The sequence below is a fragment of the Salvia miltiorrhiza genome, chromosome 3, assembly GCF_028751815.1.
Source record: "Salvia miltiorrhiza cultivar Shanhuang (shh) chromosome 3, IMPLAD_Smil_shh, whole genome shotgun sequence".
Classification (NCBI taxonomy): domain Eukaryota; kingdom Viridiplantae; phylum Streptophyta; class Magnoliopsida; order Lamiales; family Lamiaceae; genus Salvia; species Salvia miltiorrhiza.
In genome coordinates this window covers 39,945,217-40,016,941 of record NC_080389.1, presented here as the reverse complement: position 1 = coordinate 40,016,941, position 71,725 = coordinate 39,945,217, and the positions used below count along the sequence as shown (strand labels likewise).

The following is a 71,725-nucleotide window of genomic DNA, read 5'->3' as shown; positions in this document are numbered from 1 at the left end:
CTCACGACTGTCACTGATTCGATTTTTCCTTCTCACACCCTTCTCCCATACTCTCCCTTTTTCTTCATCTTCGTCACCTCTCTCTTCTTCTTAAGTCTCTCTTTCTCCATTCAAGGCAGCCTTCTCCCTCTCTAAGGCAGCCTTCCTCATTCTTCTGTCTCCCTCATCCTCTAGTTCTCTTCCACTTCTCCGTGTCCCTCATCACCTCACCCCACACTGGCGTCTTCCTCTTCTGCATCTCTGGACTCATCCTCTTCTCAAGTCCTTCCACAAGTGCTTGAGAATCGGAGTTGAGTCCTATCCGATCATAGCTTCCATCATCAGCTCCCTTTTTGATGTTGCCAAAAAGGGGGAAAGTAGGAAGTCAGAGAAGGTTTTTCCCTGCATCTTGTCGAAAGACTGAAGATGGTAAAGCAAAAGGATCACCAGAAGTTGTAAGGATAATGTTTCAGTAAAGACCTCAAGTCAACGGAAAACAAGTGTGAGTGAAACAAGCTTAGGAACATGAAGACTGAAGATGAAGATCAAGAAGTTCAAGGCGCAGACAAGCAGACTGCTGGAGTCCATGGGTTTCCCATGTGTTTTGTTTTTATTGTTTTTACTCCTTTGTAAGTCTTGCCCTGTACCTCGACCGATGTCTCATCAGTCTTTCTTTTAATGAAAATAACTTCTTTTGATCTCAACCTGAAGACAATGACTCTTTGTCCAGGCTCTGATTAATGTTTTTCTGTCTTGTCCTTGTTCTTTTTTTTTTTTGAACAGTTGTGTTTTTTCTCTAAGTACAAGTTTTAGGTTCTATTGTTAAAGGGGAATAGTATTCACCCTGTTTTAGAACTTGTGCTCTGAGTTCAGTCTTTCTCTTGCTTAGAACTGTTGTGTGGTTTTGGCATCTTCCAAAAGGGGGAAATTGTTGGGAACTTAATGGAATATCCTAATCCATGTTTTGATGATACCAAAATCCATAGGTTTCATTTGTAATAGACTAGAACTGCTCGAACTCAAGTGTTAGAGTTTTTTCTCTAGTTTAGTTGCTGTTCTGAAGACTGAAGATTGAAGAACGAAGGACTGGAGACTGAAGACTGAAGTTACCGACTGAAGCAGCAGTAGAAGAATCAGTCTTGAACTGATTACTTAATGCGAGCCGCTTGGAATCAGCGGACTGATACTAAAGTCAAGTATCAGTTAAACATTCTTCCTTGGACTGAACCTCCAACGTTCAAAGGAAGCCGCGTACTCCAGAAGTACAGCCGCATTAAATGTAGAGATCTCAGGATCGTCCTTTCTCTGCAGAGGTCATTCCTATTTGGCGACTACTTTATCAGAGACGTCGCATCTCCTGCTCTTCAACATAACCGTTCTCACCAAACAAGGAACCTCGAAGATTGAAGCCTCAGCCCAAGTTCAAATTACTCTCTAACGGAAGAAATCTTGAAGACCTTCTCCGCCAACGGATCTATTCAAGACTTCTCCTATAAGTAGCGCTCGAAGATCACTTCAATCTTCACCGATTCAACAACATAAGCTGAAGCTCTGCCAAAATTGCTTCTCAACCAAAGCTCAAATTCCCCAAAGCTTGAATCGAAGAAGAGAATCCCAAAGCCAAAAATCAGTCACTGCTGATTATATAAATTCTCTTAGACCTTAGGCAAACCTTGATTATCCAAGCCTAGGTCAAACTAACTCCAAAGAACTTGTTCTTTGAAGTTTAGTTGGCAAGATTTCAAACCTCTCTTTGACCGATAGAATCGAGTGTTTGAGTTGCAAAGGAGTTCAGGAAGGTACTCTATCTCCGTGAGGTCCTAGTGCCAGTTCGTGCTAGGAGTGAGAAATCCAACAAGGTGTATTGGTACTGAAGATTGGATCTTCAGTTGTTTCGGTTGTGTGCACCCGCAAGCACATGTTTCGGTTTGCTGTGCACCCGTAAGCACGAGCATCGGTTTGCAGTGCACCCGTAAGCACTTGCAGAGTGAAGTTGTTGGTCTGATCAATCGACCGTAGATGTAGGAAGTGTTTTCAGAACCACGAAAAAATCTCTGTGTTATTTACAGCTTTCAGTATTTAATTTCTTACTTGTGCTATTCCTCTCTTCAACTGAAAACTGATTAATTGCAAAGAGAAACATAAGACTAACAACGTGCTCAACCCAAAAGGCTATTGCGAAACAAAAGTTTTCCGATGCGTGTGTTATCAGTCTGTCTGATCTGTCCTCTGATAGTCGGTGAGATTTATAACATCTCTGTTTATCAAACTCGACTGAAGCCTTACGCGCATCAGTTAAGTTCTTGTGACTTAACTGATAACTCCTTACTGAAGAGTCTTTTAGTATCAGTCGTCAACCCTGTTTTTGTCAGAACTCTTTTCAGTAAACAGGTGTCTGAGTTTGTGTTTATAGTTTCGCTTTTGATCTCTGTATTGAGATCTTCTTAAAAATAGCCTATAGGTGTATCCCCCCCCATACACCTATTCGAGACCCTCCGGACCTAACAGGGAGTGATGGACTCTAAACAACCGAAGGGAGTGATGGACCCATCAACCTACTAGCAATGGGGAAGAAAACATAGCATGTCGCAATAAAAGCTTGATTCGAGGCGTCAGCTCGGAGAGGAGATCTTTGCTTCCATGCTTTGAGTGAAGGTGTCGTCTGGCCCGTAGGTAGATTCACGCCCTCCTAAGGAATTGAATAAGGGACTACCGATCTAGTAGCTAGGAAGCTATAGGAAGATAGACTTAAAGATTAAAAGCAAGAATTGAAGATTCATCACAATTTTTCGGGCTTTTTATTGAATGATTTATTTTATTCTTGATTGTTCACTGCTAGTTCATATGTCTATGTGTGACTAGTAATCTTTTATCCTAGGTTTTGGTAGTAAAAAATAGATGATGGTTCTCTGACTTTATTTAATTCAATTAATTAAAACTTGTTTTATTCTTTTTGTGTTCTTGTGCTTATTGTTTGCTTTATTGATTGACCATCAATTTTGCATGATTATTGAGATAATTTGATATCGGGAGATTATTATTATTGTCTGAACTAAGAACACAGAACATGCTTGTCAAATTAGTCAAATGAACTTAAGATTTGTGTGAGAACTTTAATCCTAGGTACTTTTATGATTTATATGTTTAAGAGTGATCCGAGGACGGTAGCCTTTCATGTAATCCACGGTTTGTATGTCACGGGAGTGGGTATAAACTAAAATTGAGATTGTCTTAGAAAGAACTTGCCATTGATTCATTGAATTGATTTTGTCTGGTTTCCTGAATCTGTTAAAATAATAACCTTGGGATATTTATTATTCATAGTTTTCTCTATTCCTGATTGTGTAAATTTATTTATGCTTTTATTTATTTATTTTAATTGTTCAAACTCAAATCTTCTTTTCTGTCATCTAAATAGATGATAATAGTTATAGTAGTAATCATTAGGTCATTCACTATGGTGCTACCCCATAGTGGTGTCACATCATTAACTACCTCATTTTTCAACTACCCAATTTTTTCTTCAGTATAACACTACCTTACTTTTAACTATTCATGAACCCTACTATCATTATTACTTTTTAAATAATATACAATTATAATATATATATATATATATATATAATTTATGTATTTTTCATTTTTATATTATATTTTACTTTAATAAATTTAATATAATTACACAAATAAATTAATTTATTCACAATATACTCCCTTCGTCCGTCAAAAGTGGACCACTTTGGCTGGACACGGGATTTAATAAAATTAGTGATAATTTTGATGTAATAGAGAAAAGGTCCCACCACTTTATGAGATGTGTGGTTGAGATTGAATTTGGGGTGATTTTTTTGTAAATAAAGAGTGTTTGTAAGGATAAAAGATTAAAGTGGATGGTGGGACAATTTCTATAAAAGGAAAGTGGTATACTCTTTGCGGACACCCGATATAGTAAAAGTGGTCCACTTTTGGCGGACGGATGGAGTAATTAATATAAGTATGCTAAAAAATTAAAATTAAAACACACATATCATTGAAAATAAAATTCTTACAACACATAATCAAAATTAAAAATACAAATAAAAAATAACATAATTTAAATATCAAACAAAAGCAATCATAAAACTTAATAATACTACTAATCATAGTCGAATCGTGCCCACAAGTGCTCAACCAAATCGGATCGAAGTTGGTGATGCATTTTTTTATCACAAACTCTAGCACCTCTCATGAGGTACTCGTTGAATCCTCCCACTGAATCGTGATTTAAATCTCCTGCAATATTTATTGCTCGACGTGCTTGGTTCGTGTTCGACCCATTGGCTAGCCAGTTTTCCTTCATCCTCAATTATCATACTATTATATAAAATAATGCAAGCATACATAATGTCGGTGATGTTTTTTTTATACCAAAGGCGACTCGAACCTCTGATCATTGTCCAACGAGCTTGGAGAACCCTAAATGCGTGTTTGACATCCTTTATTGCAGCTTCTTGTATTTTCTTGAACTTTCTTCTTTTTGGATCTTGAGGACATTGAAAGCTCTTGACAAAAGTTACCCACTCAGGATATATACTGTTTGTTAGGTAGTATCCATGGGCATATTGCGTGCCATTTACTGTGAACGGTATGGAAGTATCTTTTCCTTGTAGAACATCATTGAACATGGGTGACTGATTAAGCACGTTTATGTCATTGTTTGACCTTGCAACACCAAAAAAAACATGTCAAATCCAAAAATCTTGAGATGCAACCACTTCAAGCATAATTGTTGGGACTCCATGATCGCTGCGAGTGAACTGGCCTTTCCATGCTACTAGGCAATTTTTGCATGTCCAGTGCATAGAATCAAGATTTCCGATCATTCCAGGAAAGCCATGCATCTGCTCGTGCATTTCCATCAATTGTTGATAGTCATAAACAGTTGGCCGCCTCAAGTAGTGTGCACCAAAAATCTCAATAACACCTCGGCAAAAGTGGCGCAAGCACTCGTACCCTGTTGTTTCATAAACCTGCAAGTACTCATCGTAGTGATCAGCTGGGCCACCATATGCCAACTGTCTAATCGCATTCACGCATTTTTGTAGTAGCGTGAAACATTTATTTTATGTGGCATCATATATTTGTTGAAACCATGTGTTGTGGGCGTCCATTGCATTCACTATGCAAGTGAATAACTCTTTCCGCATCCGAAAATGCCGCCTAAATACATTGAGACCCCATGTTGGATTATCATCAAAATAATCCCTCATGAGTCGCTCGTATGCTCTTTCCCAATCTCGTTGCGCGTATCTTCTGGTGTGACGTGTGTTTGACGCTATTACTCGAAGAACACGTTCATGGATACTGTCATCCTCCATGTACTTATGCATGTACTCTTCTATAAAGGCATCAGCTTCAGCTACAACTTTAGCTGCAGCTGCAGCTGTGTCTTCAGCATCATGCTCAAAAGAAGATGAAAACATCACTGAAATTTTTTGATGTTATGAAGAGAGAAATCGAATAAGTAAGATTTGTTTTTCTAAATGATGATAATGAAGTATTTTGTTCATGTATTTTTAATCTATAATGGTTAACTGTTCGAGAATGCAACAGTTACCATCTCTTATTTAAAATGATCGTTCAAGAATGCAACAGTTACATTTTTTAAAAATGACCGTTGGAGAATTCAACGGTTACCATTTCTTATTTGAAGTGATCTTTTGAGAACATAACAATTATAATTTTATTTTAGATGACCATTGGAGAATTCAAAAACAAGTACATTTTATTGAAAGGTAAATTTGAAAGATACACAGAACACAGTTGCAGAATTAAAATAAATTCTAGTAGATACAATATAATACAACTAATCATCATCTTCCCATTTTTTCAGCATCTTCTCGCATTGCTTTTTGTGTAGGTGTAGCTGCATTGCCGTCATCTCTGATGTGTCTATCATTACAATTCCATACTGCTTGAGACGTTGTTCCTCTTTTTTTATACGTGCATTCTCCTCCATTATACGTATGTACTTGGCAGCATTGCCCTCATGCTTGTTCGCAACTTCATTCAGTGCATTGAGGTCTTTTTTTTTTTCCTTTCTCTTCGCCTTCCTCTTTGCCGCTTTCTGCCCCATTGGGTGGCTCGTAGGAGTATCTTCAGTTGTAGAAGATGATGTGTAGGCTTCTCCTTCTGTATTTTTCGTTCTTTTAGATGCTTGAACATTCCCTTGAACTTCGGCAAACTTGGAAACTGTCGACAAAATTCTCCAAACTCCAACGTACTTAAAAATCTGTGTACTGTGATGCTGCTTGTATTCAGTTTGTGCCATCTCCATAATATCAGCATCATTCATACCGCTCTTTCATATGCTTGCAATCCTATTATAACATTCAGAAAATAATTTAACCTATTTTTGCATCTTGTAGAAATGAGACTTCAATTGTTTAGGTTTCCTAGATGGAGTGCTGATGGGACTATTTGCATTATAGGCTTCTGTAATGCGTTTCCACATTTGCTTGCTCTTTTGGTCATTTTCAACCACTGAATCGATGCTAATATCGATCCAACATTATGCAAGAACCTCACTTTCCGCATCTGAATAAAACTCATGTGGCTTGTTCGAATTCTCTTCGTCGTCATCGGATTGTGGCTCAACAGAGAGATTTATATTCTTAAAACCTTGAATTGCCTTTCCTGAAGATGGTGTCCCTCTGTCAATACCACTCTCATCTATGCTGCTCCTCCTAGATGAGTTTGTAAACATAAACCCCTACGAAGGATATCCTTGCGGGGAAACCCTGGCGGGGGATATCCGTATGGCTGAAACCCTTGAGACGGATGCTCTTGGGATGACAATTGAAATGGTGGGACTAATTGGCTCATGGGATTGTTAGGACATATTTGAGAATTAGGCATATTTAGCCACGAGAAATTTGAAAAATTGGAACGAACGTCCGAATTTTGAGAAGGATTGTCAGAATTTTGAGAAGGAAAACTTGAATTTTGAGAAGCATAATTTGATCCATAGGGATCAAATCAATTTGAAAATCCACTCATGATATTCTTAAAAAAAATTTAGAAGCAAGACTTGGTCTGGTCGCAATCAATGCATTTTTTACGGTGGTAAGTTTGAGCTGATAAAAGTCATCATGTTTGTGAAAGCCACATTTAAAGAGATTGATGGCAAATACACCGATCTTGGCGACATGCATAATTCCTGGGCTGACTCTTGGAGTCACTTCTCGTGTCGCGCCGCCTCTGTTTGCTATTAATGTTTATTGGATTCCTCCGATCAACAATTGGATTAAGGCTAACACCGACAGCTCGGCATCAGGTGCCCCTGGTAACATAGTCGCTAGTTTTATTTTCAAGGATAACTGGGGTTAGGTTCGGGGTTGTCTTCACGTCAAAGGAGGACGTGGCTTTATTTTCGAAGCTGAGCTCCTAGCTGTGATTTCGGCCACTGCAGTTTCCCATGATCGTCGTTGGTTATATCTTTGGCTCAAAACAGATTCGATTATGTTGTCCGTCTCTTGGCTTCTCGATCAAACGAGGTTCCTTGGCGCTTTATGGCTGCTTGGAAGCGCGCTCTTGTTCTTCTTCGTGATATTCATTTTCGTGTTTCTTACATTTACGGGGAAGGTAATAAACCCGTCGATATCATGGCTAATAACAATAAAGTTGAAGGGTGGTGACCATATGCTATAACTGAGATTAAAAGTATGGTGGCAGCAGACATGTCATTGCATAGCCATGTTCGTCTAATTCGATGATTATCTTGAACTTCATGTTTTTACTGAAGTTTCTTGGCCTGCTCATTTTGATTCTTTTCATCGAACATCTTCTGGGTACTGCTTTGGGGCTTGTTTTGATGTTTCTTTTGGGTGGCAACAGTGTGGGATTCGTTCCTACTATCTATATGCTCTTTGTTGACTTCATTTTCTGCCAGGAGTTTCATCGAGCACTTGGCATGCACATGCTCAAGTGGATTGTTGATTGTTGTTTTGTTTGGATGGCTGGGATTGAAGTGACCCTCGAAGTCTTTTTCAGTTATTGGATGCGCTCGGGGCTGGGCTCTGAGGGGACGGACTTCGTTGGCGTTGGTGCTCGCGCGTTTGTTCACCGCTTTATCTCGGCTTCTCCCTCTCGCCTTAGAGTGATGGCGTTAGGGAATATGGCTTTATCCATTCCGCGAGAACCTGTGTTTTTGGGTCGTTGGTTTAGTTTCTTCTTTATGTCATTTTCTGGAGGACTCTTGAGGCGATGGATAGTCCGAAGCTTCATGGCAGTCATCCCAACAACTTGGGGTGGCTCATCCCGGGTAGGGCTGTCAAACCTTGCGGGCCGGGCCGGGCCGGCCCAACCCAGCGGGCCTAGGCAATTTTTTGGGCCGGGTCGGGCCGGCCCAAAATTTCAGCGGGCCTCGAACAATGAAGCCCAGCCCGGCCCTATACGGGCCGCCGGGCGGACCGGGCCAAAACGGGCCAAAATTAATAAATTAATATACTATATATATATATATATATATAGTTCCAAAAATTAATAAATTAAATCAAATTTAAAGAAAAAAATTGAAGACAAATTCGATGAAATAAAAAGGGCCTTAAACAATCTACATCTAAATTACGTAATTGACTAAAATTAAATGTAAACAAATATGACTAAAACTAAATGTAAACAATATGAATACAAGTAAAAAACAAAAATTAATTGCAAAAACAACAAAAACTGAAAACGATTTATTCACAAATGAATTAATACAGTAATCAAATCAATTGGAATCAAATAACAACCACAAAAAATAATCAAAAATAAATAAATCTTTCAAGTAAAAATAATTTAATATTGATTGTTGATTGGTAATTTAAATCTTAAGTTAGACTTTGACTCGTCATTGTCGTCAATTGAAGAAATGGACTTAGATTGGGTTGGGTCCATTGGGATTTGAGAGGAGATATAAATTTTTGAAATTTTCACCTACTATACTGACGGGCCGATTTGGGCCCGAAAGCCCGGCGGGCTTTTTGGCCCGCGGGCCGCATGGGCCGGGCCAGGGAGGCCCGGATTTTTTTGGGCCTTGAAAATCCTAGCCCAGCCCGGCCAAAACTACGGGCGGGCCTATCGGGCCGGGCCATTCTCGGCCCATTTTGACACCCCTAATCCCGGGTTGTCTTGGCGCTTGCTGGTTTTCCTTTGCTTTGCTTTGGTTGATAGACTGACACTCTTTTCCCTTGCTACAGTTTTTCCCACTGGGTTTTCTGTAGCAAGGTTTTAACGAGGTCCCACCCTTAGTCTGCTTCATTGTGCTTTCAGGGGATTAGGTTTCTTTTTTCCTTTTCTTTTTTATAAAATCACATTTTCATCAGACTCTGTTTCTGTTTAAGTCTAACTCCAATTAAACAACGATCGAATAATGAATTTATCTCTCAATCTCATTCATTATTTAACAAGATTAATCAATGGCTAATTGATAATAAAAAAATAGAACAATTTAATCGGACAAGCAAAAATCATTCACAAATAAAATAAACTCATCGATTTGAACATCTCGAACCCTAGAATTGAAATTTAGTTCATAATGATGTAGAAATAAAAGCGAAGAAAAAAGTAATCCATAGAAATAAAGTAAATAAAGAGAATAAAATGATTCTTATAAATCTAAAGTGAAAATATGTTCCAAAAGCTTGAAGAAAAGAAAATAATTTATAAACAAGTGTTTCCAAGTTTTCTTGCTTCATAAAAGTGAAAGAAGAATTGTTGAGAATGAAAAGATGGAGTTTGAACTGCTAAAAACTACTTTTGAAAGCCGAAATTCCGTCAACACATAAGTAGTAATAGTTCTGATCAGCTCGGTTGGGAGTGAGTCACGGCTGACTGCATGTTCTACCCAATTTTGCATCCACTAGTCAGCCTGACTCATTGTGCGTCGCGGCTGACTACACTTTTTGCCCAAGTTTGCATTCAACTAATCAGCTCGGCTCACTAGACTTCTACCTCTTTTCATCATTGAAAGCTTACTTCAAAATCTCAAAATACCTTAACATCAAAATCATCTATTTGAAACCTGAAACATCACAATTTCAAACTAAGAACAACTTGATATATGAAGATCAAATATTTCAAATAAAACCACACAACTTTGTAAGAAAATACGACTACATTAACCAGAGAAAGCGACACAAATAATGACAAAACATCGACCATGACAAATCCCGTAGGATTGACAACGATTGATGGTGAACCAAGTTCGGAAGTTAGAACTTAATTTGGAGAAGCGTAATTCTCCAACCTTTTCTTTATTTCTTTGATCTTGATTGATGCGAAGTCGTTTTCTATACATTTTCCCTCATTTCTAAAAATTACCACATATTTACATGTTAGGTCCGGAGGGTCTCGAATAGGTGTATGGGGGGGATACACCTATGAGCTATTTTTCGATAAAAAGAAACTTTAAATACAAACTGACTCAACCTGTTTACTGAAAAGAGTTTTGTCAAAACAGGGTTGACAACTGATATTGAATACTCTTCAGTAAGGAGTTATAAGTTGAGTCAAAGACTTTAACTGATACACGTAAGGTTTCAGTCGAGTTTGATGAACAGAGAGATATTATGAATCTTACTGACTATCAGAAGATAGATCAGTTAGACTGATAACATACGCAGCGAAAAACTTTTATTTCGAAATAGCCTGTGATATTAAGCATGTTGTCAGCAGTTAAGTTTCTCTTTGCAATTAATCAGTTTTGAGTTTAGGAAGGTAAGAGCACAAGTAAGAAGGTAAGTACTGAAAGCTGTAAATAACACAGAGATTTTTACATGGTTCGGAAAACACTTCCTACATCCACGGTCGGTTGATCAGACCAACAACTTCACTGAGTATGTGCTTACGGGTGCACAGCAAACCTGAACGTGTGCTTGCGGGTGCACAACAAACCGAGACGACTAAAGATCCTATCTTCAGTACCAACACACTGGGTTGGATTTCTCACTCCTAGCGCGCATTGGGCACTAAGATCTCACGGAGACAGAACACTGGTCTGAACTCCTTTTCGACACAAACACTCAATTCGGTTGGTTGAAAAGAGGTTTGAAAACTTGCCAACTAAACCACGAAGAACAAGTTCTTTGCAGTCAGTTTTACCTAGGCTTTGGATATACAATATTTGCTTAAGTTCTAAGAGAATGTATGTAATTAGCAGTGACTGATTTTTGGCTTTGTGATTCTCTTCTTCGATTCAAACTTTGGGGAGGCTTGGTTTTGCTGAGTAACGAATTCGGCAGCGTTTCAGCTTATGTTGTTGAATCGGTGAAGATTGAAGTGATCCTCGAGCGCAATTTATAGGAGACGTCTTGAATAGATCCGTTGGCGGAGATGGTCTTCAAGATTTCTTCCGTTAAAGAGTAATTTGAACTTGGGCTGAGGCTTTAATCTTCGAGGTTCCTTGTTTGGTGAGAACGACTACTTTGAAGAGCAGGAGATGCGACATCTCTGAAAAGGTAATCACCAAAAAGGAATGGCCTCTGCAGAGAAAGGACGATCCTGAGATCTCTGCATTTAATACGGCTGTACTTCTGGAGTGTGTGGCTTCCTTTGAACGTTGGAGGTTCAGTCCGAGGAAGAATGTTTAACTGATACTTGACTTTAGTATCAGTCCGCTGAATCCACGTGGCGCGCATTAAGTAATCAGTCGAAACTGATCCTTCGACTGATAAGTCAAATATCAGTATTTGACTTTGCCTTAATCGTTACATCAGTCGGCATCTTCAGTCTTCACTCTTCACTCCTTCATTCTTCAGTCTTCAGTCTTCAGAACAACAACTAAACTGAGAAAGAACTCTAACACTTGAGTTCGAACAGTTCTAGTATATTACAAGTGAAACTTATTAATTTTGGTACCATCAAAAATAAGATTAGGGTATTTCATTAAGTTCCCAACATTAGATATAAGCAATTTCGGCTACCATATTGGTGCTCCTGTGGAATTTCCGACTGTAGAAATAAATTCGAGCTTGATACCGGTGATCGAACCATTAATATATTCCTAAAAAAAGTAGCCTTTGATCAAGGTAAAAAAAAATGGGATATAACCCTGTAAAATTAATATGATAAAAATTGATAATTTTTTTATAAGTTAATAAATTCGATAACTGATCAACAAGTAATACCACTAGGTATGAGTCCACGAAAAGAATAATCAATTTTTTATTTTTTTAAATTGAAGTGTAATAAAATATTAATGGAGCAATGTCCGGTATTGTCTGGATAACTGATTTCTGTAAATTAGGAAAGTTTGATTTTTAGCATACATCATAATAGTCTCATACAAGAAGATTAAATAAAATCTCAATTTTTTTTTTTTATATTTTGTCTAAAAAATCTCAATTCTTTCAATCTAAATAATTTCTAGCTTCATCCAGAGTAATAAAAATAATACAACTAAATATTTATTTTTCTATATAAACGATCGGATCGTTAATAAGTGGTAGTCGCTTTATTTCAAAATTTCATCATCTTTTTCCATGATATTAACAACATTTCGTAGTCTCTTATATCAAAAATAATGTTTTATCGCACCATTATTCAGTCGTCGTTCGGGCTTTCTTCAATGTCTTCTCCTCCACATTGGCTCGGCTCATCGGCGACAAAAAAATCGATTCAATCTCAGCCGCCGTGAAGAATAGGAGGCGGCGGCTAAATTCCGGCGGCGCTCGCCTTTTCAGTGTAGAGTACTGAGGCCTGGTTTTCCCCGGCGGTGGCGGGCACTGCGTGATCGCCGGAATTTTGTGATCTAGCGACGTCGGAGTTGTGAATCCTTCCTCCTCTTCTTTATCAGGTACCGATTTTTCTGATTCGCTCGTAGAATTCTTCGCCTCACGATTCTCCTCTCGGCCGTTGATTTTAGTATTGCCTCGTTCCTCTCCGCGATCAGAATTGCCGCGATCTTCGTGAAATTCTGATTGAATTTCGTGATTTGGAGATGGAATTCGGCGTTTGATGTTTTCTTCTTGAAGCTTAGTTGACATTCTGAATGGTGAGTAGCGATCGGTTTCGGAGCACATGAGAGAGAGAGAGAGAGAGAGGGAAACGCTTTGAAGATGAAAATGAAAGACTGATATATAGACGAATATAGACGTGAGTGATAAATCACACTCTTTTCTATATTGCTTTCTGATTATATTTACTTATATTAAGAAAAACCTGAAAAATCACAACTTTTTTCTTTTGATTTAATATTTATTTTTGTTTAGTTACGAAAGACGTTATTTACGTAAATGATGGCATACTAGATTAAAAGCATATATCAGTCGGTAAAACTTTATAGAATAGTTCCCTTCCACTAAAAAATAAAGAAGACTTTAGAATAGTAAAGATTATTTATGCCACAATTGATGAATTTTATCGCCTTTGATTTATGTGCTTTTACATACTTGCTATCGTTCATTAGATTTATCGTCGCCAAAAGGATAATTTTGATTAAAACTGCTTCTCTTATTAATTTTGAGGGGATATTTTTTTGTATTAATATTTAAAACTGTAATTTTAAATTTGTGAGGAAACCTAATGATAATCTCATTCTCCAATCTCCATGTAGAAAATAAAGTATGCTTTTATATGGCACTTTTTACTTTGAAATAAAAATTGGAAATGTTCGTCTAGAATGAAATAGAAAAATTTATATACTTTTTTTCACAATTGATTCCGATCTAAATAAAATAACAATAAATACCCAATTTACCAAATTTTTCATGGAATTTGATGTCCCACGATGGAAATCCTACGTGAAACAACGTAAGCTGAGCTAGATTTTTATATGATAAATTAAAAATGAATAGAGTTATATATAAAATTTGGTGATTATTTACATGTAAATACAAAAATTTTCAGTATTTTAATTTCTATTAAATATTTTTTAATTTTAAATACATGAATTTAGTACTCGTCTTATTTTTTTCTACAAAATTTATTTTTTTCCATATTGATGCTGGCATGTCCACTAAAGTTGTCAACGTGGAATGACCGGGTCGGTTGTTTTGATTATTTTTGTGAGTTATTTACGTGTGAGTATACGTATTTGCAACATCTTTTAGTTTTTCCTTGGAAATTAATGTTCTTCTAATTTTTCTCACGAAATTCATTTCACCTATATTTTCAACGAGTTTGTACTGCAAGTAGTTAGCGCTAAAATGTTTATACAAATTTTTTATTATGTTAGAAAATTGAAAAGCCCTAATATGACCTTTGGATCTAACAATTTGTATTAAGTAGTTTGACATAGTTGAGTGGAGTGGTATTAATTAGGTGGTTCTGGAAGTTAGTTATGTCAAACCACATAATATCACTCCACCACTCAATGATAGAATTTTTGGATCCAAAGATCATAGGAGTATAAAACTTTCTAATTTTTTTTTGTAAAAAATTTAAATTATCATTTTAACCATAATTAATTGTAGCGAGTTTGCAAACTCGTTAATAAATATAGGAGGAATGAATTTCGTAGAAAAAAATGAATTTCATGGGAAAATCGAAAGAAAATTAAGTTCGTGGGAAAATTTATAAAATATTAAAATTTATGTATTTACACGCAAAAAAAAAATTAAAACATCGATCGATTATTCTATTTTGGCATTTTTGACAGATACATCAATATCAATTTGGAGGAAAACTAGACGAGCACTAAGTTCTTATATTTAAATTAAAAAAAATTTGTGAGCAAAAATAAAAAATACTCAAAATTCGTTTATATCATGAAATTTGATATCCAACAGTGAAAATTTTATGTAGATAAGCTGAGCTAGATTTGTACTATTTGCGTTCATAAAATGCAGTAATAATTACTTTTTTAAAATGCGTAGTTCCTATTATTTTTAATCAATTTACATATTTTTCTTAATTTTCGTATAAAAAAATTATAGGATAATAATAAATAATTGAACGAAAAAAGTATACGAGAAATTAAAAATACAGTCATCTAATTCAAAAATAAAAATAAAAATACAGTCATCAAAACAATGTGGTTTAGACATTAAGATCGTTTCTAAGGATTAATGTCAACTCATTTTTTGCATCAAAACGGTGTCCTTTTGACACAAAAACTATTGTCATTTTTTAAATTCAGTTCAACTTCCAACGTATTATGTGAGATTTTTGTTGTCGGAAATCTAAAATTTTGATTGTTTGAATATTTAACTATTTTCTTTGGATACAGATGTAATTGTGAAAAGGTCAATAGTTTTAAGTATTAGTAAAATGTAATTTTTCCAATAAATCTTTAGTATATTTTAGAAAGAAAAAATAATCAAATAGGAGTAGTAAATAGTAGGAAAAAGGTAGTTCCGTCTGGAAATTAATGAGAACAAAATGACTCTTAGAAACATGTTGTGTTATGTGGAACCTGAAACGCGAGTTGTCGCATTTTTCAAATTTTGTTAGAAGTGTCATTTTTCTTGAAAAAGTAATTATTCAATTTAAGAGAAAAAAAAAAAAGGATTATTTCTTTTGTAAGATTTAAAGGCTCCAATTTCTTGCCCAACTAGCTTTTATATAGTAGGGGCCAAAATTTCAGAATAGGTCAAAGTAGTTGGAGGCTGTAAATTCAAATTCATTAGAGTCATTATTATCACTAAATTGAAAGTACTTGAAATTATGTGTATTTTGACTATATTAAGCAATTTAATTAATGAGATTTCAAATTAAAGGTATTAATCTCCCTTTGAATTAATATTAGGGAAAAGGTCTATGCAATAATGCAAATTGTGCTCAACTATTTCCATCTTAAAGTTTTTGATTTATTTTTTGTTCTAAAACGTGCGACCTCTTTTTCATGAAGTACTGCTCTTAGGAGCTCTCATGATTTTCCCATTATCAAATTATCTACTATATTTTTATAATAATGGTGCTAAAAGTAATGAAATAAAATAACAAGGTCTTTTCTTTTGACAAAATTAAAAACTACTAGTTAGTTAATTGTCATAAAATCAGTAGTAGTCAATTTTTTATTTTATTTTTTTGCTTGAAATAACTAATATTTTTATTAAGATAAATTTGTCATGGTTTCAAAATTTTAGCTCATTATGCGTATGAACCATTTGCGTTAAGAGCATTCACATTCGTTGAGTCAATTGTTGGCCCATCTACATCCAAGTCATTTATGAGCCAATGCCCTGTATTGGTGTGGCTCATCCTATTAGCTCATTTCCATTAGTTTTAAATTTTTATTTTAAAAGTGGCGCGTACATTGTACGACGGATGAGCCCCGCTCATCCATATGAGTCGCAGCTCGAGTCGACATGCCCTACATCGGTTGGCTCATTGCCAAATTGACTCGAGTCGGTCAATGCTCTTAGTTCAATAAGACGTAGAAAACATTCTAATGATTTTAAAGAACCGCAACTTTAATTAAAAACTTAATACAAAACAAATAGTAACACTACAACAAAATTGTCTAGTAGTGACATAATTTTAATTTTAATGATACCAAAATATGTGTCACAAAATTTGCTATATCTTTAAATGTAATAAAGTTTAACTACATCCCTCCCTCCCCCCCCACACACACACACACACACATATATATATATATATATATATATATATATATATATATTATTACATATTTGGTACATATAAAAATGTAAGTAAATTTTATTACATTAAAAAATGCATAAAATTTATGACATTAATCCATGCAACTAAATTTACTTTATCTAAAGTTATCATAAAATATTTTTATTATGCATAAGAGCACCCACAGTGGGTGGCGCGAACGCCGGCTCGGGCTTGGTGCCCCCCCCAATGCGGCACCACCCTCTTCCGTGCCCAGCCCATCTTTCTGTGCCCGATGCAGAGACTATTTTGATGGGGCGCGTGTGAAACACGCCCCAATCAAAAAAAAATCGTCATTTAAATTTAAAATAAATAAAAAATCGAATTTGAAGCGGTCAGATTTCAGAAACCATGGCAGGGAGCCGTTCCCAAATGACTCTATTGCCCTTTTTTTCTACCTATTTTATTCATACTCTATACATTATCTCTCATCCATTCACTTTCACACCCTCTTCTCATTCATCTTCTTCTTATTATTTATTTCATATTTTTTGTGCAAAAATCAGGGAAGATGGTTGGGAAAAATATTGGAGTAATCACTCCCAAAATCCCAATTCCGGGAGTGCAAATTCACCCGGCGATGCGTTCTCGTCATTCTCTCAATCTTCAAACGCTTTTCAAACGACAGGTTTCGAAGGAATAAATTCGAATGCCCAATTTGTGGCGACTGTCGAACCCGAAGTGGAGGAGATAGCCTCCATGCTGTCGTCTACCAAACAAAGAGGCAGCTATGGCCCAGCGGAGACGACACTTGTGTGTCGTTTGTATGCGGAGGCCACATGCGACTCGATCAAAGGCGTCGACCAAAAAAGAGCAAGATATCCTCAACAAATACAATGTTCAACGGCTCCCCAGGCACGATCCAACGCAATGTGAGGCAAATAAAGTCTCACTTTAAACGCGTCCAAAAGGACGTGAAGTTGTGGGAAGCTATCTACGACAAGTGCAGGGAAAATTGGGGCTCCGACATGAGCGACGAGCAAATCACCACCCAAGAAACACAAATATATGCTTCCGAGCACAGGAGTGTATTCAAGTATCCTCATGTGTGGCATGTGCTTCGTGAATGTCAAAAATTTGCGACGATTGGCGAGGATGTTCACTCCTCCAAACGGTCCAAGGGCTCGGATGGTCGCCATACGACCACCTCTAGCGAGTCAAGTATCTCCACAAGGCCTCAAGGCCAAAAAACAGCTATAAAAGACAAAGGCAAGAAGAAGGCGGAGTCGTCCGGCGAGCAAACTCGGGCATGCGAGGCCATGGAGAACATGGTCAAGGTTATGGGCATCTTCTCCCAAGCCCAACACGACCTCGCCGACGGCACCATCATGGGTAAAGATACCTCCGGCATGAACCCTGATGAGTTGGATTACCACTTGGAGTTGGTGGAATATATCAAGAAACACAATAATTTACCATAGATTGTAGTTTTTTTTATGTTTTTTAAATTGAAGTAATTTAGGACTTTATTTTATTGTAATGCAATTTTAAATTTCAATCAATGTAGAATTATTTTTTAATTTAAATGAAATTTATGATATTAATTATAGTGTTTAGAATTAATTGAAAACAAATATTAAAATTAAATCTAAATTAAAACAAAAGTTTAAGAGTCAAGGGGGTTGGTTCACCAATGTGGGGTGTTGGCTCACAATTGGGGGGGGAGGGGGGGATCACTTTTAAGAGCCAAGGTTGGCTCACCACTGTGAATGCCCTAAGTATCACAATATATATATATATATAGGGGCGCGCTCCAGTGAGACCCCCTATTTTTCGTGTAACATGAGAACTATGAATAAGACATATAATACTAATGAACAAGACGTATATCTAACGAACAAAATGTATATACTAATGAATTAAAAATAAAATAAAAAAATGCAAAAAAAAAAAACAAGTACAATATAGAAAATACAACAAATAATTAAATCCTATTTTTATTAAAAAATAAATTAAATACATCAAAGTTTTCTCTATCAAAATAAGTTTGTGGGTGGTCATAATATTTATTGTTGTTTATATAAGTACTATTTAATACTCCCCCGTCCCAACTTTTAGAATCCATTTTTTTTGGCCGTCGCACATTTTGGTATTCATTTTTATTTTTAGTAAAAGTGGGTTGGATCTTTGCTCCACTTTAATTATTTTAACACTTACATAAAAAAGTGGAACTATATTATTCCACTCACAACACACTCAACTACTTTATTAAAACTCGTGTTAATCTCAAATGGATATTAAAATTTGGGGCGGGGGAGTATAATACACACATACTCACACAAGTGTAATATAGTTAAGTATGCACTTAATTCAAATTTGATTCAACGAAAAAATACGGCAATCACATTAATGAATGCTAATTATAAAACCAATAAATAGGAACATTAATTAATTTTCAAGTAATTGATCGACCACGTACATTGCGTTAATTGCTTTAATTCAAATGAAGAGAAGTACATTTAATCTGCATTAATCTGTTAATTAATAATAACAAAACCACATTAGAATTTAGATAGATCGTGCAAGAGTAGTGATGTGGAACGAGCTCTTCTTGAAAGATATTGTTGGGTTCATATTCATAACTATTAGCAATAAATTTATTCACTCTCACCACTAAATAATTTATTTGTTAGATTCAGTTTCTTGCAGGCCTGAAAAATGCTAATGGACTCAAACTCATAACTCAACTATAAATTTACTCACTCCAATAATTAATGACCACGTTCTCTCATTTTTTTTTTCATCTTATATTTGGTTATCATGTTCCCTCAAAGAAAAGAAGAAATTGTTTCTTCTATTTAATTATTCTTTTAGGGCATGAATCTTGTTGTAAAATTTATTAAGCAATTTTTTGACCTTACCAACTTTATTTTCTAATTTAACCAATTTTCATACTCAAATTTTCGATTTTCTCGCTACATTTTTCTTGCAAAGCTGTTCCAATTAGACAAAAACCAAATAATGAAATGTGTTATGAATTTACATGTAATTAGCCCTTTAAAGTTTGTATGTAAAATTAGAATGTAATGAAATTTCAATAATTACAACATTACATTTTAAGTTGAGAGCGCTTTTGAAATAGTCATTTTGAAGAAGAAAACATAATATTTGACCACTAATTAAAAAAACACAAAATTTGGTAATTTATTATGTGTTAAGACTGTTTTTCCCTTAATTAGGGCGGACTGAATTCGGGTCGGATTCAGGTTTGCGCACGGGTTAGGCACATATGGCACTACCTAACATATGACACTATTAGTGCCATATGTGCCAACCGAAAAAAAAAAATCTAAGTATATGCCACTAATGACACTAATATGGCCATAAGTACCATTCGTGCAACACTACATAAGAGAGTATATGGCACTAATATGACCATAAGTATCATTCGTGCAACACTACATAAGAGATAGTATATGACACTAATGACACTAATATGACAATAAGTACCATTTGTGAAGCACCTTAAATGGAGAATCTAAACCCTACGGGAAAGTGTTCAAAATGGTCATACAATCTAAATAATATCAGCACACAGGTATATAGCATTAATGACACTAATATAGCCATAAGTACCATTCGTGCAACACTGAGTATATGGCATTAATGACACTAATATTGTCATATGTGTCTAACCCGCGCGCAAACCCGAATTTGGTCCGCCCTAATTAAGGGCAAAACAGTCATAAAACGTAAAAAAAAAATGGCCAGATTTTGTGTTTTTTCAATTAGTGGCCAAATATTGTGTTTCCTTCTTCAAAATGGTCATGCGAGTATATTATTTCTTTTAAATTTGTATGCAAAATCAGAATTGATGAAAACACAGTATTTTATAGGCAATTAACCCTTGTTTAAAAGTAAGAAACCTTTGTCTATTTTGGAGTTGTGATATGATATGATATATCAACTCTTCATATTGTTTTTCTTACCATTCCTTAATATCGTTAAAAAAAAGAGAGTTACATTATAAGGCCTATTTTAAATTCTCTACTAGGGACCGTGGAACTAGGGTTGTAAATGAATAGAGCTACTCGCAAGTTATTCAAGATTCAGTTTAAAAAAAGCTCGTTCGGAGCTCTATTCTATAATAAACGAGTCCAGCTCAAGCCGATTTCGAGGTCGATAATTTTATCAAGTAGAGCTTGAGCTTGACAGCACTTGGTTCGTTGAGATCGTGAACATGTTCAGATTTGATTATTCGTAGACATGTTTGCGAGCATGTTTATGAACCTTCGGTCGAGCCTTCAATCGAGTTAGTGCACGAGCTTTAAATGAGTTGAGCTCGAGCTCGAATAACATATTAATTAAGAAGTTTTTAATAATTTTTTAACGAGTAAGAGCTCGAACATCGTACATACGATTCGAATATCTAACGAGTAGAGTTTGAGCTCAGCCTCGAATTTGACATTATCGATCATTACTCGAGTCAAGCTCGAACTTGGTAAGTGAGTGATGAACCGAACTCGATTAATAAATTAAAATAAAAGCTCGATTCGAACTCGAACCGAACTCAAACATCCGAATATTTAAATGAACCAAGCTCGAACCTACTATTATTTGGCTCCATTCAACTCGTTTACAGGCCCTACACGGGGCATGAGTACGCCCTGACTTATATTTGCCCATTTATATGTGATGTGTATCCTTAACAAAACTAGATAATGGAGATAATATCAAACTAGATAAATATATATATATAACATTATATATTCTTATTCAAAATATATAACATTAGAAATTAAATCAATAATCCAAATCCTTCATAGAACTGGTTAATGCAGACAAAATGAACACACATGTATCTTCTTCTTCAGTTCATCATATTACATCAGAAACTAAATCAAATTTGCCGGTCCAAATCATATAAAGCTGGACTATGCACAAACATATAATTAAATATAGATATAGAGTGTTACTTCTTCAAATTTGAAATTATATTAAAAACTAAAAGCATTGGTAGCTCCTAGCTAGAGTGTTAACTGTTGGTATATTTTTGAATCGAAACTCAAATATCTAGTTGTGCGTAAATGCTCAAGCTACGAAAAAGTAGTTGGTAGCCAAGGACAAAATTGATAGGCTAAAATATGAAAATACGCCTAATCTTTAGATCAAGACACGTATTTCAAAAAGAAATTTAAGTACGAAGATATGAGATAAAAATAATAGGGTTAATTGCATGTAAATACATTAATTTTGGTCAAAATTTATTTTTAACGTATACTTAAAAAAGTTTAATAAAATATATAAATTTTATTAGTAGTCCAATTTTGATTTCAATGAGCCACACATAAATGTCATGTCATTTCCGGCGAGCCACGTAGACAACACATCATTTTTTAATTTGAGGAAAATAAAAGTAGAGTAAAAACTAAGCAACTAATTAAAATTAGTATTTTATTAAATTTTTCTAAGTACACGTCAAAAATGAATTTCGACCAAAATTTGTGTATTTACGTGCAATTATCCTAAAATAATATTTAATTAGATTTTATATATATATATATATATATATATATAGATGAGATCAAGTGAGAATTACATCTTTTTGTGAGAATGGGGAACCAATCACAGCCCTTTATTTGGACATGAACAACGATTGTTCAACATTAAGTCATGAACATCGCTGTTCATGTCGCATGAACAGCGGTGTTCATGACTTACTGTCATGAACATCGTTGTTCATGTGCTTATGTTCATGTATTTTATGTATTTGTTCATGGTTCTCCATATGAACATTGTTGTTCATGCGTTTTTGTTCATGTATATTATGTATTTGTTCATTGGTTCGCACATGAACATCGTTGTTCATCAGTTCGCACATGATCCTCTCCCTATATATGTATATATAGGAATGAGTTCTGATTAAACATCACTATTCTATTATTAATACTCCCTACTCCATCCACAAAAAAATTGACACATTGTGAATGGTATCAATTATAATAAAATGTGAGTGAAATTGTGAATAGAATAAGAGTCATATTTTAAATGTAAATGGAGTTGTGTTGATTCGATTATTATAAATGAAAGTGATAATTTTTTTGTAAATATACTGAAAAAAATAAATTATGGCAAATTTTTCGTGGTTGGAGGAAATAACAAAATATATTAATTTATAGGTCTTAATGACTCATGGATGTTGGTGATTTATTTTCATAAGAAATAATGCTTATTATTATTTTTATATATCAAATTACAGATAATGCATATACTATATTGATATACTATATTGATGAAGCAAGAAATTTCACCCTAAATATAAAACGATAAATGAGACTCAGATTTACGTGGTTCGGTCATTAAGACCTACGTCCACAGAGGTTGCCCGATTTTTCACTATACTTTGAGAGAGTTATATTTTACAAGTCAGGAGCTAGAATGAATTGATCCCCTTTTCATATACAAGAGCCCTATTTATAGATAACTAATTGGGCCTAACCCTAAAGCCTACGAAACAGAGAAGTGAAGCCCGAATCGGTGGCAAAGCTGACTCTGGAAGCGCTTCCCTCCGGCAGGGCTGTCTCTGGTAGCTCTGCTCTGGCATGCTATCTCTGGTAACTCTGCAATCTGGCAAGGCGGGTAGCTCTGCGCTCTGGCAAGACAGATAACTTTGCGCCCTGACAAGGCCAGTTCTGGCTCTGGGAGGTTGGCTCTGCCACGCCACACTCTGGTGAGGCGGTCTCTGCCAACCTGCACTATGGCAAGACGGGTAACTCAGCGCTCTGGCAAGGTCAGTTCTGGCTCTGGCAGATTGGCTCTGCCACGCTGCACTCTGGCGAGGCGGTCTCTGCCAATTAGTTTATTTAATAATAATAATAACAATAATTAGGTAAAATGTTCCTGTATTGCTAAACACAACGCTGATGGGTTTTACAGCCCTCATCAGAGTCTCAACTTTGGACCTTTCAATAAAATATCATAATGTTTAATAAGTCATCATAGATTAATATATTAAACCTTTTCGTTACTGAAATTTTATGTGATTAATCAAAGTATGAGATGTGTGTTCAGTCTCATATACTAAATATTATGTGCCCCATCATTAGATGTCACACCACTTTTGGATGTAAATCTAAGAAAAAAATTTAAAAATTACATGCAATCAGAACTTACAAAGTTACCATTTTATGTGATTAGATCGAAATCCATCGAGCCTAGCTTTCTGCAATCTGACTTGAAAGGAAAAATTGAATTATAATGTATTCTTTTTGCAATAAATCTGTACAATTATATTGTGCGCACCTACAAACTAATTTAATAAAGAAATTTTGATTTATTTAATTTATTTTTAAATAGAAATAAGATTTAATTATATTATTGTATTTTCTACATTGTGCTTATTTTTTATTCTTGTTTGCATTTCTTATTTTTAATTTATTTTTTTAATAAAAAAGTCATAAAAAATAACTACAATATAGAGAATACAATAAAATAATTAAATTTTATTTTTATTTAAAAAATAAGTTAAATAATTTTTTTTATTTAAGTAATTTGTGAGTGGCCATAATATGACTTGTTTAGTATCACTCATTTTTTTTAGCCCGACCCACTAAGCCAAATGAGCAGTCCGAATTTAATCGGGTCGAACCGAAAATTGACCAGGCAAAATTAGGTCAGCAACGCAAAAGCATGCCCTTTCAAAGATTAAATAAAAATTAGTATAGCAACGTGGCTGGTAATGGGATGAGATCCAGTATCCCATAATTTTATGTGTGCCACTGTGTCCCATTCTTATATCTATTATTTTAAAAATATTTTTTATAAAAATAAAATATATTATGATACTATGAATTATATTTAATTTTTATGTAAAAAATTAAAAATTTTAAAAAATATATACCATGACTTTGAATTTATCAACCTATTATGAACTAATAAAAGTGAAATTAAATGATAAAAAATAATTATATATCCTAGATTGATGGAATAAACCCTAGTTAATAGTCACAAAATTAAACTAAAGCATATAAAGTTGAAATTGAAAAAAATATATATAAGAAAATAAATAAAATTAAAAGTGGAACATAAAGTGTGGTACACTAAATCTCATTCCGGCTGGTAATGGGGACAAATCAATTAAACACTATTGCGTGTTTGCTTCATTTGGTTAGGCAAGACTATTATTTACTCTGATGTTATTTCCATGTTTGCTAGGTTTTTTCATTAAGTAAGGTGGCCCGTTGGAGCCCGATAGCCAGCAATTAAACTCCTGAAATTTCTTGGTTAATAATTCACAACAAAATCTAAAGTATATTTGCAAGTTCAGAAACACTAGATGAAATTTAGGTGCAATCGCCAAGTATTTTACCTTGGATATTCGAAACCATCTGAAAAGCAATCGCGGTGAATCACAAACTCCAATTGGTAGCTGCCGGTGATCGAGAACGGACAATGCAGATGGCGTGGATTCTCTTTGAAAGTCACGAAAATTTTCCCTCCAAATTCCTAGTTTTTATAGTGCCAAAAATGGCTTCTTGAAGCAGAGATCGTGTACGAAAAATGAATTCTTGAAGCAGAGATCGTGAATACGTGGATGAGATTCTTGTGTCTTTTTTAATTTTAATTGAGGGTACTTCAGGAAATTCGTTGATTAATAAGTTAGTGGGGGAGGTGATACCAAACACAATTCATAATTGTGGACGTGGTTAAGGGCGTGAAGCAAACATTAAATTAGACTAATTATAAAGCCCTTTTAATAATGGGCCTTCCAGGTAATTAGATCTTAAAATTAATCATGCATTATCTCGGTTAATTTAGCAAACACGCCCTTAATTTCACATAGTTTTTGCAATCATTAGTTTTTTTTTTTTTTTAATAAATTATACTTTTAATATTAATAAATCTTTATGAAATTATATTACAAATATAGGAGACTGATGCGAGGGGTCAATATTGAGATTCACCCTACAAACATTCTGTACACTAATGCACGAGTCAATCGGAGAAGATAAAGCGAGATTGGAGTTGCATTTAAAGGTGAAATTTCCATCTCATTTCATTCGCATTTGCATTTCACTTCGCTCGCTCATTTTCTTTCCTTCTTATTTTGTTTGTTTTGGAAACGTGATCGGCGCTTCAGCTGTTGGAAGAACGCCATAACATTCTGTTGTTTCTCTAAATCGCTCGAAATCCTTAGAATCAGAGGTGATCAAATTCTCTCCAGTTGTCAAATTCTGATTATTGTTTTTTTTTATTTTGCTCGCGCGTTGATTTTCTTGTAAGATCAGTTTTTCGTGTTTTATTTGTCGATTGATTTATGGTAATCGTTGCATTTGTGATATCAATGTGTGTGTGTGTGTTTTCGTGTGCGAATTACGATATTGATGTATTTTTGTGTTTGCATGGATGAGATCTTTCGTAAGAGTAGATTATTATTATTATTATTATTATTATTATTATTATTATTATTATTATTATTATTATTATTATTATTATTATTATTATCGGTGCTTCGTGATATGCGTAATGCATGCTGATCCAAGTTTCGTCTTTCTGTATGTTTAAATGTGTATATGTATATTTTTGGTTGAAGAATCCAGCTGCATTGTTGGTCCTTTGATATTCTAACTTTTTTAGAGATTTCTATCAATTAATTATGAATCTGTCTTATAAATCTGATGACTTGTATTGCATTTCGGTAGTTATTCCATGTGACATTTTGTCTGCTGTTGGTTTCAATTTATTTAAAAGAGTAAGGAGATAAGATCTAGCTGCTTGCAAGATTTTTTAGAAAATGGCATCTCTTGGGGGGAAAAAAAAAGCAAATCTGGAATCGAGCATGATTCGGTTTAATGTGAATGGTAGTAGGCATGATTTGATAGCTCTAACTGAATTAATTTGTTATTACCTGCATATATAATCATAATGAATTGAGCATGATCCAGTTTGTGCAAATTTTCATCTTCAGTAGAAGGGAAAGAGAGCTGCGATCATTTAGATCCTCATTTGAATAACTGGCACATGAAATGGTAAATGATCGGCCACATTGTTGAATCGCACGAACAAGACATAGAAATCCGTATCCGAGCTCAAGGGAGCTGGACTTTGCTAAAAAAGAAAAGAAACATAAGTGGAGCAGTATCACCCTTATTAATTTTCTTTAATTTGGCATTGCAGTTTGCTTATTATGAATTAATTTACCTCTTTAATGACGTGATTCATTGCATTTGGTAATGGATGTTAATCTTTTATTACCTAATGGAAAAGCTTGTTTCCTAATCTTTCATCCAAAGTAATCATGAAGCTTGTATTGTGTTGGTAGGTCAGCAAATAAATGGCAGAAGGTGATGATATTCAACCTCTTGTATGCGACAATGGAACTGGAATGGTCAAGGTAGTATCATTGGTTTCTACCAACTTGTCCTCTGTTTCAGCGGTAACATGTTGTAATTAATGTTTCAGGCTGGGTTTGCTGGAGATGATGCTCCTCGTGCCGTGTTCCCTAGCATTATAGGGCGGCCGCGCCACACAGGTGTGATGGTGGGCATGGGGCAGAAAGATGCATATGTTGGGGATGAGGCACAATCCAAGAGAGGTATTCTATCTCTCAAGTACCCAATTGAGCATGGTATTGTTAACAATTGGGATGACATGGAGAAGATTTGGCATCACACGTTCTACAACGAGCTTCGTGTTGCGCCTGAGGAGCACCCGATTCTTCTGACAGAGGCACCACTGAACCCAAAGGCAAATCGAGAGAAGATGACACAGATCATGTTCGAAACCTTCAACTCCCCAGCCATGTATGTTGCTATTCAGGCTGTTCTGTCCCTGTATGCGAGTGGTCGTACGACTGGTATCGTGATGGACTCTGGTGATGGTGTGAGCCATACTGTGCCTATCTACGAAGGCTACTCCCTCCCTCATGCTATCCTTCGACTGGACCTTGCCGGGCGCGACCTCACTGAATTCTTTGCAAAGATCCTGACGGAGCGTGGCTACAGCTTCACCACCTCTGCTGAGAAGGAAATAGTGAGGGACATGAAGGAGAAGCTGACATACATTGCTCTAGACTTCGAGCAGGAGATGGAGACGGCCAAGACCAGCTCTGACATAGAGAAGAACTACGAGCTACCGGATGGGCAAGTGATCACCATCGGGAACGAGAGGTTCCGGTGCCCCGAGGTGCTGTTCCAGCCGGCAATGATCGGAATGGAAGCTGCAGGGGTGCACGAGACGACCTACAACTCGATCATGAAATGTGACGTGGATATCAGGAAGGATCTGTACGGGAACGTGGTGCTGAGCGGTGGGACCACCATGTTCCCGGGCATTGCTGATCGAATGAGCAAGGAGATCAGCGCTCTGGCTCCAAGCAGCATGAAGATTAAGGTGGTGGCTCCGCCGGAGAGGAAGTACAGCGTCTGGATCGGGGGATCCATCCTTGCTTCCCTCAGCACCTTCCAGCAGATGTGGATAGCTAAGGCCGAGTACGACGAGTCCGGCCCTTCCATCGTGCACCGGAAATGTTTCTGATCCATCATGCCAGATCATCTTGCTTTGTTTTTGGCGTTTTTTGTTTCAAATTCACCAATCATAGGCTTCTCTTGCTTTCTTTATAGTATTTGTTTTTCTCATACGCTTTCTTTGTCGCACATTTTTGTTCATCAATAAATTAATTTCTCTTCCATTTTTGCTTATTATCGACATCGTTGTGTTTATTTTAGATGTTTTCTTTTTCTCTTTCCTTATTTTTCAAGATGTAAGAAATACTCTAAAAAATATTGTTCTTTCTTCATCATCATTTCCCAGTTCGGATCCTCTGTCCCCATTTTCTGTGCCACTTCATGTCCCAACTACAATACTACACCGTTTTGGATTTAATTTGTTTTCATTTTCTTTTGCTAACATTTAATTAAATGATTCGCACCTATCGGCTCGGCTGAATGAAGCCAAGAAACTTCTTCTTCTTCTTTCCTTCTCCAACTAAATCTACTCAATTCCGAAAAATAAGGATTTCGCATTCTGTACAGGATTTGGTTATGGATATCCAAAATCAATCTTTTTCTTACTTCAATCTTTTCTTCTTCTCCGCATTCTTCCATGCTCGAATTTTATTATTTTTCTTTTTCTACAAGAACCAATTTAGTGTGGAGAACATCACTACATCCATCTCCGAAGCAATTGAACATTTTACCTTGAAGACGACGGGTGAGTTTTGTTTTATTCTTTATAGTTTTTCGCGAGTTGTTAATTAAGTATACCGGCTCTTGATCTATGCAGAACTTATTTCTTCTGCCCCTTTTCTATGTAATTTTGTGTTGATGTGGTTTTTGATTGAGTAAAGATATTTACTATTAATATATATACTGTTAGGGATAAATACATAAATCTTTTCTCTCCAAGTTGGTGTCTACAGCGTAGGATCAATTAAGAGACTCAGGAGCTATATTTCTTCATTGTCCAATGTCCATTCACATAGCTTCACTAATACAAAATTCTGCCAAGCTTGGGGTAGTTTAGGTGATTTTTAAATCATGTTTGGATCTTTTTGCGACTATAGGGTGTTTTCAGGTGCTAGGGGAAAAATCCTTTGTTGAGTTATTGTTCCTATTATGTTTAAACTGTAAATTAGGAGTAAATTAAGATTGATTTATGTTCTGCTACTTCACATGATTGCTACATTTTCATGTTGAAATAAATTTCGAGATTTCTGTTTAAAATTGATCTCTAGATGTTGCTTCTTTGTTTTGTTCAGATTATTATTATTTTTTTATTTAATGTGTGGCCTTTGTTTTTTACAATGTTTGGTTGTAAATCTTCGAACTGCATGAGGGAATATTTTTTGTTTCTTTCTTTGTTCATTTGTTTAAGGCTTTTCATGAAACTCATATATATTCACAGTTGTTTGAATATTTATTGTTATGTGCCTTTTCATGAAACTCATATATATATATATATATATATATATATATATATATATATAGAGAAGGGTTCAACAGAGAAGCTAAATATTGTGGAGAATAGAGAATTCGCAAAATAAAAACGAACAGATTTATAGTTTTAATGAACAGATCAATGTACCGCATGAACAACAATTTGCCCCGGGTTCGAATCCTGCTGGTGGCGAGTTTTTCTATATTTTTATTAAATACGTCTGTTCATTACTTATGTTGATCTGTTCGTAAAATATATAGATTTGTTCGTTCTCTCGAAAAAGATAATTCTCTGTTGAACTCAACCCATATATATATATATATATATATATATAATACCACAGAAAAGCTTGGCATGGAGATTGGTGGTACATCTTCTCGCCGTTTGAGTTTTGAGTCTGCTAATGAAGAACATAATCAACTTCATAGTGATATGATAGATGATGACAGTATGAATCATTTAGTTGACTTGACAAGTATGAACAGTAAGGAAGATACTCCAAAGATTGGTATGAGCTTTGATACTGAAATGGATGACTATGAATTTTATCTAAAGTATTCAAAACGTGTGGGCTTTGGTGTTAGAAGAAGCAAAAGTCACAAGAACAAATATGGAGAATTAGTTGACAGGATCTTTTGTTGTAGTGCTCAAGGAAAAAGATCGCAGGATAAACGTGATATCTATGTAAAAAAGGCTCGTCCAGAAACAAGATTTGATTGTCAGGCTAAACTGAAGGTTAGCAGTCGAGAATCTGGAAAGCTTTGTGTGGTTGAGTTTGTTGAGGAGCATAATCATTATCTTTCAAGTCCAAACAAAATACACTTACATAGAATTCATAGAAAAATAGCTCCTGTTGCAGCATTGCAAATTCAGATGGCAAATGACATGGGTATCACACCTAAAGCATCTCATGATCTTATGGCAAGACAAGTAGGAGGGAGGGAGAATTTGGGTTTCATTCCTGAAGATTATAAAAATTATTTGCGATCTAAGAGAACAAGAGATTCGAGAATAGGAGATACAGGTGGAGTATTAGAATATCTGCAAAAGATGCAATTTGATGATCCGAATTTTTTTTATGCCATTCAAGTTGATGAAGATGACTTGATTACAAATATTTTTTGGTCTGATGCAAAGATGAGAACAGATTACTCACATTTTGGGGACGTGGTTTGCTTTGACACAACTTATAGAAAAAATAATGAAGGTCGTCCTATTGCCTTATTTGTAGGCGTGAATCATCACAAACAGACTGTGATTTTCGGTGCTGCATTATTATATGATGAAACAGCTGTAACATTTGAGTGGTTATTTGATACATTTACTAGAGCTATGGGTGAGAAGAAACCAATTACTATTCTGACAGATCAAGATGCTGCAATGGCTAAGGCATTATCTTCTATATGGCCTGAAACTCATCATCGTTTATGTCTTTGGCATATTTTTCAAAATGCTGCAATTCACTTGAGTGGTATTTTTTCGCAGTTTAAAGATTTTGCTAAAGACTTCGGTGCATGTGTATATGATTATGAAGAAGAAGATGAGTTTATTGCAGCATGGGACAATATGTTGAAAAAGTATGGACTTGAAGATAATGATTGGTTGAAGCGAATGTTTAAACTAAAAGAAAAATGGGCCTTAGTTTATGGAAGACAAATGTTTTGTGCTGATATGACTACCACCCAAAGAAGTGAGAGCGTGAATAGTATTGTGAAAAGGTATGTCAACTACAAGCACAAGTTCTTAGAATTTTTTAATCACTTCCAAAGACTTCTTGAAGATCGTCGATATGAGGAAGTAAAAGCTGATTTCAAAGCAAATACAAGTATTCCATCTATGGTGTATCCAGTTGAGATTTTAAAGCATGCAGCTAGAATCTATACCCCTGAAGTATATAAAAAGTTTGAGCAGGAGTGGTATAAATCTCATGATTCTAGTTTGGAATACTTTGAAGACGATGGGTTATTGGTCAAATATAAAATCACCCCTCACAATAAGATTCATCACCATATAGTTACATTTGATTCATCAAGTGAGAAAACTAACTGTAGTTGCAGAAAATTTGAATTTGCTGGGATTTTGTGCTCTCATATTTTGAAGGTATTCACCATGAAAAATATTATGAAGATCTCAAGTGAATACATCATGAAAAGATGGACACGACATGCCAAAGCTGGATTTATTGGAGATTCAAATCTCAATAAGTTCACCTCTTATCCAAAAGTACTTCAAAATCTACGATACAAAGAGTTATGTGGGTTGTATGTTCAGTTGGCTACAAAAGCATCTGAGGATGAAGATACTTACAGAATTGTAAAAGATGGAATTTTGAAGATGTTTGATATGGTGGATGGCAGATTGCAAGGTCAAGAGTTAGATCAACATGCAGATCAAACAAGTTTGTTGTTGAATGAGCTTGATTTACAAACTAATGAAAGAAACACTAGTGCAGTCAAAGGTATAAAGTCTAAAAATAAGACAACGGCGGGCAAGTTTAGAAAAAGGTTCAAGAAAAAAGAAGGCGGGAGGCAAAAAGGTTCAGACTTCATCTTCTAATTTGGAGGTTATGCATCTGTAATTTGTTAGACAATGTTTCTAGATACATAGTCAAATTTTGGCGGATTTAGTTTTAATTTTATTTGTTATTTTGGAATAGGGTGTCCAAGGAAATCATGACATTATTTCTGGTGTACCATGTTGGGAACCTTGTGGAATATCCTAACCCTTGTTTTGATGATACCAAAATTCATAGGACTTAATTGTAATAGACTAGAATCACTTTGAACTCAAGTGTTAGAGTTCGTTTCTAGTTTAGCTTGCGGTGTCAAAGACTGAAGACTGAAGACTGAAGAACGAATGACTGAAGACTGCAGATACCAACTGAAGTATCAGTTGAAGAATCAGTTGAAAACTGATTACTTAATGCGCACAATGGGCTGATACTAAAGTCAAGTATCAGTTGAATATTCCTCCTCGGACTGATCTTCCAACGTTCAGAGGAAGCCACGTACTCACAAAGTACAGCCGCATTAAATGTAGAGATCTCAGGATCTTATCTCTGCAGAGGTCATTCCTATCTGGTGGTAACTTTTCAGAGACGTCACATCTCCTGTCCATCAAAGAGAGCCGTTTTCACCCAGACAAGGAACCTCGAAGATTGAAGCCTCAGCCCAAATTCGAATTGCTCTCCAACGGAAGAAATCTAGAGGACGATCTACGCCAACGGATCTATTCAAGAGTTCTCCTACAAATAGCGCTCGAGGATCACTTCAATCTTCACCGATTCAACGATATAAGCTGAAGCTCTGCCGAAATTGCTACTCAGCCTAAAGCTTAAACCTCCCCAAAGCTTGAATCGAAGAAGAGAATTCCAAAGCGTAAAAGTCTCTGTGTTGTTTACAGTTTTCAGCTTTACGTTCTTACTTGTGTTATTTCAATTGATAAACTGAACACTGATTAACTGCAAAGAGAAACCTAATAACCAACAACGTGCTCCACCGAGGCTATTGCGAAACTAAGTTTAATTTCCGCTGCGTATGATATCAGTCTGACTTATCTATCTTTTGATAGTCAGAAAGAGTGTTATCATCTCTGTCTTAGCAAACTCGACTGAAGCCCTTACTTGCATCAGTTAAGTTCCAGCAACTTAACTGATAACTCTTTACTGAAGAGCTTTCAGTATCAATCGTCAACCCTGTTTGGTCAAAACTGATTTCAGTAAAACAGGAGTCCTTGTTTGCATGTAAAGTTTCGTTTTGATCTCTGACTGAGATCCCTCTGATTGAGGATTGAGTTAAAAATAGCCCATATGTGTATTCCCCCCCCATACACCTATTCGAGACCCTCTGGACCTAACAATTGGTATCAGAGCAGGTTGTTCGCAAGAACTATCTGTATCTGATTAGGTTCTAATTGAACTAGATCCTTTTTCTCAAAGGTCTCAAAAAAGTTCTCTCTTTCTTTTTGTGCTTGCTATCTGTTATATCTGCCGTTATCTGTTCTCTTTTTTTTTATGGAGACTAACCACAACAGATTATCTTCTCTACCTATGTTTAGTATTGAAAAATACGACATATGGAAGTTTTGGCTTGAAAGCTTCCTTACCGCCCAACATTGCCGAATGTGGGAAGTCATCACCAGCGGACCAATCACCATCACCGAAATCGTCAAAAGGGTTCCTGTTAATCCACAACAAGATCCTTACGATGAGGTCCAGGCCCAAGCAAAAAGCAAACTTAACCACAGAAGAAAGGAAGCAAGATGAGCTAGACAACCTCACCAAAAGCATCATCTCCGGCACCGTTCCCGACAAGCATGTCATGAAGATCATCAAGTGCGGAACTGCAAAGGAGATGTGGGACATTCTGGAAAGAATGTGCGTAGGTTCCGAGGAAATCAAGGAGAATAAGCTATCCATAGCTTGCCAGAAGTTCGACTCCTTCCTCATGCTCAAGAATGAATCTGTCGAGGAAATGGAACTTAGATTGAATCAAATCTTGAATGAAGTTCAATCCATTTCCAAAAACAAATACACTCAACGAGAAGGATCACGAGGAATTGCACAAACTCTTTCTTGAATCAGAGATTCAAACGAAGACGCAACTCCTTGAGCTGTCTGAGAAGATCAGAGAAATGCATATTGACTTCCTGAAGACGTTCATGCCAAGAACTGAAGTCAAACTCCTCGTTACAGAGACAGTAAAACCTATCCTGGAACGACTTGCGCAAGTGGAACGGCAAATCCAACGATCTCAAGCGTCCCCTGACTCTGCCCTCCTTCAGAAGATGTTCAATGATCTTTAAGAGATAAAAAGCCGACTTCCTCCTGATGATGCCAAAAAGGGAGAAGAGGATTCGATGAAGCTCATCCGAAGGGAAGAGGAAATGATCCCCTCTGTCTTCAATAGGGCTGAAGAGATCATCGCAAAGGTTGCTCCTACTTTTGCTACAGTCGAACTCAACAGAAAGAGAAGCAGAGAAAGCTCCTCAAATGAGCCAGAGCTGAAGAAGACGAAATTCGACTTCGTATCAACTCTAAAAGAAGGTCAAAAGCTCGAACACTACTTCAAGAATGGACTGATAGTTTCATTTTTGGAAAAGTTTGAGTGACCTGACAAATGGATACCGTCTGAGTTGAACGATTGGTGGGAGAAAACCAAGGAATGCTACACCAAATGGATGATTTTTGCAAACATCCAAGGTGACAGGGACTACAGGAATGACGCCTGGAAGTACTTCCTGTTGCAATTGGAAGAACGAGATTTAGTTCTTCAAATGCAAGACGCTCAAAGGAAACATGGAAAAAGCATTCCTGATCCTCAGAAGAAGATTGTGACTCCACCAAGGATTAAGAATGGAGTCAACAGAGACAGAATCAAGAAAGAATTCAGAGCCATATGCAAGATTTGGAATTTGCATCCAGACTTCAGTGAAGCCAGAGAAATATGGAATGCAGTCTTCAAGCTTTACAATCAGAAACCGTGAGTCTCTTGGCTATCTTCTGTATTGTTTTTTTCTGATTCCAAATTGTAACTTAGACTGATGGCTTATCAGTCTTTATTAATGAAAAGAACTTCTTTTTTATCTCAACCTGAAGACAATGACTCTTTGTCCAGGCTCTGATTATGTTTTTCTGTCTTCTCCTTGTTCTGTTTTTAGAATTGTTTCGTTCTTAACTCTAAGTACAAGTTTTTAGGTTCTATTGTTAAGGGGGAACTGTTTTCACCCCAGTTTTAGAACTTGTACTGTGAGTTCAGTCTTTTTGTTGTCTAGAACTGCTGTGTGGTTTTGGCATCATCAAAAAGGGGGAAATTGTTGGGAACCTTGTGGAATATCCTAACCCTTGTTTTGATGATACCAAAATTCATAGGACTTAATTGTAATCGACTAGAATCACTTTGAACTCAAGTGTTAGAGTTCGTTTCTAGTTTAGTTTGCGGTGTCAAAGACTAAAGACTGAAGACTGAAGAACGAATGACTGAAGACTGCAGATACCAACTGAAGTATCAGTTGAAGAATCAGTTGAAGACTGATCTTCCAACGTTCAGAGGAAGCCACGTACTCACAAAGTACAGCCGCATTAAATACAGAGATCTCAGGATCTTATCTCTGCAGAGGTCATTCCTATCTGGTGGTAACTTTTCAGAGACGTCACATCTCCTGTCCATCAAAGAGAGCCATTTCCACCCAGACAAGGAACCTCGAAGATTGAAGCCTCAACCCAAATTCGAATTGCTCTCCAACGAAAGAAATCTAGAGGACGATCTACGCCAACGGATCTATTCAAGAGTTCTCCTACAAATAGCGCTCGAGGATCACTTCAACCTTCACCGATTCAACAACATAAGCTGAAGCTCTGCCGAAATTGCTACTCAGCCTAAAGCTTAAACCTCCCCAAAGCTTGAATCGAAGAAGAGAATGCCAAAGCCAAAATCAGTCACTGCTGATTACACACATTCTCTTAGACCTTAGGCAAACCTCTGTTTACACAGAAGCCAAAGGTCAAACTTGCTTCAAAGAACTTGTTCTTTGTAGTAAAGTTGGCACTCGATCAAACTTCCCCCCCATAATAGTGTTTGAGTGTTTCAGAGTTCAGGAAGGTACTCTCACTCTGAGTGAGAAGTCTTAGCACGGGTTGTGTTGAGCAGAGAAATCCGACGCGAGTGAAGCGTGGGTCCTGAAGAAGGGTTTTCTTCAGTGGTACAGTTGTGTGCACCCGGCAAGCACACGGTTTGGTTTGCAGTGCACCTGTTAAGCACTTGCGGAGTGGATTGTTGGTCTGATCAACCAACCGTGGATGTAGGAAAGGGTTTTCCGAACCACGTAAAAGTCTCTGTGTTGTTTACAGTTTTCAGCTTTGCGTTCTTACTTGTGTTATTTCAACTGAACACTGATTAACTGCAAAGAGAAACCTAATAACCAACAACGTGCTCCACCGAGGCTATTGCGAAACTAAGTTTAATTTCCGCTGCGTATGATATCAGTCTGACTGATCTATCTTTTGATAGTCAGAAAGAGTGTTATCATCTCTGTCTTAGCAAACTCGACTGAAGATCTTACTTGCATCAGTTAAGTTCCAGCAACTTAACTGATAACTCTTTACTGAAGAGCTTTCAGTATCAATCGTCAACCCTGTTTGGTCAAAACTGATTTCAGTAAAACAGGAGTCCTTGTTTGCATGTAAAGTTTCGTTTTGATCTCTGACTGAGATCCCTCTGATTGAGGATTGAGTTAAAAATAGCCCATAGGTGTATTCCCCCCCCCCCATACACCTATTCGAGACCCTCTGGACCTAACATGCCCTCTATACCATATGAAAGCGTCAACAAATTTCAGGTTTGTGCTAATCTTTTGAGTTAAAGTCTTCTTGTTATTTTTCTAATATATTTTATTTATTGATAGCAGGAATTTTCTGCAAGTTCAAGTCATCAAAATTTTGATGGATCCTCATTATCAATGAGCATGACTAGCTTACTTTTGGTAATATTTTTTTTATAACATCATTTGTGTCGATTTGTGACGTCTTCTTGCATTTAATTGGAAGATGATATTTTTAAGAACACTAGTTGATGTTTCACCTACGTACTTAGATTGAAACGCTAATTATATTTGGTGTCGCTCATTTTATTGTTTTTGTTTCAGGCACAACAACCACTTAACTTTGGTCCTTTGCAAACAAATGACTCGCAAGAAAGCATTGGTGTAAACAAATGAGCTCATGGAGTCAATTGAAATGTGTGTCATTTGGTTGCTCTGAGCTTTGAAATATACGTGTCTTGTGTGAAATAGTTGGGCTATATATCTCTTTTTGATTAGAACTATTTTTTCTGGTGGGAAAAACTTGTCAGTATTCTTATTGGAAATACTTATCAATTTTTTTGACCTTTACATAATTTTATTCTTTGGGATACTTTTTAGTATTGGTTCTTGTTAATTCCTGAATTAGATTATTTAATAGTAATTTTATGTAATTTTATTCTTTGGGATACCTTTACATAATTATTTTACTTCTACGTCTTTCCTTTTGCAAGTTTGGTCTTGAAAGGTTACTTTTTAATCACAAGAGTGCTTGCGAGTCATGATTCTTGTTGGTTCTTGGTTTAAATTTTTGATAGAGTCATCCCTGCCACAATTCAGATTACTAGTGTTCTAATAATTGTGAAGGGTACCTTTGTGCAGCCGGATGAAGAGCCTAGCTCATTGAGAACATGTCTCTAATTCAAACAAGATTTGTCATTTTTTTATATTTCCCATCCTTTTAAATCATTGCAGCCTTTCTTATTATACAATCATTAAAGCAGAGTTAACCATCAACCATATTACTATACAAAAATACTATCACACTCCATTTTAAAGAAGCTTTCCAGTCTTGTTGCTTTCCACATTAGTGTCCTTTCCCTGTACAAGAAATCAAGAAAGATGTTACATATGCTTTATCTCAAGGTTTGACATGAGTTGTTTTCCTTTGGATTTACTTCCTTGTGCGAGAGTGACTATCTCTTGGTTGAAGTTTTACATATAGATAATAATCTGACATGAGCAGGCCAACACACAATGAGAAGTTTGTACCTTAAGAGCATCATAATGAAATTATTATGCTTTGAGCACGCCAGCACACAAGACCAGCAAGATACAAATTAAGAAACACTTTTTTATTTGAATAGAAAATCACAACTGCTTACAACTCACACCCTAAAAGGCTAAATGCTAAACTTAAAATGAACAACAAATCAAGATACAACAATATATATAGCTTTACGTATTGAGCTTTCAAGCATCAGACTTGTGTGAAGGTAAGCCTCAACAGCCTTGAACATATCCATGTCTTTCCTTCTCTTTTGCTTCCTTCATTTTTCAGCTAAAATAACAGATGATATATATAACAAAAATTAATTTGATCAATCCAAATGTAGTATCACATAAAAGAAGAAACATGTCCATCTAAATCATATACAAAAATTAATTTCATTCGAAAAAACATGAAGAAAAAAATGCGAAATCATGAAAGAATCCAGTTTGTGTTTATTATTCTTATGTACTTTTTCAGCTGAGACGTTGCACTCCTCGAGCATCCGTCAATATCAAAACGGTCGGTTATCACATGTCTATCAACTATTCGATAAATTTACATACTTTGGCAGCCATTATAATTTTCGCTCCATTAACAAACAAAGATTTTCCAGGAACACAACAATAATTCTCACTCAATCAAGAATCACAATAGCACAAAAAAAAAATAGAAAAAGGAATCCATGACTTGGGGCAGGAAAATTACAACAAAAAATTCTGCCAATCACAACACTCCGTTCTTCAAACGACAATGACCATCAGACTCTGTTAATTAAGAATTCACGAAGAACTATAGTGTGGGTGTTGGCCCATTTCTCATTTGCAGCTCAGGCCCAGCCCAGCCCAGCCCAAGCCCACTACTAACCCTAGCCCACTACCCTCTCCTGATATACCCCACCCAGCCCCACTCTCTATCTCACTTTTTACTCTGCGCCGCTCTCTCTCAAACCCTAAATTCATCTCTCTCTCTAACTCTCCATTTCCTCCGCCGCTCCACCGCCCACCTCCTTGGTTTCTCCATCACCATTACTGCTCTCCACTCTTTGCTGCTGTCCAGCTCATCCCTTTCCTCCTTTTATAAACCCTGATGCTTCCTCATGCTGGGGATACCGTGATTATCAAAGTGAGAAAGGCTCTGATATTCCTTTCAAGTGTTGTTTCTTTGGTAGTACGGGATTCCCTGTGTGAGTGGTGGTATCACCGGGCTTTCCAGACCATCGGAGCCCTGTTTGGTTGTTACCTGAGTTGCTAGTGTGTCATCGGAGGCCTGAACTTTGGCTTCTGCTGTTGGTGACTGGTCAGCACTGAGATCTGTGAAGCCACTCCACTTTCTTGTTCCTGTTGGTCGTGATTGTACAGCTGCCGGAAGGGCTAGCCGAGTACGGGGGAAAATCTGAGCCCCACCGTGTCCCGAGGACACCTTTTCCCCCTCTCTGAATTCTCTTTACTTTATCTTCGTTATTTTGTATCTTTTTCTCCTTTTCTTTACTTTTCTGTGCAGATCAGAAGCTGAAGGGGAATAAGGAACTGAAGACGAAGAAGAAGACGAGTCAAGTGCTTGCGCACGAAGTGGGAAAGACAGGAGGTTCGGAAAACAAGCGGTGAACCCTGGCTAGGCGAAGATACCCAACATATAGAAAATAAAAGAAATCCAAGTAATAAATCCCGTCAATTCATTGGCGGAAATAATAGTTTACCTTGAAGAAATCCAAAGCTAAATCTTTATTTTTCGATGGAGAGAGAAATTTTCCAAAAGAGAATTGAGTAGATTTAGTTGGAGAAGGAAAGAGGAAGAAGAAGTTTCTTGGCTTCATTCAGCCGAGCCGTTATAATAGCTCGTTAAACTCACGTCAAAAAAGAAAAACAATGGAGACTAAGGGGGGTGTATTCGTTCTGGAATTTGATGGATTTCTATGGATTTTAAAAGTCTGGGTGTATTCGTTCCAGACTTTTAAAAGTCTGCAGAAATCTGGGTGTATTCGTTCAAGACTTTTAAAAGTCCATATAAATCTGGGTGTATTCGTTTCAGACTTTTTAAAATCCATACAAATCTAGGTGTATTCGTTATTCCATTGACTTAAAATCCGGAATGACTTTCATGGATTTCATCCAAAAAATACACACGACGAAATCCGGCCAAGAACCACGAGAATTGAAATCCATGAAGTTTTAAGCGAGCGCTGAGTTCCAGCGCCTGCGGCCAAGAAGCCAGCGAGCGCTGGAACTCAGCCACCGTTGAGAGAGTCCAGCATACGCTGGATTTGAGCGGGCGCTGGGTTGCAGCGGTCGCTGGGCCCAGGCAGCCCAGCCCAGCAACGCTTTTTAAATACCCCTCTTCGATTTTTCCCCCTCTCATTCCACATTCCACAGACGCTACACCCCCCTTCAAAAAAGAAGACAAGTTTAGGGTTTTATATTAACTTTCAACCAGGTATTTTTTCATAAATTTTATATCTTCATATTATTTTAATTATGCAATTTTTCTATAGCATGAATGTTGTACCTTTATAAGTTGTTAGCAACTGTATGCTGTGTTTCTATTGCATGTGAGTTGATTTTAGTTTTTTGTTGATGTTTTTTATTTTTTATTTTTATTCATTGATATAGTATTGTATCTGTATTTATTTTCGGTGTCTAGTAATATTATTATGGGAGACTCTCAACCACAAGATTCCAAAAAAAGGGCAGTGTATGAAGCATGGACAAAGGAACAAAGTGATGCCTTGTTAGGAATTCTGGTTGAATCTGCAATTAGGGGATGACGCGATAATAGTGGTATATTTAGCAAAGCCACAGTAGAGGAAAGGATATTGCCTGTTCTGAATGAAAAACTTAGGTGCAATAAAAATTATAATCACTACCAAAGTCGTATCAAATGGTTTAAGAGCCGTTGGAATGCGTTATTCGTTCGGACCATTATGTCGCTGAAGGTGATTTTAGAGGGTGGTGGTATGGAAGAACTGTCGTTGAAGGTGTTTTTTTTGGCTGAGAGGTTCTGGAGCGGCGCAAGGAGCGGCGCAAGGTTTTGAGAAGTTTCACAATTAGGGCACCAGCGCCCGCTGAGCCTTTATATACAACTTATTCCCAGCGCTCGCTGGATTCCCAGCGATCGTTGGGTTTCCAGCGGTGCTGGGACTCAGCGGGCGTTGATTTTCATGGATTTCAATTCCAGAATTATCCCCTAAAGTCTTCGAAAATCAGTGAAAATTGGGGTGAAATCCAACCACGAATTCTTTGAAAGGCATCTGGAATCTATGTGAATTCCATGGAATTTAAATTCCATGGACTTTTTAAAGTTTGTGGAAATCCACAACGAATACACCCCCCTAAGGTAAAATAGTCTATATTTAAAAATTATAAAATATTTTATTAAATAAAGAATTATAAAGAATAAAATGAGAAATTATAAATAAAAAATTACTCTTTTATTTTTAGGCCCACTACGAAACATCTTTGAAAACTTCAAATATACTCGCTCCACCAAAAGTGTTAACCCATCAAGAGTGTAATATTTTTATTGGACACAGATTTCAAGAAAATAATTGACAAATGTGTTTTAAATAAAAATAAAAATGAGTGATTGTGATTAAATTAAATATAAAAATAAATAATTGTAATTAAGAGGAGAAAGTGTCATTAGTCTTTGTGTGGATGTAACTCTGTAGTCTGTGTTACACTCTTGGCTAGGGCTGTCAAACCTTGCGGGCCGGGTCGGCCCGGCCCAACCCAGCGGGCCTTGAACAATGAAGCTCAGCCCGGCCTATATGAGCCGCCGGGCGGGTCGGGCCAAAATGGGCCAAAAATTGATAAATTAATATATATATATATATATATATATATATATATATATATATATATAGGGTTAGGTTCAATGAAAAAGGCCTAAATGTAAGAAAGAAGAGAGAAGTAATCTCATCCGTTGATCTTATCTAATCTAACGGACATGATTTGTTCACGCCATGTTCAACGGATTTTTTCGTTGAACATTCGTGAACATATACAATATTTTTGGGGGTTCTGGGTTTCGACCCCCCATATGTTCAACGAAAAAATCCGTTGAACATGCCGTGAACAAATCATGTCCGTTAGATTAGATAAGATCAACGGATGAGATTACTTCTCTCTTCTTTCTTACATTTAGGCCTTCTTCATTGAACCTTGGCCTATATAATATATATATATATATATATATATATATATATATATATATATATTTAGTTCCAAAAATTAATAAATTAAATTAAATTTAAAGAAAAAAATTGAAGACAAATTCGATCAAACAAAAAGGGCCTTAAACAATCTACATCTAAATTACGTAATTGACTAAAATTAAATGTAAACAAATATGACTAAAACTAAATGTAAACAATATGAATACAAGTGAAAAACAAAAACTAATTGCAAAAACTGAAAACGATTTATTCACAAATTAATTAATACAGTGATCAAATCAACTAGAATCAAAGAACAACCACAAAAAATAATCAAAAATAAATAAATCTTTCAAGTACAAATAATTTAATATTGATTGTTGATTGATAATTTAAATCCTAAGTTAGACTGTGATTCGTCATTGTCGTCAATTGAAGAAATGGACTTAGATTGGGTTGGGTCCATTGGGATTGGCCGATCGGAATTTGGGAGGAGATATAAATTTTCGAAATTTTCACCTTCTATACCGACGGGCCGATTTAGGCCCGAAAGCCCGACGGGCTTTTTGGGCCGCGGGCCGGGCACTACAAGAAAATGCGGCTCTAACGACCGAAATTTCGGTCGTTAAAACCCAAAAATCGGTCGTTAATATTATTAACGACCGATTTAACGACCGTTTTTTTCGGTCGTTGTTTGCATCGTCGCCCGAGTTTTAACGACCGTTTTTTCGGTCGTTAAAAAGAGAAAAAAAAATAAAAAATAAAAATAAAAAAAATTATTTTTTTTTATTTTTTTTAATTAACGACCGAAATTTTATTTTTAACGACCGAATTTTCGGTCGTTAAAAATTAATAAAAAAAATAATTTTTTTTTTCTAAAAAAATATATATTTTTTTATATATATATATCTTTGTATCCCACAAATATTTTTAGTGTATTTCTAATGTATTTTGACCTTAATTGCATACCATTTGACGAACTTCCCAGTAGGTCACCCATCTTACTTGTGCTCTAAGTCAAGCACGCTTAACCTCAGAGTTCTTTTCGAGTAGTCACCAGTACAGAACACTCGTATTATTGATATATATAGTACCTATTAATTCATTTAAACTCTAATTCAATATAAAATATCATTAATCATTCATAACCTTATAATATGTCGAGATAATATAAAATATCATTAAACATTTACGATAAATATACGATCGAATTTAAAATAGTAAAAAATTAATATTATAGTAATTAAATAAAGAAAAGAAAATATGAGTGAAAAATAATAATCAATACAACAAAATCAATATTAAATCAAATAATCAATATTAATAAAATTAATATTTGAAAAATAATTTTATTATTATGAATCTAATAATTTAGAAAATCTAATAAGTCTAATAATTTATTATAATAAATCTAATAATTTATTATTATTTGAAAATAATAATTAAATAATTAAATAATAAAAATAAAAATAATTTGAAAATAATAAAAAATAATTAAATATTTATATATAATCGAAAAATAATTAAATAGAAAATTAATAAAAAATAATTAAATTTGTAAAATAATTAAATTTGTAAAATAATTAAAAATAATATTAAATAGAAAATTAATAAAAAATTAATAAAAAATAATTAAATAGAAATAGAAAAATAAAAATAAAATAATAATCGAAAAATAATAATTAAATAATTAATTATTTCTATAGAAAATAATAATTAAATAATAATCGAAAAATAATAATTAAATAATTAAAAATAATCTCTATAATTTGAAAATAATAATTAAATAGAAAATTACTAAAAAATAATTAAATATTTATATATAATGAAAAAATAAAAATAAATAAAAATATAAATGAAATTTAAAATTTTTTAAAATTTTAAAAATAATATTAACGACCGATTATTCGGTCGTTAATAAATAAAATAAATAAATTAATAAATTAAAATAAATAAAAAATAAATAAAAAAATAAAAAATAAATAAAAATAATTTTAACGACCGAAAAATTCGGTCTTTAAAAAAAATATATTTTTTTATTTTAAAAATATTAAAAAAATAATAAAAAAATAATATTAACGACCGAATAATTCGGTCGTTAAAAATTAATTTTTTTTTTAAAAAAAATTAATTTTTTTTAAAAAAATATTTTTTAATAAAAAAAATATATTAACGACCGAATTTTCGGTCGTTAAAATTAAAAAAATAATTAAAATAAAAAAAAATATATGTTACGACCGAAAATTCGGTCGTTAAGAAAAATTAAATATTAAAATATTAAAATAATAATTAGCGACCGAATTTTCGGTCGTTAAAAAATAAAAAATAAAATCGGTCGTTAAACGGTCGTAAATCGGTCGTTAAGGCCGCAAAATTAACGACCGAAAATTTCGATCGTTAATTTCGGTCGTTAACCGCGTGTTTTCTTGTAGTGGGGTGACCCGGCGGGCCGCATGGGCCGTGCCAAGGAAGCCCAATATTTTTTTTGGCCTTGAAAATCCTAGCCCAGCCCGGCCAAAATTACGGACGGGTCGGGCGGGCCCATCAGGCCGGGCCATTTTCGGCCCATTTTTCCAGCCCTACTCTTGGCATAAGGAGCGATTGATTTTATTTCTAGGCCCGCTGCAAAACATGCCCCTTTAATCTTCAAATGTATGATGAAAAACGTGGCATAATTGCTCTTTTTCTGCCTAACGTGGAATAGTTTTCTCTCCTTTTAATTTCGTAGATAGTCAACTGGTTTACAAAATGGGGTCCAAGATCTCCATGGTAGTACCCCAAGGTACAACCTCCATTAGCGAGATTCCACATCTTGGACTTCCTTACATCCTATGTCGCCTAATCACCACCGCCTTCCTCGCGTCACCGCCGACTTCCGATGGCGGTGGTGGCTTAAATTATGGAAGCGGGAGCTGACTATTGCCGCCGCCGCCGCTGCAATCGTCTTTTTCCTCGTCGTCCTCTCTCCTTTTCCGAAAATCTCGCACACATTTGGAGTTACAGACGTAATAGATTCGGCAGCAGCTTCAGAGTGGGTGCCTTTCACGCCTCTGTCCAAAGCGCAGCGACATTCTGCTTGTAAGCATCATTTCCGTTTGTTTTTCTGCGCGCGCGCGCGCGTGTGTGTGTTTGATTCAACGCGGAATGGTTGCAGTTTGTTTGGACGGGAGTTTGCCTGGTTATCATCTAAAGAGAGGATTTGGATCTGGCTCAGACAGTTGGCTAATTCACGTTGAGGTTTATTTATTTACTTTTTACGTGCTGTAATTGTGCATGAATAATATTTTGTGGGAATGATGTGTATGTGTGCAAATTTATGATGGATTCCGCACCTGGTTTAGCCTACAAGACTTAGTAGTGAAAAATGAAATGTCCTTGATCAAATAGAACAAAGTTAAATGGTGATCATATTGAGAGGGAGGGGGGGGGGGGATGATAGTTAGATGTTCATTGTTATGGACTTTTTTTGTTGTGGATCAACTACTTATTTGAGTATTGTGTTGCTATGTAGGGTGGAGGATGGTGTAGCAATATAACATCTTGTTCGGCTCGGAAGAGAACAAAATTAGGTTCATCAACTTATATGGCCAAACAAGATCAGTTTTTGGGTATCTTGAGCCATGATCAAGTTCAGAATCCCGGTATGATGTTAACTGTGATTGTAAAATATATTGCATATATTTTAAGTTTAAGTTTTGCATTTCATATGGCTCTTTAATATCATGGTCGAGTTCAATATAATTGTCTCCACTCCCAAAATATGTTTGATGTGGATCTATATAATTGTAATGGATGATAGCCATTGACTTTTTTCTGTTTACTTCCTTCAATTAATGCTTTGGTCATCTTTCAGATTTTTTCAACTGGAACAAGGTGAAAGTAAAGTATTGTGATGGATCATCATTTTCCAGTAATCCTGATACCGAGTTCAAAGTAAGTCATATCAAAGATGATGGATTAGAGTTATCATGCAACTATCTACCACACCTTTCGGGGAAGCATTAAACAATGTGATGGCAGTAGTTTAATTACATCTCTATTCATTTATGTACCAGAATGGAACAGAACTTTTCTTCAGAGGTCAGTTTATCTGGGACACACTTATGGATGAGCTATTGACAATCGGAATGTCTAAAGCTAGACAGGTAGCTAAAGTTAATTTGTCTCGTCATTTATGTTCATAATCTCATTTTTTTTGGGGGGGTGGGGGGGTTAGACTGGATATAAGTTACAACTGTGTAAATATATGTTTTGTATAACTGTTTGAGAAATCTAGTTTTTTTCATCTCAAATATTGCTATTTCAAGTTTGAATTTGCCTTGTAGTTCACTTGATATCCTTGAATGATATCATAAGCTGAGTACATGATGCCTATACTGAGTCTTTTTCCTTGCCAGCCTGATTATTCAAAACAATTTGACGGGTTTATCTGTTTGATAAATCAAATGTATATTGTTGCCAGCATCAATTTATTGCAAGTATTAGGTTTTACAATTGCTTATGCCAACTTCACAGGCCCTTCTCACAGGATGCTCTGCTGGTGGTTTGGCCATTCTCATACACTGTGATGACTTTCGGGATCTCCTTCCAAAAGATACAGATGTGAAGTGTCTGGCAGATGCAGGTTTTTTCCTTAATGAGTATGTGCTTCACTTTCTCTAGTTACCTCTTTGACTGTTATTTTGTTGTGTTATTTTTCATTGATTTTGCTTCTGCACATCTCTGTGTAACTTATTTTAGACATGGGTTCAAGTTACCAACTGATACCTGTCAGTGGCTCTTTATTTTGCTCTCATGCCCAATTTTGCAGGATTTTTTTCCCCCTTGCTTCACTCATTGTTTTTTGGACATAAACAATAGCAAACAATGTCTGTGGCGCCATTTTATTTGCTAATTATTATATCCTGAATAAAGAATGGTTCCTAGTTTTATACATGCTGGATAAGAGGAATGGACTTTGCGGTGCATATTGTGGTTGTAATTCAAGTTTTAATTTGCAATTTATTTTATAAGGTGTTTTTAGATATGGCAACATAGGGATTGCAAATCGGCATTTTTAAATTGATGAAACGAACAAGGTTTCCTTTTTTAGCATAGCAAACCTTGCTCCCAAGTATTAGGTTGAACACCTAGAGAGGGTGAATAGAGTTTTCCTTTCGTCCCAAATACGTTGTTGATAAAAGTCGCTTAAACTACTATATTGCAAATTGCTTGCTTGTAGTCAGTTGACTGAGTTTTCTTAGTGAAGTAATAAGCACTTAGCTTCTACTTTCTAGATAGATGGTTGAATGCTTGTCTGTTGACTAAGAGGGTGTTTGGCTAAACTTATTTTAAAGAGTTTATTAGCTCCAACAACTTATAAGATGTAGTTAAGAGCTTATAAGTTGTCAAAGTGTGTGGATAATTGAGCTTATAAGCTGGAGAGAGAAAATTGAAGGGAGATGAACTTGAAAAGATATTATGATGGAAATAACAAATCATAGTTTGATAGAGTAAAGGTGGAGCACAAAGAAAACAGAACGGGAATAATTGAATAACGAGATCACCTCAACCGAGGCCTACAACAAAATGATGCTCAAACAATATTCTGATCAAGATGATGGACTCCAACTATACTACTGTAGCCTGTTATATAGGAAAAGGAAACCCTAACCCTAAACTCATGCACACGTACAGGCCCTTAGCCCAATTACTGACAATAAGACATAACAATAACCGACTCAAGTAACTAATACCAATAAATAATACTCCCTCCGTCCGCCAAAAGTATGGCACTTTGGCTGGGCACGGAGATTAATAAAATTGGTGATGATGTTGATGTAGTGGAGAAAGGGTCCCACCACTTTTTGAGATGTGTGGTTGAGATTGAATTTGGGGTGGGTTTTTTGTAAATAAAGAGTGTTTGTAAGGATAAAATATAAAGGTGGATGGTGGGACCATGGCTTAAAAAGGAAAGTGGAATACTTTTTGCGGACGCCAAATATAGTAATTGTGCCATACTTTTGGCGGACGGAGGGAGTACATAAAAACGTAAAAGTGTCTACCCACTATGATTCACCAACGCTCTTGCTCTTCTAACATATGTGCGCCACGGTCTAACAATAGCCTTCCCCGACGGTTCTCGGAAACCGTGGAGCTGAGTTTGGTCAGGGAAGCTTGTAACTCGGTCACCACCTTCTCTATGCTCGCCAATCGGGCTTCGTCGCTTCGTGTGTTAACCATGGCAGGTCGGACCAATTGATTGATCATTAAGTAAAGGTGGAGCACGAAGAAAACAGAATGGAAATAATTGAATAACGAGAACTCCTCAACCGAGGCCTACAGCAAAACGCTGCCCAAACAATATTCTGATCAAGATGATCAACTCCAACTATACTACTGCTATTATTATTATATAGAAAAAAAAAGGAAACCCTAAAAGCTTATGCACACATACAGGCCTTTAGTCCAACTACTGACAGTAAGAAATAACAATAACTGACTCAAATAAATAATACTAATAAATAATAAGTATAAACATAAAAGTAGGATCGTCTCAGCCACTATAATTCACCACCGCTCTTGCTCCTCTGACATATGTGCGCCATGGTCTAATATAGTTTAATAATATTTGTAAATTGATTGTTGCATATAAGATAATGAAAGAATGTTGGGGTAGTGGAACTGATCTTTTAGAGAGCTTATAAACTGTTGGAGCTTATTTTACAGCTTATTAGATGTTTAGGAGCTTAATTTGGCAAACGCTTCGAAGGAGCTTACAAGTTCCTAAACAGCTTATAAGCTGTTTTAAAGAGCTTATAAGCTCAGCCAAACACCCTCTAAATAAGTCCCTTAGCTTAATTAGCATCTATTCACAAATACTGAAGTCTGGTATGAGGATTTTCTGTTTCTTTTATTTGCCTTGTTTGTCATATTTAAATTCTTTTACAGGAAAGATATTGCTGGAAACCACAGCATCGAATCATTTTATCATGATGTTGTTCGTCTCCAGGTTATCTATCCAAAACTTCATAGCCTATTGATTGTATTTGCCAATTTTTAATTGTTTTGTATGATTTTTTTTTGTGACAGTTTCTTGCATTAGGGATCTCTCTTTCACTTACAATACTACTTGTTCTCTAGTATAACAATCAGATTGGGAAGGGTCAAGTACTATAAAGAAGCTAGACTCTTCCTGAACCTTTTGGGATTTAAATAAAGAATGATATTGAATTTCACTCCTTCCCTTCATTGAAACCTCAACATTTACCCACTGTCTGATAGATGGAGTTTGGCCTCGTGGATTAAAACATGACCCATCTCTTTGAAAGGTCCACAATTCTCTGAAATGATATGGCTAACTGGGATGTGCCATTGTTCCGGCATTCAGCAGGCATCAAACACAATTAATTTATTATTGTAGTTATTCCCATCTTACAGCTCACCTTGTCGGAAAATTAATTTATCTTTTAAATGGTGTGCGTCTGATGAGCATAATATGTTAGAGAGCACATTTATCGTAGAAGGTGGTCGATAGTGAGCGTGTAGCTGCTCTGTTTATTATCTCTCAAGTGTTAGCATAGTATGTTTTAATTAAATATAAGTTTGGGCTGCAAGTTCCTGCATGGGCTTAGCAAGCCCACTTTATAGTTAAGCTTCTCTTGGAAGCTACTATTGACTTCCCCTAGAAGTCAAGCTAGGAAATAAAAGAAGTCTCTCTCCTTCCAGGGGGACTTGTCTAGGATTTGATTTTTGGTCTAGCACTAGTTGCTTTGGAATAGCGAGAGTTATTCTCGTTTGGATTTCTCTTTGTCTTGCGAATTATCATTCTTTAGTTTCGATATCTAAATATTATTCCCCTTTAACAAATTGGTCCGACCTGCCGGATCGGTTTATGCCTGAGACATGTTCAAAGGTTCGAATTGCGATGGATAGTCAGGTTGAAACGTTGGAGAAGGGGAATGAAACCCGTAAGAAGGAGATGGAAGAGTTACGGGCACTGCACGAATCAACACATGAAACGTTGATTGATTTGCAGCTCATGATGAAAACGATGATGAAGGACAAAGGGGTGTGATTTCAGCGCCAACTCTACTGGAAAAGTTGGGGAGAACAACCCGCCAAGTGGGGCCTTTCCTGGACAAGTGGGGGAGAACAACCCGCCCGGGGGGCCCTATCAATTCGGGATGTCGCCCGAATTCAGGTTAGGAATGCCAACCAGCCGTGCTTCTGGAGAATTCAACGGCATCCAGGCCAAGATTCCGCCAGGGTACGGTCCAGTTCCCTGCGTTAGCAGCAACTTCGGTGTAGGTCGAGGTTCGGCAATTGGAACGTCAACTATCCCCCAACTAGGAGCATACTTTGGCGCCAACTCAACTGCTGGTGGTGTGCTGGCAGGTTCTTTTACTACGCCAGGGTTTGGCAGCACCGGACATACTTTAATCTCGACGGACACATACGCAGCAGCGGCGCGTGTTAATCTGCCCATGTTTGGGGGCTCCAACCCCGAAGCGTGGGTTGCCAGAGCGGAGCAATATTTTCAAATTCATGGGACGCCAGAAGCAAACAAGTTAGAGGTAGCCCTGATTGCAATGGAGGGTGACGCACTACACTGGTACCAGTGGGTTCGAGCGAATGCTCCTAATCTCACATGGATTCACTTCATATTAGAGATGTTACGGATGTTTGGCAGTAACCCGATGGCCAATCCATTCGAGAAATTGGTTCAAACTCATCAAACTGGTACCGTAAATGAATTTGTCACTACTTTTATATCTCGATTGAGTCATGTGCTGAGACTTGCAGAAACGTATTGTCTAGGATTATTTCTCAACGGACTACGAGAAGATATTAGGCTTAAAATTCGCTCTCATGATGCGAGGACACTATCCGATACTATACACTTAGCCAAGGAAATTGAGCAAGAGGTTGATGCGTGGCGAGAAAACAGTCAGGCTTTGATTCCGGCTTCTACTCGGTTTAATTCAACGGGAAATTATAGCTCGTGGAGTTCTCAAGGAGCACCGTTGAGCCGGGGACAACAGCAGAGTAAGAGCCAGATTTTCCAGGCTTCGGAAGTTGGCGGAAAAGCGTCGGGTTTCTACAATTCAAGCAGCAGCTCACCTAGGCCTTCCCGGCAGATATCACAACGTGAATATTTGGCTAAAAGGGCTGCCTGAAAATGTTTCAGGTGTCATGAGAGATGGGCTCCGAACCATCGATGTGCGGACAAGACGGTGCAGGTTATTATTGTTTCTGAGCTTGAGGAGGATAGGGAGCAAGAGATTGAAACATCGTTGCCAACAGGGTTGGTGCATGAAAATACAAACCAGGAGCCGCAAGTCCAAGTTTTGGAAATGTCTCACGAAGCATCACGAGGGTTTGATGGGCCTCAGATGATGAAATTGACTGGTGAGATACAAAGACATAAAATCCTCATGATGATAGATAGTGGTGCAAATCATTGCTTTATATCTAGGTCCATAGCAGAGGAGCTCGGACTGAAAGTGGATAGCACAGGTCGCTCATCCGTGAGTCTAGGCGATGGCCGAAAAGCGGCAATTGTGGGTCGGTGTTCAAATATCCTGCTTAGTTTGGGACCAACCGAATTTAAAGTGGATTGTTTTGTTTTCGAATTGGGTGGAGTGGATTTAATATTAGGCATCTCATGGTTAGCTACCCTTGGAGAAGTGCGAGCGGATTGGCAACAATTAACAATGAAATTTCAAAATCATGGAAAAGAGATAGAGCTCAGAGGAGAGTCAGCCTCGGTACGCAGGGAGATTACGTTTGACCAAATCAGCAAATTGGAAGATGTCGAGGCGAAGTGGTTTATTTGGGTTAGATTTGGATCCACTGAGGCTAGTGATTGGCTGAAAGGGGAGATGATGACAAAGTTTCCTAGTGTAATGTTTCCTCCAACATGGCTTCCTCCTCATAGGGGGGTTGACCACCATATTCCCCTAAAATCAGGAGCTCTGCCAGTGTCAGTCAGACCCTATCGGCAGCAATCCCTGTTTTGGCGCACAAATGCCAAACTTGCTGCTAAGTATTATGGGCCTTTTGATGTTCTAGAACGTCTCGGTGCTGTTGCGTATCGTTTGAAGTTTCCAGATGGGTCCAGGTTGCATCCTGTTTTTCATGTGTCTCAACAGAAAGCTGTTATTGGTGATCATCCTGCTGAAGCCACTTTGCCCAATGAGCTCTGGAAGACTAATCCAGAATATGTTCCAGAATGGGCTCTGCGTGATCATTGGGTTTGGCAAGATGGTGATCGAGTTCATCAAATTTTAGTGCAATGGAAGGGAAAGAGTGAAGATGATGCTACTTGGGTTGATGAGGCTGATTTTGTTGGGCAGTTTCCTAACTTCAGCCTTGAGGACAAGGCTGTTTGGAAGGGGGGAGTAATTGTTAGAGAGCAGATTTATCGTAGAAGGTCGATAGCGAGCGTGTAGCTGCTCTGTTTATTATCTCTTAAGTGTTAGCATAGTCTGTTTTAATTAAATATAATTTTGGGCTGCTAGTTCCTGCTTGGGCTTAGCAAGCCCACTTTATAGTTAAGCTTCTCTTGGAAGCTACTATTGACTTCCCCTAGAAGTCAAGCTAGGAAATAAAAGAAGTCTCTCTCCTTCACAGGGGGACTTGTCTAGGATTTGATTTTTGGTCTAGCACTAGTTGCTTTGAAATAGCGAGAGTTCTTCTCGTTCGGATTTCTCTTTGTTTTGCGAACTATCATTCCTTAGTTTCGATATCTAAATATTATTTCCCTTTACTCTAACATAATAATTTGAAGATTAGTCAAATAACTTGTCCTTACCTGACCTGATTGCAGGGCATTACGAAAAGTTTGAACCGTGATTGCGTTGCCAGATCTGGCGAGCCCTCTAAGGTGCATTTGCTTCTGTAAATATTTGGTTGATCATTGTTCTTCAAATTCTCTTTATTTCCTTAAAATAAGGACCATCATCACTCAATTTTGAATGCCTAACGTTTCTGGTGGTAGTGTTTCTTTCCTCAAGAATTTATAGGAAATATAAAGACCCCTCTCTTCTTTGTTCAACCAGCATATGATTTTTGGCAGGTACTTTCTTGTTTATTACCAACTTATTCAACATATTTAACATTTTATGAATACATGTTTTATATTTTCTTCCAGATAGCAAACATTTTGGTGCCTAAATCTTCGGATCCTCATCGCAGTTGGCTCAGGTGCAGGCTAAATATTTGGAATTGTGATTCCAACCAGCTAGAAGTACTCCATGGTACTTATATAAGCTATATATCTCACTGCTCATAGTCATAATGTGTGCAAAAAAGACGCATGTTCGATTATTTAAATTTGCTGGCAGTTAAAATGGGTTCAGATGAAATTTCTCTCGAGTCCCTGTAACTAATTTTGATGGGGGAAATTAGGTTGTCAATATGTTTTAAGTGTGTTATATTGTTATATTTAAATTATCCATTGATGTATGTGCCATCGAGAAAAGTTACCTGCTTATCTGAACTTAAAAGTGATGGTTGTATTCGTCGTAAAAGTGGTGATGGTTGTATTATCTAGTGGATGCAATGTTTGTATTTGTCCAATCCGGATTTAACTCAATGCCGGCCTTCTTAAAGTTGTCTCAGCTTCTGCACATTAGCACAAAAGCTTATAACTTCTGATGCCAGTAATGAGTTTTTGTGCACGCAGGTTACAGAAATTCATTGCTCAAGACGCTAGATAGATTTCAGAAAAATCCGAAATGGGGAATGTTTATAAATTCTTGTTTTATCCATTGCCAGACATGGGCAGCTGAGACATGGCATTCACCCACATCTCCTAGAATCAACAACAAAGTTAGTCTTTTTCTTATTAATAATTTACACATTCCTTGTGTTTGTTTAAGTATTGTTCAGAGACAACGTGTTTGTCCATGATGACTTGAATCAATCTATACCTCTATTCAGCTCCACTCGTTCCCACTAAATCCAGTAATTGTCTCTTTTACTCTTTGTTAAACAGACAATTGCAGAAACAGTAGGTGATTGGTACTTTGAAAGAGAAGCAGCGATAAGAATTGATTGTCCTTTCCCCTGCAACCCTACTTGCTACAACAGAGATCTCTCAGTTGGTTGAGAATTACAAGATTACATCGGGTACGCTATTATCTCGTCGCTTCTCACAGTAACTGTTAAGATTGATTTAACAACATGAGCCAGGACCAGTTGTAGATGCTGCTGCCTTTGCTTCTCTAACGAAGAATGTGAGATTGAAATCTGCAACTTCTTTTGGTTTGAAATGTGTAACCTTCTGCGATTTTTCGAAATCTTGTATACGACGCTCTCAAAAAAAAAAAAAAAAAAAAAAAATCTTGTATATGACTGATCATCATGTAACTTCATGTCATGAAATTTAGTTCCTTTATTTTATTTTATTTTATTTTATTTTATGACTTGATAAGATCAAACTGAGTGTAACCACTTTGCTGATGTTCTTCGCACATGCAGCATGACTTTGAAACCTGTGTGTGTGTGTTTTGCCATATATATTATTGCTGATGTCAATGGCTCTAAATTTCAATACAGATGATAAATTCTAGATTGCACTCACAACTGTATTTATGAATTATGAGGTAAGGTTTATTCTGGAATACAGAGCTAACCTGCTTTCTTGGAAAATATATTATTGGTCTTGTAGATGCTATGTTGTTCGAGACTCAACGAAGCCAAAGATCCTACCCGTTACACGTGTAGCGCGTATTCACCACACTCCTTATATAGCTTTTGAAATAAGACGTTTATTTTACATGATTGATAAGAGAAATGATTTAAGTATTTTTTTTCTTTAGAGTAAGATTTCTCTAATCTCACTCTTTTGATGAGATACAAATCAAGTAAAACTAACTCAAATGAAATAAATAATTAAAGATCTTTGGATATTTCAAAGTTTTAACTCATCAAAGTAAACAAGAAATTAGACTTATTATTTTTATTTATCAAAGCTAATCCTTTTAAAGTAAACGCCCGTTACCATTTAATATTTTGATAGGAAAAGAAAAGTAAAAAAAATGGGTTAATTGTCCATAAAATACTGAACTTTCTTTCAATTTTGATTTTGCACGCAAACTTTGAAATGTAGCGTGAAAATTACTAAACTTTAGATTTTATCTGATTTTGCTACTAATTCAAATTCCGGCCAAATACCAAGCTAATATGACCTGCAAATATTTGACGTGACGTATCTATTGTTAATTTCTTATTAATAAAAAAAAGAACACAAAGCAAATAACCCAAATTGTCAATAACTTAATATATCAAATCATAATAGTAGTAGTATTTTTTTTTAATTCTCAAGTTTAAATCAAATTTTTCTAGTTCACTATTACACAACTGATTACTCCAATATATAAAATAGAACCATTCAAATAGTATAAATATATATAGTTTATAAAAAAAATTAATCTTTAGATAATGAAAATTTAATAAACTTTATTACTTAGCTAAATAAATTTTATATATATTAAGTTATTGATAATTAAAATGTTCTTTGATTGATGCATCTGAATTCGAAGAATCCCCTTATTATTATCGAATTTATTCAATATATTAAATTATTGACAATTTGAGTTATTTGCTTTGTGTTCTTTTTTTATTGATAAGAAATTAAATAAAAAATATTATTTTGTCAACTAATTGTCACGCAATAATAAATACGTCACGTAAAAAATTGGCACACCATATTATATATTAGCTTGCTATTTGGCCGGAATTTGGATTAGTAACAAAATCAGATAAAATCAAAAGTTTAGTAATTATCACGTCACGGTTCAAAGTTTGTATGCAAAACCAGAATTAGATGAAAGTTCAATATTTTATGGGCAATTAACCCAATAAAAATCAACTTTCAAGAAATGAGATGTTTCACGGGTTGCCAATTAATAAACAGTGGTCAACCCTCTAATTTTCAATATATCATTATACGGCTACATGCAAATGACATAATCTTTTTGCATTGATGTTTGGATTGTGACAATGACTTTCCAGCTATACTTGATATATTATTGTATCATATTCATATTCATACCCTTCTACACAGTTATTTTGATGTCAGATTATCTGCCTTTTTTTTCTCTTGATTTTTATAACAGAAAAATGTTAATCTGGGGTTGACTTATAAACTTCTTAGCTAGTGACGTAAGGCTTTGAAACTAAGTTTATAATTAAGAAATCGAATTTAGTGGAAGGTGTTGCTATTCAACTTTGAAAGGTTATTGATCTTCTAACAAGTGTGTTTGAGTTTGTTTGCTTGGTTATTCAATTGAGTTTAAGCAAACTTTGAACATATCGAACACAAATCAAGTTTGGGTAATTGATTAGTTTTAATTGAAATTATGTAATTGGGAATCAATTGGAGCTAATTTGATTGTTCAATACAAAGTAAAAGTGGTAAAATCCCGATCCCTTTGAATGAGATGTTCGGTTTGATGGATGAGATAAATAGGATTGATATGCTTGATAGGATTGAAGGGTTGATTAAATAATTCACCAAACTTTGACGTGATAAACAATCACTCATTTAGATGATTAGATGCAGGTCGAGTTATCAATCACAGACTTATTAAGATGAATTATTTTATCAATCATGCCTTGTCACTAAAACCAAAGGCCTCCAATGTGATATTTTCAAGGACTACTTTTCATCACTTCATCAGTTTAGCTATTCATAAAGACATGATTTTAATTACATTCAACTTTTCCATTTCATTTCGTGGCCATGTAAGGTAGAAAATTGATTTTCTCATCCAAATTTAGAACCACTTTCCTAAAATGTAGGAAGCCTGATTGGTCCTTACTTGAGAAATTAATCAAATAGAGAGGGTCACAAATATTTATGGATTAGGTATTTAACGTTTTAGGCCTGAAATGAGACAACCGTCACCATCAATTACAACAGTTCCCCACAATCGATGCTGACACTAAATTTTACAGTCCAAACTTTTTTATTAAAATTTTAATAAAAGTCACGAGATGTCAGAGATACCAAAACCACAAGCAATTGCCCCAAATATTTAATTAAGTTGCATGAACCTCGACTAACTTGTTCATATTTCTATTACTTTTTCTAAATCTTTATTTAAATAATATTTGGCACCCATTTGCATTAATCATACACCTGCCCCATTTTGTTCCTGCATCATCCCTCCAACAAATCATGGATTATGCATCATATTTTCATTGTTTGTTTCTGTTGGAAGTCAACTGTCTAATTTGAGTGTGGAGTTATGGTTTTCTTTTTCTTTCTTTTTTTTGAAAAAAAACTGTAGCCACTAGTTACTAATTTATCATGGAAACTATATTTTGAGTACTTAATTTCTATCTGATCCAGACCTATATAAAAATAGTCTTATTTATAAAATTTAGTTTTCTATAACATCCCTGTTAAATATTCAATTTTAAGGTCAATAATATAATATGATATATTATATTTATTCATTTATGTATCATTATTACTATTATAAAATTATTTGTTATTCCATAAATTTTATTTTATCTTTGGTCCTTATTTTTAATTTTAAGTATTGTTTATTCTTACATAAATCTTCTTATCATGTGAACGTTATAAACTTTGCGCAGAATATATAAAGTAGATGCACTACGATTATGCACTAACATATAATGTTATTATAGATGAATTACTTTATATGTTAAATGCATTTACTTTGTACGTTCTGTGCAAGTACTTTATACATTTTCTGCAAAAGTTCTTGCATTTTCATGATAACAACGTTTTAGTTGAATATATAAGATTCTTAGAAGTTGTGATGAAATTTATCTATTTTTCATATATATAATTTAAATTCAATACTTTTACGTGCATTGTACCATCATGCCAAATAACCTAAAAAAGTGTGCATCGCTTTTCATTATTTATATGTGTTTATAAATAAGAAATACAAGAACAAATATAATATATTGTTTTAATAATTATAATATCCATGCTAATTTCTTAACATTATATTGATTTGTTAAATTTATGTTATTTTATCATATTTTCCTTTTCTTAGTTACTCCCTCCGTCCCACGAATCTTGACACGTTTTCCTTTTTGGGCCGTCCCACGAATCTTGACACGTTTCCTTTTTTGGTAATAATTATTACCTTCTCTCTCCTACTTTATCACCTTTATTATATTCTCTCTCATACTTTATCACTTTTATTACCTTCTCTCTCCTACTTTATCAATTTTATACTTTATTAATTACACACTTAAAACACTAATCTATAACTCCTTAATTCCCGTGCCGAACCCAAACGTATCAAGACTCGCGGGACGGAGGGAGTAATTTTTAATGTTGACTTTGATTCAATCCTCAAGTTAAAGTAAAATTACGAGTATGTCTTTATGTACTCGATGTTGAATTAAGAACATTGTTTTAATAACTATAATATCCATGTTAATTGCTTAACATTATATTAATTGAATTACGAACAATTATTTATCTATACCTATTATAAAAGAGACTTGTTTTACAAAATTTGATTTACCTATTATATCCTTCATATATATACTTAATTTAAGGTCAATTGTGTAATTTAATATATTATGGTTTATCCTTTATATTTTAATAGTTATTTAAGTAGTAATATCCATTAGGATTCTTCTTCATATAAGTTACTATTTTTTATTATATAATTTTAATAATTTAGAATTAAAAAATACAAAGAATAACAATTTTAATTTTGCTACAATCTTTGGAATTAAAATTAATTAAGATGAAACCTATAAAATAAATATGAAGACAAAATTAGGTGATGTTTAATTAAATCAAATTAAAATTTTATTTTAATTTTATGAGTATAGATTAATCAATAATTGATTCAACAAATACATTAAAATGATAAATATTGCTATAAAATAAAATATAATATAAATTTACACGCATAACAATTTATTCATTAAAATAATTCCTTTTTACGTGCAACCGCATGCCATCTCTGCAAGTTATATTAAGTGGGTTAAAAATATGCATGAAAATGAACTGTACGAAATGCTCAAAAAAATTGGTTTGGAGCTCCCACCCAAACCTCTGTGCAAATATTTTCAGACGTTGTAGTTTAACAAATTCAGCTTCCCTGATGTTAAATCATGGATCTACCCTGATTATATAAAGAGTGATTTATAATTAGACCACATTTTTTTTTTCTTTTCTGCATTTATATAAGTAGACCACATTACTTTACCTTTTCAGATGCAATTTCTATAATTTAAGAATAAGAGGTGTTTAGACTAAAAAAAAAAGAATAAGAGGTGTTAAGATTTTCATTATCGTGGACTTTTGTGTAGAATATTATCATCAAGGTAGTGCCTTGGCCGATACAAAACAAGCACTAATGAGAGAGAGAGAGAGAGAGAGAGAGAGAGAGAGAGAGAGAGATCAAAGAAGAGAATAAGTATTAGCAGATTGCAAAGAACAAAAGAATTAGTATTAGAGCTGAATAGTGTATGAATGGTACTTCTTGATCAAGAATGTTTAGTTTCAAGATAGCACCACAACTTACAAAATTCTCAAGTTTATACACATAATTTACACACACTGGTAGGTATTTCCACACTTATATTTTGCTCTCATATCTCAAAAACAACTCTCCAACACTGTAAAACTTTTCTATGCACTTTTTCCTAATCTGTATCTATACTCACTAATACTACTTACACCGATGATCTCCATATCTTTCCTTCGAAGGAGATGATGATAATCGAGACATCATCGTGGTACCTCCGTCTGTCGCCTTGTCTGATATCAAGAAGCTCATGGAACTCCATACCTGCAATGGTTTTCACATTTGTTAGGTTTTGAGAGAAAACAGATGATTAGCATGTTTGCAATAGATGTTTTGTTTTCTAGAGACATACCAGCTTTCTTGGCTGCACGAAACAGGACTTCCTCGACAAGGTGTTGAGCCGGATCCCCCTCTGGGAACGTTGCCATGAACGTTTCAACCTCTGAGACGGCTTCTTGATTGGTGAAGTATTGGTAAAGGCCATCAGAAGATAGGATCAAGAACTTGTCCTTGGCGTCTAGCTTGTGGTGGCAGAGAGAAGGCGAGCATATGATGTACGGTGAGGTTCCAACGTAGTCGATCCTAAACATCTCTAGAAGTGCATTGTTCCATTTAGGCTGCACGAGCATGAAAAAGCACCATCACTACAGAAGCTTTCAAATTTAAGAATCAAAATACATCTAAAGAATGAAAGGTTTTGATTCATGATGGTGTTACAGAAACAGAAGTTGAAAGCTGATATCAAATTCAAGAACCAATCTACATATAGGCAAGGCAAGTCTATTAAAGTTTCAAGCCATTCACACAAGTTTGAAATGCAAAGGTTGACAAACACAATAAGCAGCAAGAAACATTGAAGAAGAAGCAATGTGAGAAATTTTACATGTTTCAAAAATCCAGCTCCAAATGCCCTCGTCACCTTCAAGGAACCTTTCACTCTGTCATTGATGACTGCAGCCGGATCATCAGGATGTGCATTTTTTATCCTCCTCACCTCCTGCAACAACCAAAAAAACCATGAAATTGAGTACCAAGAAAGGCTAATTAATTAACATCCAATCCAAGCTTAATCAAAACAAAATTGTACCTCTTTGACACAAGTGGCATGATCCATTGTGAGCTGACAACAACTCAAATGGTGCACATTCTCATACTCATAGCCATAGAGCGCTTCCTCGCTATCCTTCCTCGCCCTCCCAACGTCGTCTCTCTGAGCCAACACCGCTCTACTGTCCCCCACGTTCATCAGATAAACGTCGTCCCCCTTCATCACCATCACAAGCACACAGGAGCCCATCAAAGCCAGCTCCGGATTCTCCAACAACATCATATCCGATATCTCCAAATAGGAGGCCTCCGTCTTCCTCAACCCCTCGGATAAGGCCTTCAATACCCCTAAATGATTCACGGGTCCATCCGGCCCTAAATTGCTGAGCTTCTCCCTCAACCTCCTGTCAAGATCCACCCTCTCCTTACTGTCCAAGCTCTTGGACATGAAAGAAGCTGCAGTAACCGTGTTTTCGCAAGAATCGGCCCACAGCAAACCCTTGAGCTCTTTAGACACGTTTGAGTACAGATTATTTAAGAGGAAATCAGTTGCATCAGGGCCGTTGAATCCATCGTAGATGCCTACGAATACCCATCCATGCTCCTCAGAGATGACTACGTGAACCCTATCCTCCCCTGCTTTCCCCTGCGCCCACTGCACATTTTGGCTACCAAAAGACTCGTCCCCAACGTCGTCGTTTTCATCAATCAAGCTCATATCTGTGCTCAAATTGTGGCTCGTGATCGTGCTGCTGTTGCCGCTATTACTACTACTTGATGGGATGTGATTGTGGTGCTCTATGTTTTGGTGATGATGATTTTTCCCTAACTCTTTGGAGAAACCCCAGAAAGATTTGGAGGCAATTTTTTTGAGTAAACCCCATTTCTTAGATTTGGGCTTGTACCTCTGCAGCTGCTGATCGTACTGATTCTCTAAGGGGCCGGAGATGAAGCTCCTTTCGATGGGCCCGGACAAGAACCCGCGCTCAATCTGGCCGGAAATCGGGCCGGAGTTTCTGAGGATCGGGCCGGATTTGACGGTGGAGATGGAGTTTCTGGGGATTGGCTGGAGCGGGATTGAGGAGAAGAAATTGGAGCTTTCAAAGGCGGAAGCTTTGTCGATTGAGTCGGAAGCGGTGTAAGCGGTGGAGAGAGGGGTGTAGGTGTTGGCGGAGATGGAGGCGCCGGAGATGGTGCGGTACGCCGTCGTTTGTGAGGTTGACGGGTCGTCCAAAGATTGGATTTTGTGAAGAGGGTCGGGCGGGATGTAGCAGAACGAGTGCCCCAACCCCTCGTCCAGCGGCTCCGATAGGCACACTGCCACGTCGTTGCGCCGCCGGGAAATCTCGCCGGCGTCTCCGGCGAAGCACAGACTCAGCTTTCCGATTCCATTTCCCATTTCTGTTTATGCGATGATGGAAATGTTCAATTCTTGTTTCTCTTTCTCTAGTAGAGGAAGGGGGGAGAGAGAGAATTCACGGTTTGGTGTTGGAGTTGAAGAAGAGAGAGAGAGATGGGACGAAGATAAATGTGTAGAGAGAGAGAGAGAGAGTTGACTTTGGGAAGGGTGACGGGAGTTGAGAATAAAAATTTCGATTTTGTTTTTAAATTGAATGCTTTTCTTTGGTCTTGGTGGGCTGAAGGCGTTGACTAGTATATATAAATGTGTGTGTGCGCGTAGGGGGCGTGGGGTTTTGGAGAATAGTAGCAACAGTAGAGGAATATGATAATTGATATGGATCATGCAATAGTGGTTTAGAGAGAGAGATTATTAATACATATACACATCAAATTACATGATTATGTTTGAAATAACTCAGTTAGCAGTCTAATCATGTTTAGATAATAATATTTTTACTCGAATATGAATTGGGTCTCTGTAATTTTACATTTATTCATGTTTAGCAAAGTATGCATGCAATTTGTTGGACTAATATAATAAAAAGGTTTAAAAGGAATAATGGATCATGCTTAAGGTAATTTAATGTTTTATATATAATGAGGATCGAATAATGTGATTTGATTTATTCTATAATTTTATGTAATTTTGGCGTCTGGTTATAAATATTGGTTTGGAGAAAGATAGAAATGGGGTTTGCATAAAAGAAGAAGATGATTGGAAAATGGAAAGTCAAAAGGCTCCACTTCTGAGTTGCGATATTATAATTTTGAAAATAAAAATGACATCCAAAGGTGGAATGCTGATTTGGATGTCATAATGCCTATATTTCAATATGCCCTTTCATTTTCATTTCAATTTTATTAATTTCATTATGGCTTTGCTCTTGCTCTTGCACACCATCATCATCATACACAATGATATTCATATTATATATAAGTATATGATTTAAATCTAAATTAATAAAATATAATGATTCAATAAGTTGACAAAGATAAGAATAATTTTCGTTGACATGATTGGATTTCTTTCTCCAACTCCTTCGTTCATTTAAGCTCGGTAACTAGAAAAACAAACGAAGATTTCATCATTAAACAATTCATTAATTACACACACACACACACACATATATATATATACAGGGGCGGAGCCAGACTTTCGACTCAGGGGGGTCCAAAAAAATTTTTTTCAAAAAAATAATAATTAAATAAAAAAAATTAAAAAATAAATAATAATAATTAATATAATTATAATGTTATTTAAATTATATAGCAAGTTAAAAAAAATAAACATAATTATTTTTAAAAAAAAAGTCCAATATAACAATTAGCAAGCATATTAATAACCAAGCACAAGTTATATTGTAAAGTCAATACCCAAAATCATCATTTGCAAGCTCTACAGAAACGGGGCAGAAAACTAGAAAAGTCTCAAATTATAGCATATATTTTCTTTAGAAAAGACATACCTTACCATTTAGCAACATTACCTTTGTTCTGTCACAATATACATAATACATCATACCATAAATATTGTCTGTAAATGCATTTGAATTATTATTATAGCAGATGAGATAACCACCACATTAATCGTCTAGCATCACTAAACTAGTACGATAATTTATTGTTTTATTTTTTGGAAGGACACTGGAATAAATTTATGTGAATAACCGATTAAATTATAATTAATATATATTTATTATATATACTCTCATCCCAATTCTCATCTCAAATATGAAACTATATCATTTGAATTCGCATATTAAAAGAAGGAAACAATTCCATTCTAATTAAAAGAATAAGCCCACTCAGCAGCCCATTTAGCAACTCTCTCTCTCTTCCAAAATAACCACCGACCACTGCCTCCTTGGACTCTCTTCTCTCTCTCAAATTAATATTTTTTATTTTTTTTAAATATATTTGTAAAATTACTAAAATACCCCTGGGATTTTTGGAAATTCCAGGGGGGTCCAGTGACCCCACTGCCCCCCCTGGCTCCGCCCCTGTATATATATATATATATATATATATATATATTTAACAATAATACTATTTGAACATAATATATTCGGACAAAATATAGTTAAATACTTAAAAATATTTCAATTTAAAATTTTTGGTTCAAAAAAAAAATAGTTACTTTTGTTGTTTTCTCCGTATTATAGTTTTTTTGTAATTTTTTAATAACCTTTTTAATTTTTATTATTTTTAAAGTACAAAAACTAAAATAATAATAATAAATTATTTTAAAAAATTACAAAAAAAACTATAATATGGAGAAAACAATTGTGAATTTGATGAATATTTCCACATGTGCATGGAGGGGGTATTCAACAAATATCCAAGTTTCAAGGACTGCATTGCAAGACAAGTTTCAAGTTAGTTATAACAATTTTCTTGAGCTGTGCTTATGAGTGATGTTTTAGCAGTATAAGTATAGGTTTTCTTTCTTGTGTTGAGACTTGATGTATTGAGAGAGACTGTAACTGGAAAAAGAAGAGTTCAACAAGAGTGGTAAGATCTGGAGAGAATTTCTTTTGCTGTTCATCTTCATCGTTTCGATCTTGTAAAGTTCTCATTGGATTGATCAATAAAAGAAACTTTGTCGTGGATGTAGGCTTATTCATAAGCTGAACCACGTAAAATTTGGTGTTGATAGTTTGTTAGGATTGTTGTGTTCTTCATCTATCTTGAGCTAGATCGGTATTTGTTTAACAAATTGGAGCCTTCTACTAGAAGCGCACTCACAACGATGAGTTCGCTAAAATTTGATGCGGAGAAATAAAATGGAAAGATCAATTATGCCCTATGGAAAATCAAGATGCGGGCTATGCTAGTTCAACAAGGCTTAGCTGAAGCGCTTGAAGGGAAAAAGGGTTTTCCTAAATATGTCAAGAAGGCTGAACAAGATGAGAAAATGTAGAAGGCGCATAACGCGATTATACTCTGCCTTGCTGACAAAGTTATTCGGGAGGTTGCGAGAGAAGATATTGTTGCTGCGGTTTGGAAGAAACTAGACTCATTATACATGGTAAAATCTTTGGCAGATCGTTTATATATGAAACAGAGATTGTATTCATATAAGTTTCTTAAGGAAAAAGGTATTAAAGATCAACTAGATGAATTCAATAAATTCATTGATGATTTGGAAAACATCAATGATTTGAAAATCGATGATGAAGATAAGGCAATTATCCTGTTAAATGTGTTGCCTAAAAGCTTTGAGCACTTCAAAGATGCAATGCTATTCGATAGAGAAAATTTCATCACTTTGGAAGAAGTACAGAATGCGTTAAGGGCCAAAGAATTGCAAAAGGTTAATGAGGAAAAGCAAGATCCTCAAAGTGAAGCCATGAATGTTAAGAAATCCAAGAATTGAAAGGGAAAGAAATCAGACAAGGAGGCAAAGAAAGGCTATCAAACCAAGAACCAAGAGTTTGATGGAAAGGAAACACGCACATGCCATCACTGCAACAAACCAGGCCATCTCAAGAAGGATTGCTTCACATGGAAAAAGAAGCAATCAGAGAATAACAAATCACATAATACTGCTGATGTAGCAGAAGCCGTGGAGGTTGCAGATATACTGAACGTGGTCAATGAGCAGGTAGAGTAGCATTGGATCTTAGACTCAGGCTGCAGCTGAAGGATTTAACCCCATGTGGATCGTTTCTCGGATATCATAATTCACCATACAACGACTAATTCCTAACATGCTCCTATTAATTTAAGTGATGCAGAGGCTGTTGACAGCTGAATCGAATGACTCCAGTTCTGACCTTCTAAACTGTATCACGCTCAATTCCCAACGTTGGATGGACAACGAACTATGAGAACTCCCACAGAGAATTCGACCACCTTGAAATCGGTGCCCTTTACTGCTCTCTCTAAAACCTTAATTTTTGTGTGTCTTATTCTGAGAGCAGATATCTGTATTTAAAGACAAAACACAGTCCTAGGGCTCCAACAACTGTAGTGGGCAAATTTTACTCCTACTGGGCTCAGGAGACTTTGGGCCAATCCAGGGATCAGATACAAGGCATAAAGATGGGCCTCTAATGAATTAATTCTTATGATCAGCCCAGATCATAATTAATTCATAAGTATTAATTCATTCCACTAGAGAATCAATACCGACTTACCCATTTATTACCGATGATGAGTCGGGGCTTGTATTTAGACTTATTAAATCTCCGTATTTAAAATATCGGACATCCATTAATTAATTAAAGCTTTGACAGCTTAAATTAATTAATCTCTTTGTAATCCTTAAGCAGTACCACTCAAACCTTATTATTGCGCCTGAACTTAATCAACCTGCAGGGTTTAACGCAATAAACCTTATTGAGCTCCTTAAGGGGATGTCATTATCCTACACCGGATACGGGTACTAATACAGATAACCAATTATCATATATTGACCGCTATCACCCAAGATACAGAGTACTCAAGTTAATATATAACTCTCACCCATAGTAAATCAAAGTGATACACGAATCAACATATATATCTGAAATCTTATTAGTATTAAGATTCTATTAAGTCACTGAGATCTTGATTCTTCACTTATGTTAGATAGAAGAATACATCTCACTGTGATCCTATCAATACGTTATGACATACCAGTATAGACAAATAGGCAAGATAAACTATTTCCATCTATACTGCAGTCTATAGGGCTGGAAATCGGGTCGGGTTCGGGTACCCTACCCGAAAAAATCGGGTACCCGAACCCGAAAATCCCCTAAACCCTATACCCGACCCCGACCCCGAAAACGAAATCGGGTACCCTAATACCCGACTCGGGTACCCGAGTCGGATATTCGGGTACCCTAATACCCGATAGTTTTTAGGCCATTCCCCTAAATCGAGCCAATTCAAAGCAGCAGCAGGGCAGCAAATTCAAATGAATTCAGTCGAAATTCATACAGAAAATCATAGAAATCAATTCCAATTCAATGAGATAATGACCAAATTCAAAGCAGCAAATTCAACATTAACATAGAAAATCTGTATTTAAAAAAAAAAAAGATTCGAAGAAGAAGAAGAAGAAGAAAAGAAGGCGTAGAAGGGGCGACTGGGCGAGGGTCGTGGCTGGGAGAGACTGGGAGCGAGCTCCTCACCGGCGACTGACTCTGGTCTGGGCGATGACGGGCGGCGAGGGGCGCCGACTCATCGGAGACGGGAGACCGGGAGGGATTTCTGCCCTGGAGTGGGGGCGGCGGCAGCAGGGGAGGGATTACTTAGGGCTGAGATTGGGACTTCAATTACAGCAGGGGAGCGATGACGGGCTGGCGAGGAGCGAGGGGCGACGGCGAGTGGGGCGGCCGGAAGGGAAGGCCGGGCGGGGAATTGAAGGGAAATAGGGAAACTGGGAAAGGAATGAGAATTAGGGAAATAGGGAAAGGAAGGAGAATTAGGGAAATAAGAAATTAGGGGAATTGAAGACTTGAAGTCAACCGACTTCAATTTCAGATCTTTTAAAATTAAATTTAATTATATAATTTAAATACATTTAATTAAAAAATCGGGTATTTCGGGTATACCCGATACCCGATTTTTTAACACCCTAAATACCCGAACCCGAACCCGACCCCTAATTTTTTAGGTATAGGGTACCCGGTACCCGATTTTTTCGGGTCGGGTATCGGGTACCCGATTACCCGATCCCGAAATTCCCACCCCTAGCAGCCTAGACCAACGACTCGTCCTAGAGTAATCTCGGCTGTGATCAGTTTATATCTCTTAAGTTTATTCCAATTATATGACCTTCTGTGATCTGTTAATCACCATATAATCTACTTATATATAGATAAAGGACATACATATGCAATCATGAACACAATCGGATAGGAGATAAAATAGTGAACACATGAATCATTGTATACAAGCGTAAAACGTTCATGCTTTCAGTATATAAATCCAACAACAACTTCCACATGTGTCCAAGAAGGGAGTGGTTTTCTGATTTTAGAAGGCTGGATAAAGACTCTGTTCTACTGGGCAATGATCAGGTATGTGTTGTTAGAGGAATTGGCAATATCAAATTGAGATTGCATGATGAATCTATCAAAATATTGTCTAATGTGAGGTTCATCCCAAAGTTAAAAAGGAACTTAATATCTCTGGGAACATTAGAGGCTAAAGGCTATAGCTGGAAATCAGAATTTGGAAATCTCCATATTATGAAAGAGTCTAAAGTAATAATGAAGGGGTATAGAAAATCAAGTCTATATTACTTGGTAGCAGATACTTTAGTTGGTGATTGTGGCAATGTCTCAAAAGAAAATTACATGATTTGGCATGCTAGACTAGGTCATATAGGAGAAAAGGGGCTAGATGAGCTTTGTTTTGGATACTTTGAATATGCATTGGATACTCCGAGTTTATTTCACTTTGAATACTTTGAATTGCGCCTTTGAATACTTTGGACTTTGTCTCAAGTTTTCCTTTGCATACTTTGATTTTATACTTTGATTTTATAGTATTAACACAAGATGCTTTGAAAATTCCACTACGTAATCAAAGAGAAAAGATATCAAGGAACTTAGCTTTGGGAGACAGAGGTGACTGTCCGTGTTGAGATTTTGGGCTGTGTTCGAAATTGTGAGAACGGCGAGAGACGGGCAGCTCGCCAGTTGCAACATAGACTTCTTATGCGACCCAAAGCTCAGTTGCTGTTTGACGAAGAACTCGGCGGGATTGATATATTTGTTTTTGTTTTTCGCTCTTGTCGCAAGATGATAAGGAGACATTACAGGTTGGGAAAAATTAATTTATCTGATTCGGTGATGCGTGGTGTAGAAATATGGCTTGGTTTGGCGGCAACTCGCCAACAGTTTAGAGCTACGCAGGTGCAGCGGTTGTATTTGGTGTTGCGGCTGCGGAGACGGCGACAGTACTGATTAAAGTGAGAAAAGGGGTAAAGTAGTAGTCTTAGCCATGCACGATGGGAGCCATTGTTTCTTTGCCGGATTTTGAGAACGGCAGCAACGACTTGGCAAGACGTCGAACCCATTGAATCTAAAGAGGGCGGCGCTACGGTGAAGCTCGATGTCGACCGCGAGAACTGCAAGAGGTTAGGGCTATGTTGTGCTTTATTTTGAAATCGCAGGGCAGGGCTCTACAATGGCAGAAGATAGAGCTGCAATCCGACTGGAAAGGAGAGTCACCGGAGATCGGAGGCTGAAGGTGGTGATTCTTGGCATGCAGCGCAGTGTTTCTAGTTTTTGTCATGAAGATGATTGTATCATTGAGAACTTATGATGAAACCTTTGGGGATTGACTTGTTGGCTACAATATGCATGTCTGATGGAGACAGGTAAGAGAAGTCAGTCGATGGCTGGCCGTCGACCTTACTAGAAGTTGCAGTGAGGCGGCGGATCTTGGGGACAATTGGGGCTTTCGAATATCTCTCTTTTTTCTATTTGTCGTTGCCTAATCTTTGATCTTTGTTTGCAGTGTTTACAAGACAACCTCGTTGGGACAACAAGTGGCAGTGCAACGGTCATCGGTGGAGGCGCCAGAGATGTAGCAGATGGCCTAGATAGTGCAGCAGCAACGCTATTCATGTTTGGGAAAGAAAGAGAGCAGATTGGGCACGGTTGAATCTTGATCGAGGATGGGATTCTCAGCCAAACTGTGATGACGACGATATACATCGAGCATTTGAATAGAGCCGTGATAGAAGGAATTAATTTTTCTGAGAGCGGTAAGCTGGCGCTGGTCTATCCTTCTGCGGCTTTCGTACGATCTTAGGGACCTTTGCTTTAGTGAAGTGGATGTCCGATGCAGGGATTGTATGAGTTTGTAGTGACGACGTCTTATGCTCTGTTGTTATAAGGGAGTCAATGGTTGCAGCGGAAACTACTTTCGTCCTGCGACTGTTCGCTAAAGGCAGAGAGAAGAAACTTGAGGGTCTTATCGATTGGTGAGTCAAAAGTACTCATTGGAGAAGGATCCCATTCGAGCTGTGAATTGGGTACTTCTTTCTTTGCTCATTTCCTTAGTTCGAATGGTGCAAAGGAGGTCCTTGGTACAGCAACGACAATGGCATCCTCGACCTTGCCGGATTCTGAAGCTGTTATCGACGTTGTTGAATCCCGGAGAAAGTGGCAGGCTTGATTTTTGCTTTAGGGATTGAAGACTTCGGTGGAACATTGATTTACATCGCTGAATCAAAACGGATTCAAGGCATATTTAGAGTATTGGAGAAGCTTTGGTGGCGGTGATCGTTGCTGGCGATGGTAATTACTGCAGATTGTATCCACCGAAAGGGTGGCGCTGTAGGAAAAGCTTCCGCTGCACTCCAGAGTTTTGGGAAGCAGAAAGGAGAGAAGGAGACCTCTCCGGGACTGCCTGCCTATTAGTGGCAGCCTCAGGTCTACCACCCGTTGAACGAAAATCAGAGAAAAGCTCGGTGATGACCTTACCAAAAATTGGGCACAGTGGCAACCGTTAGAGCTCAGAGACGACAGCGTGATAGACGGACGAATCCCAGCTTTTGGTGGTAATAACGTCCTCCAGCCTGAAATAATAATGGCAGCCTTATCCTTGTCGGATTCAGGAATTCTCAGCAATGATGTCGCCGACTTTATTGACAGGGCAGGGAATCTGCCGAACCAAGAAGGGAGCTAGGGCATCTAGTTTAGGGCTCCAAAACAACTATTATCCATGTCCGCCATAGCTAAGACGCTTCAGATGTAGGATCATAATCTTTGAAAGTGTTTGTACGTTGACAGACTTCCTGGCAGCAATGATCTCACAGTAGCAAGACAATGATAGTATTAGTTGATGTTTTTCCCTTGCTCCCAAAGTATGAATTATGCATGCTTCATTGTAACCTCTTTACTAAGCAAGAAAGACCAAGATTTCACAATAGAGTTAGAGATTGAACTTAGCTTTGGAGAGATGAGAAGGTCGGAGGTGCTCATTGGTGAGGGCCATGATGATCTTAGTCCTCTGATCTTTATTGCACACCACGAAAAACATGCAAGCTGCATGAACGTATGGGCCCCACCCGAGAAATCGGGCCCACATTAAAATTCTGGCAGGCCCTAGGAAGGCCGAGAGGTTGAGCCCAATTTAAAGCCTGCTGCTACTACTGGCTTTCCCCGTAAGCCATTGGTGGCAGAAATTGATGTTGCTCCGTCTTCGTTGACGGCGGCTGAATGGCCGTGGAACGACGCTTCCTGGGAGCGAAATCGGACATCGGAGACAAGGTTGAGTCGGGAAATGGCTGATTCAATTATTTGATTGGAATAGGTGATCAAAGGGGTTTGGCGATGGTTTGAGGCGGGGAGAAAGCAGTAGGCCGCGGGGGTGAAGAAATCCTCAGGTGGTTGGAACGACGACCGTTCACCGGCCCCTTAACAGTGGTGGTAGCGCTAATCGGAGCAATGGAAGAGGACAAAGGTTGAAGACTGATTTTTGGGGGTGGATTTTGGGTTTCGGCCGTGAACGGCAGAGAATGGTTGTAGTAGAGCTATTAATTTTGCGACGAGCAGCTGTGAACAACTCACCGAAGTCACCTTCGCTGGACCCCTGTGGTAGCAGCGCAACTGGATTTTAACAGAGGCGGCATCGATCGCTAACTTGGAC

At 36.5% G+C, this 71,725-nt stretch overlaps 5 protein-coding genes and 1 long non-coding RNA gene across 9 annotated transcripts; 3 read left to right on the top strand and 3 right to left on the bottom strand.

The window, feature by feature from the left end:
• Positions 1-4,703: 4,703 nt before the first annotated feature.
• LOC131018796 (uncharacterized) lies at positions 4,704-5,441 on the bottom strand. Its single transcript, XM_057947506.1, has 2 exons — positions 5,155-5,441; positions 4,704-5,037 (listed from the first exon to the last, which is right to left on the bottom strand). Exons 1-2 carry the CDS (start codon positions 5,439-5,441, stop codon positions 4,704-4,706), a joined length of 621 nt encoding a protein of 206 aa, XP_057803489.1.
• A 19,908-nt stretch (positions 5,442-25,349) lies between these two features.
• On the top strand, positions 25,350-28,195 carry LOC131016676 (actin-like). Of its 4 annotated transcripts, none has more exons than XM_057945387.1 (4): positions 25,350-25,542; positions 25,646-25,710; positions 26,833-26,899; positions 26,968-28,195. In XM_057945387.1, the coding sequence occupies exons 3-4, from the start codon at positions 26,840-26,842 to the stop codon at positions 28,039-28,041; spliced, it is 1,134 nt and encodes a 377-aa protein (XP_057801370.1). In that variant the 5' UTR covers positions 25,350-25,542; positions 25,646-25,710; positions 26,833-26,839; the 3' UTR covers positions 28,042-28,195. The 4 variants fall into 4 exon arrangements, with proteins under 4 accessions (XP_057801370.1, XP_057801368.1, XP_057801367.1 ...); XM_057945385.1 differs by having other exon boundaries at positions 25,353-25,542; positions 26,828-26,899; XM_057945384.1 differs by lacking the exon at positions 25,350-25,542 and having other exon boundaries at positions 25,552-25,710; positions 26,828-26,899.
• A 1,601-nt stretch (positions 28,196-29,796) lies between these two features.
• Positions 29,797-34,551, top strand: LOC131018795 (protein FAR1-RELATED SEQUENCE 5-like). The gene is made up of 2 exons (XM_057947505.1): positions 29,797-31,900; positions 34,247-34,551. The coding sequence occupies exons 1-2, from the start codon at positions 29,797-29,799 to the stop codon at positions 34,549-34,551; spliced, it is 2,409 nt and encodes an 802-aa protein (XP_057803488.1).
• A 3,472-nt stretch (positions 34,552-38,023) lies between these two features.
• On the bottom strand, positions 38,024-39,833 carry LOC131016675 (uncharacterized). The gene is made up of 2 exons (XR_009099180.1): positions 39,642-39,833; positions 38,024-38,800 (listed from the first exon to the last, which is right to left on the bottom strand). It is a non-coding gene; the product is annotated as an uncharacterized LOC131016675 (long non-coding RNA).
• A 5,004-nt stretch (positions 39,834-44,837) lies between these two features.
• On the top strand, positions 44,838-54,608 carry LOC131016674 (pectin acetylesterase 5-like). Its single transcript, XM_057945382.1, has 12 exons — positions 44,838-45,239; positions 45,316-45,398; positions 45,673-45,802; positions 46,015-46,094; positions 46,217-46,306; positions 46,677-46,801; positions 49,092-49,152; positions 52,972-53,028; positions 53,143-53,220; positions 53,296-53,401; positions 53,830-53,975; positions 54,142-54,608. The coding sequence occupies exons 1-12, from the start codon at positions 44,993-44,995 to the stop codon at positions 54,253-54,255; spliced, it is 1,317 nt and encodes a 438-aa protein (XP_057801365.1). The 5' UTR covers positions 44,838-44,992; the 3' UTR covers positions 54,256-54,608.
• A 4,972-nt stretch (positions 54,609-59,580) lies between these two features.
• LOC131016673 (probable protein phosphatase 2C 4) lies at positions 59,581-62,350 on the bottom strand. Its single transcript, XM_057945381.1, has 4 exons — positions 60,768-62,350; positions 60,564-60,677; positions 60,033-60,297; positions 59,581-59,944 (listed from the first exon to the last, which is right to left on the bottom strand). The coding sequence occupies exons 1-4, from the start codon at positions 62,124-62,126 to the stop codon at positions 59,829-59,831; spliced, it is 1,854 nt and encodes a 617-aa protein (XP_057801364.1). The 5' UTR covers positions 62,127-62,350; the 3' UTR covers positions 59,581-59,828.
• Between the last annotated feature and the right edge of the window lie 9,375 nt (positions 62,351-71,725).

Bases quoted from the DNA above. Each gene is read 5' to 3' on its own strand.
- LOC131016674 (XM_057945382.1), top strand. From the start codon at position 44,993: ATGTCGCCTAATCACCACCGCCTTCCTCGCGTCACCGCCGACTTCCGA. The intron at 45,803-46,014 runs GTATGATGTTAA...GTCATCTTTCAG, and splicing joins TGATCAAGTTCAGAATCCCG to ATTTTTTCAACTGGAACAAG. The intron at 46,802-49,091 runs GTATGTGCTTCA...ATTCTTTTACAG, and splicing joins GCAGGTTTTTTCCTTAATGA to GAAAGATATTGCTGGAAACC.
- LOC131018796 (XM_057947506.1), bottom strand. From the start codon at position 5,441: ATGTTTTCATCTTCTTTTGAGCATGATGCTGAAGACACAGCTGCAGCT. The intron at 5,038-5,154 runs GTTATTCACTTG...GAATGCGATTAG, and splicing joins CATTTTCGGATGCGGAAAGA to ACAGTTGGCATATGGTGGCC.
- LOC131016673 (XM_057945381.1), bottom strand. From the start codon at position 62,126: ATGGGAAATGGAATCGGAAAGCTGAGTCTGTGCTTCGCCGGAGACGCC. The intron at 60,298-60,563 runs GTAAAATTTCTC...ATGCTCGTGCAG, and splicing joins GAGCTGGATTTTTGAAACAT to CCTAAATGGAACAATGCACT. The intron at 59,945-60,032 runs GTATGTCTCTAG...AAACCATTGCAG, and splicing joins TCGTGCAGCCAAGAAAGCTG to GTATGGAGTTCCATGAGCTT.
- LOC131016676 (XM_057945387.1), top strand. From the start codon at position 26,840: ATGGCAGAAGGTGATGATATTCAACCTCTTGTATGCGACAATGGAACT. The intron at 26,900-26,967 runs GTAGTATCATTG...TTAATGTTTCAG, and splicing joins ATGGAACTGGAATGGTCAAG to GCTGGGTTTGCTGGAGATGA.
- LOC131018795 (XM_057947505.1), top strand. From the start codon at position 29,797: ATGGAGATTGGTGGTACATCTTCTCGCCGTTTGAGTTTTGAGTCTGCT. The intron at 31,901-34,246 runs GTATAAAGTCTA...ATGATCTTTAAG, and splicing joins AAACACTAGTGCAGTCAAAG to AGATAAAAAGCCGACTTCCT.